This window comes from Phascolarctos cinereus, unplaced genomic scaffold (genome assembly GCF_003287225.1).
Source record: "Phascolarctos cinereus isolate Bilbo 61053 unplaced genomic scaffold, phaCin_HiC Scaffold_726;HRSCAF=1367, whole genome shotgun sequence".
NCBI classification, from domain to species: Eukaryota; Metazoa; Chordata; class Mammalia; order Diprotodontia; family Phascolarctidae; genus Phascolarctos; species Phascolarctos cinereus.
The window spans coordinates 278,096,989-278,159,051 of NW_027556098.1; the positions used below are offsets into that span (position 1 = coordinate 278,096,989).

General features: G+C 35.7%; 1 protein-coding gene and 4 pseudogenes across 1 annotated transcript; 2 read left to right on the top strand and 3 right to left on the bottom strand.

Moving 5' to 3' along the window:
* The first annotated feature begins 21,711 nt into the window (after nucleotides 1-21,711).
* On the top strand, nucleotides 21,712-22,659 carry LOC110218073 (olfactory receptor 8D2-like). Its single transcript, XM_021000620.2, has one exon. It carries the CDS (start codon nucleotides 21,736-21,738, stop codon nucleotides 22,657-22,659), a length of 924 nt encoding a protein of 307 aa, XP_020856279.1. The 5' UTR covers nucleotides 21,712-21,735.
* A 4,272-nt stretch (nucleotides 22,660-26,931) lies between these two features.
* On the top strand, nucleotides 26,932-27,806 carry LOC110218072 (olfactory receptor 8G50-like; annotated as a pseudogene).
* Nucleotides 27,807-31,424: 3,618 nt separating this feature from the next.
* Nucleotides 31,425-32,378, bottom strand: LOC110218071 (olfactory receptor 8G50-like; annotated as a pseudogene).
* Nucleotides 32,379-40,944: 8,566 nt separating this feature from the next.
* On the bottom strand, nucleotides 40,945-41,857 carry LOC110218070 (olfactory receptor 8G1-like; annotated as a pseudogene).
* Nucleotides 41,858-52,910: 11,053 nt separating this feature from the next.
* LOC110218141 (olfactory receptor 8G1-like) lies at nucleotides 52,911-53,843 on the bottom strand (annotated as a pseudogene).
* Between the last annotated feature and the right edge of the window lie 8,220 nt (nucleotides 53,844-62,063).

The window sequence follows — 62,063 nt, forward strand, 5'->3', positions numbered from 1 at the left end:
AATGGCAGTTAGCATGGGAAATTTGATGCTAGGAGATGAGTGTTAAGGTTTAGCAGGCTCTAGGGTAGCTACCTGAGCCCTTGTCTCAGTCACTGTCTCAAGGGCCAGAATGAGAGGGTGTTGTCTGGTTTTCCACTTGGGAGAATAGATGAAAAACTCTGAAATATGTTCCCCCTTTCTCTCTTGCCTGAGGATGGCAGATGATGCCAAAGCTTGATCCATTTTGGAGCTGCTTTATTAATTTCTCCATAAATAATTCAATTTTTTTGGTTATCTAGATAAATCCCATTAAACTACCTGCTTTTAAGTTACGTGTTGTCTAATTTTCCAACATGAAGAATAATTGAATAAATTGTGATACATCTTGGATAATATGAAAAGATTAATATGGGGAAATTAGGGAAATATGATAAAGAAACATGAAGCTTATGTCTCAAATTTATAGTTTTAGTTGAAATTGAATAGAATATACATTTTTGAAACTAGGTCATAAACGAGAGTGAACTTTATTTGTTGTGCATGTGCTTGCAGAAATGTAGAGAGAACAAATAATGTAAAAGTTCTTGGAATGGATTGCAACCTACTACTTATTATCTTTACTATTTATTGCTTGATGAAATGATCTTAACTTCTGTGAAGATTATTTCTGTAGGTTTTAACTGTTTATCATGTGCCTTAAGAATGTCTATCTTCTTACTCTTTTTTTTGGCATGGAAATCTTAGTCTTTCTATAACTGCCATAGAATGGTGATCCTTGTTTTTCCATTAAAATGTCATGATGATACTTTCAAAACTGTTATTGTCTATTTTAAAATTCAGAATGTGTATATACATATATATGTATATATGTATATATATCAAGTCTCATATTTCTTAGACATTAGTTGCTTTAATCATATTCTTCCCATTCAGTTTTAATTTTTGGATGCTAGTAATCTAAAATATTTAGTCATAGCTTTCTCCTTGATATCTTTGTGGTTGGGCACCAAGGAATTTGTAATTATTGCCTTCATAGATTATATTTATGTGACCTCTGAATTCAAACTTAACCTTTTCAAATCAATTTACATTGAGTTGAGTACAAATTATATTATTTGGCCATGGAAAAAACATGCCACAAAGTGAAGCAGCTCTGTTTTTTCATTCTAGCTATATAATGTGATGACTTCCATGTGCATTGAGTGATTGTATATATATGTATACACACACACACTCACATATATTGTACATTGAGTAAATAAGATATTTTGCTTTTATTTCTTCTTTCATACTTAGAAACTATTCTTAGTTCTACTTAGGGAAATGATAATGAGTTAAAGGCTAGGTTGGACCCTCATGGACTTAAAGTACTTCTCTGAAAAAACTGCCATTTAAAAATTATATAATTTGGATATTATTATGTTGATGGTATATTTTAAATGGAGAACAATTTTCCACAAAGACACCAAATATTTTTCTATCTGCAGTATAATTATTTATTTTTATATTTTTGTAGTAGAGAAGTCATGAATGTAAAACTGAGTCACAGGTTTTGCCTAATCAAACTTTACCTGTTTTAGTAGTCAGCATTATCAACAACCAACCATTTCTGTTATATTGGTGGTGTTATTTCTGATTTGTTCACATTTATCTTCTCTTATTTGATACCAGAATATGAAGGAGATCTACTCATTCTGCTATTTTACGTGTCAAAATCATCATCATCATCATCATCATCATCATCATCATCATCATCATCATCATCATTTCTTCTTGTTATTCTAGCTCTTGTTCTTCCCTTTGCCAACATTGTCATTGTCATTATCGTTATTTAAATTACCTTGATGGAAGGAAGATGAGAGGTAAGAGGGAATTTCCTTGGAAACAAGCTTTAAAGATGCCATACTGATGATTAACTAATCCCAACCCTAACCCTAGATTCCCAAAGGTGTAGTTCCCTTAGCTGGAACTTTGAAAACTCTTCTTCAAACTATATAGTACTATCTAAATGTGAGTTATTATTAATAAGTCATATTTAGGTCACTTTAAGGTTTCCAAAATACTGTATGTACTTCATCTCATTTGATCCTCACAGCAATACTGCATGGTAAATACTTCAGATATTGTCCCTACTTTACAAAGAAGGAACTCAGATGGCATGTCCATGATCACATGGCTAGTAAGTGTTGAAAGTGGAATTTTACCTATATCTCTTCTGACTCCAAGTCCAGCACTCTTTAGGTCTCTGCCTCTGTTTATTAGGTTCATGTCAAGAAATGTTTACTTCCTGCCCTTGTTTCAAGAAAGCACATTTGCCCGCATAATCTCTTATCTAGGGACATGTCAAATGATTTGTGAATCCTAGACCTTCTATGATCATCTCTCCTATTTGCTGTCCAAGTTCTACATAGCCTTTATTCTTTACAGGATTTGATCATATCACCTAAATACAAGTTTTATCCAAAGATGCACCGATTTCATGTACCTTAAGTCTTTGCAATGGTTAGATAAGTTTTATGGAAAAAAGACATTTCATTTTCATGGCAATCATTTTCTGTTGAGGTAAATTAAGAGATTCTCTTATATTTTGATGTCTTGGATTAAAACTACATAAAATATAATTTTAGATATTTTTCAAAAATAATAATTTTGAAATATCCAGGACTAGAAATATTGGCCAAATTTGCAAGAACTTTTTTCATACTCAGCAGATGATCCTCTCTACAGAACCACATTTACTGACTCAAACAATTTATGGGAAGCCATAGAAAATCTGCAATCCCTCTTCGTTTATTGCTCTTTGGAAAAAAATGCAGACTTAAAAGTGTTCCTCCAATAAGGTGTTTCTTTTGGCAAGTAAATAGTTTAATTATTGAAAGGATGAGTGAAAAAAATCATTTGCATAAGGAAAGCTGATAAGGAAGGAATACCATTTGTGAAGGGACATCATTTTTGAGATAAAATATTGAGGAGAGTCAAAGATAGTTCAGAGGATCAGACAGATAACTGCCCAACAGATGAATATACTGAGAGTATTGGTTTGAAGTCAGAGCAATGAGTGTTGACAATGGTTGCAAGGCATTATGTTCCATCTAGCCATTTGTTAGTGACTATTTTTTTTAAAGATTATAACCGACAAAGTTATAAATTAAATTTGGGACCTATAGGAAGATTCTATAATTACTTTTGGATTCATACCTTGTAGAAAGGTAGAGTTTTTGCGTCTTACCTCATAAAGTAGCATGTCAATGACTTCCAGGAAGGCCTAATTAGAGATGTTAGAAAATGTTAAGCAGCCAGAAAGAAGTTTGAGAAGAAACTATGGAAAGAGATAGAAAAAGATAAAAAAGTAAGCTGAATACAAAAGCCACAAAATGTTGAGAAGACAAGGCATAGAAGGTTTCTAGATGAGACTGTTGACTAGCTGATTCTCATTCTTTGGATGGACTCTTGCTGATTGATTTGCTTTGCTGATTGATGAAAAAAAAGCTGCAAACTCAAGGGAGGATATTGGAACTCTGTTATTGCTATTTCAGCTTATACTCCCTGGCACTTAGCTAGTAAGTGTCTGAGTGAGGATTTGAACTCAGGACTTCTTGACTCTAAGTACCACATTCTAGCTGACTCAAAGGCTTCTTCCCAGGGCTATAAATCCACTCCAGGATTACTATCAGTGCCAGACCACTTATTTCTGAAGCATCAGCTGCAGTATACAAGAGGAGCTAAGGCTAGGTAAACAGGAAGCTATCTTTGTAATAATTCACCTCATTGATCCTGTAAAAAGAGTTGACTAAGAATTTCCAGAAGATCATTTACAACTGCAAGTTTTAAGAAAGAATTTATATGTAAAACTTCAAGATACTGAGAACAGTCTTGAAAAGCTCTTGGTCTGTGACAAGTTAAGTAAAGATCTATGTACTTGGATGCCTCAAGTGAAAGTGTAGTAATATTGAATAGCAAATTATTTTGAAGATGTGAATATAGAAAACCTTAGAGGACACTAAACCACCTCATTCAAAGAGCCTGAGATATCTAACATAGATGCTGCCACAGGATCCATTCCAGTAATAATAGAGCCCAGAAATCAGGAATACTTCCAGGAGATGACTAGTTTTTGACAGAGAAATGCTATACTGACAAGAATAATCAAGTCACAGAGCATCCGTAAAGTGGCCCGCATGAGTATACCTAGAGGACTTGATCCTTCACCTCTCACCCTGGCCACTAGCTCTGAGGAAGGACACCTTCATCATGCAGCCCTTCAATTATAATGTGGAGTATAGAGAGTGCCAGAATGGTCATGTCCCTCCCAGGGAAAATGTTGCTTATCCAAAAACTACTAGAGAGGAAACATTGCAAAGTCCTAGTTAATAGTGAAAGGTCATTAAAAACCAGTTAAGCTACCTTACTGAATTCATAAGCCTTGATAATTTAATGATGTGAGAGTATAATAGGCATAACTTGGAGGAAGAGTATAGGATCATGAAAGGCTTAATAAAAAGTGACATAAAAGCTGAAATATTAGTGGTGCTGTTTTATGTCTGTGGGTGGACACATTAACAAAAGTTGAGAAAGCATGCAAAATAGAAATATGCCTACATTCTCCAACCAGTGAAGGAGCTTTGCTGGTCCTGCAGAGGTGTGGCAGAAGTGGCACCAACTGCAGGCCTTAGAGGAAGTGGCAGTGGCACCAGGAGTGCCTAGCACCCACGAATGGCAAAGGAAATAAACACCTGGTTAGGAAAAGATTCCAAGGAACCCTTGTACTAGCACTGGTCACATGATGAGTCACTCTTTGGTAGCTCTGTCACACATTGCCTAGTTGTGGGTTGTAATTCCAGGGCAGACAAGAGCAATTGTGTTTAAGAGGGAATAGGGGTTCTGCTTGTGTAAGGATCACAGCACAGACTGAGACTAAATCTCTCCATGGATCACATTACTTTGGCGGCGTCACATATTTATAAATGCCCATTGAGCTTTAAAAGGAGCAGAAGCTCATTAAAGATAGAAACTCAGACTAGACATCACCCTCACACCCACAAATGAGTGGAACCTAACTAACCTAACATGAAGTCCAATGTAAGAAATAGACTGAAAAAATGAGTAAATGACAAAAATAACTTGACTACCAAAAGCTACCATTGTGAAAGGAAAACTATCCACAAGTAAAGCCTTAAAGAAAAATGCAGATGGAACACAAATCCAACAAGAATTCCTTGAAGAGGTAATGAAAAAGATGAAAAAAAAGTTAAAAATGATTTTTAAAATTAAATAAAATCATAGAGAAAAATTGGGAAAAGGAATGAAAGGAATGCAAGAAAATGAAAAAGAAAAACAGAATTAGCAGCTTGGTAAAAGAGGCACAAATATACTGAGGAAAACAGCTGTTTCAGAATTCGAATTGGCCAAATGATAAGATAGGTACAAATCATTATTGAAGAAAATAACTTCTTAAAAATTAAGATTGGTCAAATGGAAGCTAATGATTCCATGAGACATCAAGAAATAAAACAATGTAAAAAGAATTAAAAAATAGAAGAAAATGTAAAATATAGGGGAAAAAAACTGACGTGGAAAATCAATTGAGGAGAGATAATTTGCAAATTACTGGAGTATCTGAAAACCATAATAAAAAAGGACCTAGATGTCATTTTTTTATAAATTATAAAGGATAGCTGCCCAGATAATTTAGAACCAGCTGGCAAAGTAGAAATAGTAAGAATCTACTAATCACATCCTGAAAGAATCAAAAAATGAAAACTCCTAGGAAATTTATAGCCAAATTCCAGCAGTCTCTGTTCAAGGGAAAATATTGCAAACAGCCTGAAAGAATTAACTCCAATACTGTGGAGCCACAGTATTGGATCACACAAAATGTAGCTGCTACTAATATTAAGGAGTAGAGGGCCTTTTATATGATATTCTGAAAGGCAAGGAAGCTAGAATTACAACCAAGAATAATCTACCCAGCAAAACTGACTATACTCCTACAAGGGAAAAATAAACATTTAAAGATGTAGAGGACTTTCAAGCATTCTTGATGAGAAGACCAGCGCTACATAGATAATTTGACACTCAAACACAAAACTCAAGAGAAACATTAAAAGTAAACATGAAGAAGAAATTATAAGCAAAAGAAAAATGGAAGGATGAGAAAGACAAATGTACTTGGAGAAAGCAGAAGGGAGTAGAAGAATAGGGAAAATTATCTCACATAAAAAAGAATACAAGGAATAATTTTTAAAATACAGGGGCATGTGAAGGGGGTGGACAATCTTTGAAGCTCACTCTCTTGGAACTGGCTCAAAGATGGAAGAACACACACATATATTATATATGTATACATAATTTGTATATATACATACATACACATATCTATATCTATATCTATATATATTCACACCCACACCCACACACTTGAGTATAAAAATTCATCTTACCCAATAGTGGAATAGGAGTGGAAAAATCTAAGAGGAAGGAGGGGAGTGATAAGAGGGAGGGTAAATTAAGGGAACCAGAAGTCAGAAGCAAAACAGACTTTTGTGGAGGGGATAGGGTAAAAAAAGAGAAGGATAAAAGAAGAGAAGAAGATAGGAGGAAATCCACAGTTAGTAAACATAACTGTGAATGTGAATGGGATGAACTTATCCATAAAATGCAAGTGGATAGCACAATGGATGAGAAAGCAAAATCCAAAATGTGTTGTTTACAAGAAACTCACTTGAAATAGAAAGACACAGAATTAAAATAAGATCCTGGAGTAGAATCTATTATCCTTCAGCTGAAGTAAAAAAGGTAGGGCTAAAATTCCAGAGTTCCCAGGTCAAGGAGAAAATATTACAAGCTGCCAGAAAGAAACAATTCGAGTAGTGTGGAAACACAAGCAGGATAACACAAGATTTAGCAGCTTCTATGTTAAAGGACCACAGAGCATGGAATATAATATTCAGGAGGGCAAAGGAGATAGGATTACAACCAAGAATCACCTACCCAGCACAACTGAGTATAATCCTTCAGGGGAAAAAATGGTCATTTGGTGAAATATAGGACTTTTAAGCATTCTTGATGAAAAGACCAGAGCTGAATAGAAAATTTGACTTCCAAATACAAGACTCAAGTGGAATATGAAGAGGTAAACAGGAAAGAGAAATCATAAGAGACTTATTAAGGTTGAACTGTTTACATTCCTGCATGGAAAGATGATATTTATAACTCATGAAACCTTTTTCAGTATTAGGGTAGTTGGAAGAAAAACATTATATGTATGTATGTATGTATAGATAGATAGGTAGATAGATAGATAGATAGATAGATAGATAGATAGATAGATAGATAGATAGACAGACAGACAGATAGAGGGCACAGGGTGAGTTGAAGATTAAGGGGTAATATCTAGAGAATAAAATTAAGGGATGAGAGAGGATTATACGAGGAGAAGGAGAAAGGGAGGTAGAATGGGGTAAATTATCTCACAAAAAAAAAAAACAGAAAAGAAAAGGCTCTTACAGTGGAGGGGAAATAGGGGAAGGTGAAAGGGAATGAGTGAATCTTATTCTCATGGAATTTGGCTTACAGGAAGGAACAACATACACATTCAATTGGGTATGGAAATCTGTCTTACCCTACAGGAAAATAGGGGAAGAAGGAGACAAGAGAGCAGGGGGATGATGGAGAGGAGGGCAGATTGGGAAAGGAGGTAATCAGAAGCAAATACTTCTGAGGAGGGACAGGGTCAAAAGAAAGAATAGAATAAATGGGGGGGTGGAATAGGATAAGAGAAATAGACTCAGTTTTTCACAACATGTCTACTGTGGAAGTGTTTTGCATAACTGCACATGTATAACCTATACTGAGTTGCTTGCCTTTTCAGTGAGGGTGAGTGGGGAGGGAGAAGGGAGAAAATTTGGAACCCAAAGTTTTAAAAACATATGTGTAAAAAAATGGTTTTCACATGCAACTGGGAAATAAGAAATACAGGAAATGGGGTACAAAAGTCTATCCTGCCCTACATGAAAATAGAAGGAGAAGGAGATAAAAGAAGAGGGGGAAGAGATAGAAGAGAGGGCAGACTGGGAGAAGGGATATTCAGAATGCATGCCATTTGGCGTGGGGGAGGGGTGAGATGGGGTGAAAATTTGGAACTCAAAATCTTGTGGGAGTAAATGTTGAAAACTAAAAATAAATAAATTTATATTTTAAAAAAGGTAAGGCTAACAATCATGATCTCAGGTAAAGCAAAAATGATATAGTTTAAAGAGATAGAGAAACCACATTTTGCTAAAGGTACCAGGGACGATGAATCAATATCAAACATATCTTCATCAAATTCTTGATGGAAAAGCTAAATAAGTTACAGGAGAAAAATGACAGTAAAACTATATTAGTGGAGAACTCTACCCCTGTTAGATTTAGATAAATCTGACAAAAAAAACCCCACAACAAAAAGGAAGTTATGGAAATGAATAGAATTTTAGAAAAGTTAGAGATGCTAGACGTTTGGAAAGTATTGAATGGAAACAAAAAGGAGTAAACCTCTTTCTCAGGCATACATGACAGCTTCAAAAAAAAAATTGACCATATATTAAGGCATAAAAACCTCACAAAGAAATGCAAAAAAGAAGAAATATCAAATGTACCCTTTTCAGATCATAAGGCAGTAAAAAGTGTTTAGTAATTTAAGCATAGATTAAAATGAATTAGATATAAAATTATCTTTAAGATTACTAAAGAATGAATTAGTCAAAGAACAAATCATAGAAAGAATCAATAATTTTATTAAAGATAACAACAACAATGTGACAATAAAACAAAATTTGTGGATGATGCCAAAGTGGTACTTAGGGGAAAATTTAGATCTCTAAATACTTACATCAGTAAAAGAGAGAAAGAGCAGATCAATGAAGTGGATATACAACTAAAAGAATAGAAAAGGAACAAATTAAAAATCTCTAAGTAGAAATGCAAATTCCAAAAAAAGATATTGAAAAATCAAAGGAGAGATTAAAAAATTGAAGGTTTTAAAAATCCATTGAATTAATAAATAAAACCAGGACCTAGTTTTAACAAAAAATAAAAAAAAAATAAAAACCAAAACCAAAACAAACTCCGTAAAACAAACCATTGCCTAATTTGATGTTAAAAAAAGAAGAAGAAAAATGAGCTTTCATTGATGAATTTTGCTTCTGATACAACTTATGTAGTAACATTTCTTTTTCTCCTTCTTCTTAAAAACTATCCAATATAAGAAATGGAACATTTTTAGCAAAAAAAAGAAAAGTTTAAAAAAATCAGCATAACTGATCAATACATCAAAAAAGTCAAAATATGTGCAATGTACTTTCTGTTTCTATAAAGGAATAGGATGGAGATATATTTTCATATCTCTTCTTTCATGTCATCGCTTGTTCTTTATAATTATGCAACATTTATTTTGATTTTTATTGTTCTTTCCATTTACATCTTTAAGTCATTTTTACATCTTTTCTTGCCTTATCTTACTTCACTCTGCATTGATTCATGGAGATCCTTCTATGTTTCTCTGTACTTATCACATTTGTCATTCTAATAACAATGACATTCAATTCTGTTCATGTGCCATAACTTGTCTTCAAACAATAACATATTTCCTAGACAGCAGTTACTAGTCTGCTTGCTTCTGGATAAAAAAACTTCATGCACCAAGATGCCCTCTATGGTCAAGATCCTTATATCTAAGTCTAACGAATGGATATCTGACTTAAGCTTTTAAGCTCACTCTCTTGGAACTGGTTCAAAGATGGAAGAATTCACACATATTACGTGTGTATATTTATACACACATACCCACACGTATACGCATGTATATATATTTACACACCTACCCATACACTTGGGCATAAAAATTCCTCTTACCCAATAGTGAAGGGAAAAATCTAAGAGAAAGGAGCAGAGTGAAGGTAAAGTTTACAAAGTAAAGGTAAAGCCCTTTGTTTTTCATTCTAAAAGTTCTAAAGGAATGGCCGTTTTAGTTGATTTATCAGCATAATCCCAAATTACTTTAACAGAATCAGGAGAACTTATGCCATAACATTAATGCTATTTAAAAATAGTTCTGAAAGACTTGTGAACACTGACTAAGGCCATATTGACCATGAAGATAAAGAATGCTACCCACTTCACAATAGAGAGGAGATACACTAAAATGTAAAATGAGACAGATGTTTTTGGACCTGGCCAGTAGAGAAGTTTGTTTCACTATGCTTATTTCTTCTCAGGGTTTTTCTTTTTTTTCCCAATAAGGTGGTAGAAGTGCAGAAAGAAAAAAATTACAGGTTTGATTACTGAAAAAAAAAATAATTTCATTAAAAAATAAATGCAGAAAGCTTTAAAAGTACTTATTTTTGAAACTTGAATAAACAATTGTTAGTATGACAGAAACAAACTGCAAAAAGCATTTTTTCTTTATCTAACTTTAAAAAAATATTTATTTTACCCATTGCATGTAAAAAACAATGTTTAACATTCTCTCCCTTACTCTCTCCCTAATCTTCCTCTTTGAGAAGGCAAGCAGTTGAATATGAGTAATACATATGTAGTCATGCAAAATTTGTCCATAATAGTCATGTTGTAAAAGAAAACATAGACAAAAAAAAAGACCTCAAGAAAAATAAAGTAAAAACAAAAAAAGTACGCTTCAATCTGTATTCAGAAGCCATCAATTCTTTCTCTGGGGATGGATAACATTTTTCATCATAAGTTCCTCAGAGTTGTCTTGAATCATTGAATTTCTGAGAATAGCTAAGTCACTAGCATCTGATCATCTCACAATATTGCTGTTACTTCGAACACAGTACATTTCATTTTTTATCAGCCCACCTGAGTGGAAATCAAAGGGTAAGCATGGTTTTATAGCCCTTTGGGCATAGTTCCAAATTGCTCTACAGAATGGTTGAATCAGTTCACAACTCCACCAAGAGTGCATTAATGTCTTATTTTTCTCACACCCCCTCCAATATTTGTCATTTATATTTTCTGTCCTATTAGCCAATCTAATAAAGATTAGGTAATACCTCAGAATTGTTTTAATTTGCATTTCTCCAATCAATAGTGAGTTAGAGTGTTTTTTCCATATGGATATAGATATATCACCTAAAAACTAATCATATCTTTTGATCACTTATCAGTTGGGGAATAGCCCTTATTTTTATAAATTTTACTCTGTTCTCTATATGTTTGAGAAATTAGGCCTTTATCAGAGAAACTTGCTCCAAAATTGTTTTCACAGTTACTATTACTAGCAGTATTTTTCTCCATCCTATCCTCTCCTCCTTTATTCTATTTTCTCTCTCCTTTCACCATGACCCTCCCTAATCTGCCCTCTCTTCTGTCACACCTCACCCAACTTCTTTTATCCCCTTCACCTCCTATTTTCCTGTAGGGTAAAATAGATTTCTATATTCAACTGTGTGTATGTTACTCCCTCTTTGAGCCAAGACGCCCTCTATCGTTAAGATCCTTATATCTAAGTCTAATGATTAGTTATCTAACTCAAGACATCAAGCAAATTTTACAATGTTCAAACTCTTCGTTTTTCATTCAAGCCCCTTCATGATCTGATGAGATGCTGTTTTTTCCACCCCTATGTCCTAGTTTTTCACTATAGACATTGTCCATGAACATAATAAAATGTCATTGTGGTATAAAAAAGAATAATGAAATGGATACCTTTACAAGAAACCAGAAGGAACTTAATGAACTGAAGCAGAAGGAAGTGAGCCAAATTAGGAGATCAATTTACTCAATGGTAACAGTACCACAGAGAAAAATAACTTTCAAAGACTTCAGAACTCTGATGAATGTGATAATAAACCATGGGTCCAAAATAACGAAGATGGAACATTCTACTCACATTTTAATAGAGACAGAGGATTTATTTAAAATATAGAGAGAAATTTTCATTTTTGGACATGACCAAAATGGGAATTTGTTCTGTAGTGCTATGTACATATGTATTAAAGGAATTATTTTTTGAGTTTTTTAAAGCAATTTTAAAAAGAATGGATAAGAATTTAGTACAAAAAAGTACTAGAATGCAACTAGTATTTATTAAGTACTTAGTATGTACCAAGCACTGTGCTAAGCATTGGAGTTACAAATACCAAAAAAAAGAAGAAACAGTTCCTGCCCCCAAGGAGCTTACACTATAATGGGAAAAGGTAAAATACAAAAGGAGAGCTGAAAAGGCACAGGGAAGGGGAACAGAAGGTGGGAGTAGGGGGGAGGCATGATGTTGAAGTCTGGAAAATCTGATGCAGAGATAGGAGACGCATGAAGGTTGGTTGGCCTGGGCTCTTCCTCAGTATGGAGGCCCCAAGAAGAACTCACAAATGGGAGAAGAGGACATGCATGGTTGAAGGATGTTTCAGAGTGAGAAGACTGAAGAAGACAGTGGATACTGCAGGATAAGAAGTTGAGGTGCTGAGGCAGCTGAGGCATGCCTGTAAAGTTTGTCAAGTTAGTGTCAGAGGTAGGATGGGAATAAAGAGACAGAAAGGGCATTTAAATAATAAGACAGTATGAACAGATATAGAGGTGGGAAAGTGCAGGATCTGGTGATTCACTTTTGCTGTCATATAGATAGCCTGGAAGGAAGTAATATGAGATAAGGCTTGAAAAGTTAGGCTGTATCAGATTGTGAATTATTTTGAATGCTAGGTAGCATTTGAACTTTACCACTAAGGAACCATTGAATGATTTTGAGCAGAGGAGTGACAAGACTAGATTGATCCATAAGCAAAGTGCCTTGCAGTGATTTGAGGGACAATTGAAGAGAAAGAGGAAAGAAATGAAGGAAGGAAGGAAAAATGAAGATAGAAGAAAGGAAGGGAGGAAAAAGGAAGGAAGGAAAACCAGTTAGGAAGCTATCACAATAGTTCAGCTTAATGATAATGAAGAATAAAGTAGGGTGGTGACAGTAGGACTAGAGGGACTGTCTTCATTTTGGTGATGGAACTCAGGAACTGAGGAACTCAGATATAACTTTCAACTTCCAACTTTCAACTCTGGTTCCAAATACAGAGTTGGGGAAGGCTATAGTTCCTAAGCTATAGTATGATTTCCCCATAAGGAATTACTTAGAAAGGTCATCATGAATATTTGTACTCAGCAACCAATGATACTTATTTCTAACCTGACACTTATTTATTCCTAACGATCATGATCCCTTGGGATCTTACCTAAAGGCTTTAATTGCTTTTTCATTGATTGTGTCTTCCACCAAGAGTCTAGTCTCCAGAGATGTTTCATCCCAAGGGAGTCAGGGATATAAATATTTCTAACCCCCCATCTCAATATGATAAAATAACTAGTTTCTCAACCTCCCCTATAATGTCCTGGGAGGAAAATGTCTTCAGAAAAATCAACCTGAGCTTCTTGAAAGGTCAGAAAAAAAATCCTAATTTATCTTGGGGGAGCAGTGCAGGTGGGAGACTGGCTTTACTTAAATGATCATGAATTGTGGGATTTACATAATACTCCAAAATCTTCTTCTAGAAAAAGAGAAGGTACTGCTCTTGTACTCACTTTTATGTATAAAGTCAGTACTACCAACAGAAAATTCTGAAAGGAAAGCCCCCTGACTGTTCTAAAATTGCCTCTCTGGTAAATGGTAAGTATGAATCCTCCTTTTTCTTTACTCTTCCTCTCTCATTTTTAAACATCTGATTCCCAGTTCCCTGGATATATCCAGTATGGGTTTGGGTTTCTCAGAAGTCCTGACAGGTTGTAGATACAGATGCAGGGAGGTCATCTGCTTACTTATAACCTTACGATGTCTCAAAGCTGCCACATCTACCAGTGACATTTGTGAACATAGAAGACAGATAGCCAATATACTATTAGTCTAGAAATTAAATCCCAGAGCCTATACCACTAGAAAATTCTCATCCTCTAAAGCTCCAGGATTGATTTGACCAACTCCAGTTGTTGCTAGTGTGGTGGGAGAAGTCTGAAATAACTGACAAAACAAAGATTTGAGCTTTCTAGAAATTGATTTGTTAAGCAATGCATACCAATTGCATAACAAATCTGGACCAAACTTCTTCAGCTTTGGCACTAGCTCCTGAATGCAGGTGGAAACAGATTTTTATGGCTCAAAAGAAAACAATTAACAAGATATAAACCATGATGCAAGATTAGGTAATCTGATTCTAATTGGTGGAAAGATTAGGGGCTTTGTGAATTGGGAGGTAGAGAACAAGCAGGTGTAACTCCCTGAAATCAGAAGAAGAGTTTTCCCAATCCCCTCCAAGTGTCTGTATTTAATCAAAGGAATAAAGAAACAGTAACTGAACAGTACAGGGTCAATTTTCAGATAAGATATTTGAGTTGCTTGAAGTGTGTAATTGTAAGAAAACTTCTTGCATCAGTCTTTGGATATGATTGGGTTTCCGGTCAGCATATATTTGGTCCTTAGTTAAGGGTCTCTAAGCAATAGGAAGAGGTGGTCTATCTTCCCAGCCATGCAGGGCTAGGTTCAAATAATGCAATAAAGTTTTCTCACAATTCCCATAATTGAGTAAAGTTTTCTCACAAGACAGAAATTAGACTAGACCCATATTTGAATAAAAAGGGAACTGAGCTAGAGCTAGAATTCAATTACAAGATGGAGTTTACGTGGTTCATTCAATTCCCACAATTCCCTCACTAAGCTATTAGAAATCAGTGAAAAGTTATGGGTTTTGCTGAGGTTTTTGTGGGTGGGAATATTTTGGCCTGTATTTTTATGATGATAATAAATAGTGACACTTGCATTCCTCCTGCCCAGAGCTCTTCAAGAGGAGGCCAGATGACCAATTGTTGGGCATCTTGTATAGAAGATTTCTGCTTCAGTGATTCTCTGAGCTGTACTAACCTTGTTTAGCCACTATTCTTAGAGCTCTGAGCTACCTTCTGAGAAAGTTCTTTTTGGACAAAGAACACATCAGGGTGTTTATATTTTTTTAGGCCTCAATTCCCAAGACCTCAGTATGCACTTTCTCTTACAGCAGTTTCTCAACATACCCTTGTCCTGAAGCTCCTGAGCCACTAAAGAGAAAAAGAATGGAGCCAAGGGGGGAGCACCCTTGTCTAATTCCTGCAAATTGATAAAATTCTACCTCTAATATTCCCTTCCACCTTTCAGGAAGTAACTAAGACCTATCTCACCCTAGTCCCTGTTTAAATTTTTTCTCTGCTTTCATTCTCTGAATAAAATAAAATTTGATCTTCTGCTTCTGTTAAAAATGACTGGCTCTAGTGAGAAGGAAGCTATGATGAAGGCTCCCCAGGTCACATTCCCAGTTGATAATGAATCCAAGAGAAGTAAATAAGGTAGAGTTGATACTGAGTCATAAAGAGCTACTGTCAATGTTTCATGCCAGGCAAGGAAATGGTCCTTTCAACAATAAATAACTGATATTTACATAAGTGTTTTAAGGTTAACAAAATGCTTTCAAACCTAATCTCATTTGTTCCTCATAAGAGTTCTATTAAAAAAAAGAGAGAGATAATTTTCTCCATTTTGACTTTTGTTTAAGGCTACCTTATTTAGCAAAGTGACTTCAGTGCCTAAGGTTGGTTATTGTCCTCTACTTCCTCTTGACTTCTTCCCTCCACATAATTTTGGCAAGACACATAATTTCATTGTTTTTTTTTCTCAATAAATAAAGATAGAAAATCTACAACTTATTGGGAACTGTCTTGTGTCAGAGACAAATAGAAAAGATTTTATTAGGAACTAAACTGTGCAAATAAATGTGATTATAATTAGAGGGGAGAACATTTGAAAAGGATGAAATTCAAAATATTGTTTTGTATTTTTTTATGAAAGGATCTGATGTCATTTGCAGTACCTTTGCCAATAAAAAAGGGAGTATTCTTTCTCCTAATATAACCCATAAGTCCCATCCTCCCATGTCGGCCCCAATAAAGCAACCCTTAGTTTGAACCAATTCTTTGGTTTAGTATCCATTCACACCCATAGCTAATGAGCTCTCACTATTGCTTCTTTTTTTTTTTACTGGACCAACTAAAAGACACATTGCTTCAAATCAGAATATATTTAATGAAACAGTGTTGCAAAATAAGTGAAATCATAGATCTCCCATGCACAGAAGATCGCAGTCTCCTAAAAATAACCACATCACCAAAGGAAGAGGGCAACTCTGATGGGAATACCTGTGAGAAGGGAACACTTCCAGTGGGGCAGATGCCTAGGGAAACTGTGTGGTCAAGGCACATGGGTTGCTAGATTGATTCACATCTCTACCAGTTTCAGAGTAGTCCAGGATGTCATTACACTTCTTTCAGATTCTTTCAATAATCTTTTTTCATAATTATAATTTATATTTTCTTTTTTCAGATTTTATTCATTTATTTTTAGTTTTCGACACTCACTTGCACAAGATTTTGAGTTCCAAATTTTCTCCCTCTATCATCCTTCCCTCCATCCCAAGATGGTGTGCATTCTGAATACCTCATCCTCTAATCTGCCCTCCCTTCTATGCCCCTCTTCTTTTATCCCTTCCTCTTCAATATTCCTGTAGGGCAGGACAGATTTCTATACCCCATTGCCTGTACATCTTATTTCCCAGTTGCACGTGAAAACAATTTTTAACCTTTTGTTTTTAAAACTTTGGGTTCCAAATTTTCTCTCTTCTTCCTTCCCCACCCACCCTCATTGAGAAGGCAAGTAACTCATTACTGGTTATATATTTATAGTCAAGCAAAACACTCCCATAGTGGTCATGTTGTGAAAAACATGTCTCATGAGTTACAAATATCTTTCCATGCAGGAATATAAACAGTTCAACCCTAATAAGTAAAAAAAATAAGTATATTTTCCTTAATCCTACCCCATCTTCCATTTATTCTATGCTCTCTTTTGACCCTGTCCCTCCTTAAAAGTGTTTGCTTCTGATTACCCTCTCCCCAAGTCTGCCCTCCTCTCCATCAACCCCCTGCTCTCTTGTCCCCTTGCCCCCTGTTTTTCTGTAGGGTAAGATGGATTTCCATACCCAATTGAATGTGTTATTCTCTCCTTAAGCCAAATCCAATGAAAATAAGATTCACTCATTCCCTCTCACCTTCCCTCACTTCCCCTCCAATGTAAAAGCCTTTTCTTGTCTGTTTTATGTGAGATAATTTACCCCATTCTATCTCTTCCTCTCTCCTTCTCCCTTCTCCTTCTCTTCTTTCACCCCTTAATTTTATTCTCTAGATATCACACCTTCATCTTCAACTCACCCTGTGCCCTCTACCTATCTATCTATCTATCTATCTATCTATCTATCTATCTATCTATCTACATACATACATATAATTTTCCCCTCCAACTACCCTACTACTGAAAAATGTCTCATGAGTTACAAATATCTTTCCATGCAGGAATATAAACAGTTCAACCCTAATAAGTCTCTTATATTTCTCTTTCCTGTTTACCTCTTCATATTTCTCTTGAGTCATGTGTTTGAAAGCCAAATTTTCTATTCAACTCTGGTCTTTTCAGCAAGAATCCTCTTTTTCACTAAATGTGTATTTTTTCCCCTGAAGGATTTTACTCAGTTTTGCTGGGTAAGTGATTCTTGGTTGTAATACTATGTCCTTTGAATTTCAGAATATTCTATTCCAGGCCCTCTCGTCCCTTAACGTAGAAGCTGCTAAATCTTGTGTTATCCTAATTGTGTTTCCACAACACTTGAATTGTTTTTTTCTGGCTGCTTGCAATATCTTCTCCTTCACCTGGGAACTTTGGAATTTGGCTACAATATTCTTAGTTTTCTTCTGAGGATTTCTTTCAGGAGGTGATTGGTGGATTCTTTCAATTTCTATTTTACTTCTGGTTCTACAACATCAGGGCAGTTTTCCTTGATAATTTCTTGAAAGATGATATCTATGCTCTTTTTTTTTTTTGATATGGCTTTCAGATAGTCCATTAATTTTTAAACTATCTCTCCTGGATCTCTTTTCCAGGTCAGTTATTTTTACAATGAGGTATTTCACATTGTTTTCTACTTTTTCATTCTTTGTATTTATTTTATGTCTTGGTTTTTCATAAAGTCACTAGCTTCCAATTGCTTTATTCTGATTTTAAGGAAGTATTTTCTTCAGTGAACTTTTGTACTTCCTTTTCCATTTGGCCAGTTCTGCTTTTTAAGGCATTCTTCTCCTCATTGCTTTTTTGGACCTCTTTGCTATTTGAGTTAGGCTATTTTCAAGGTATTATTTTGTTCAGTATTTTTTGTGGTCTCCTTTAGCAAGCTGTTGATCTGTTTTTCATTATTTTCTTGCATCACTCTCATTTCTCTTCACAGTTTTTTGTCCACTTCTCTTACTTGTTTCTCAAAATCCTTTTTGAGCTCTTCCATGGCCTGGGACTGATTCACATTTTTCTCAGACGCTTTGGAAGTAGGAGCTTAGTTGTATGTTTTGATATTTTTTGTCACCAAAGAAAGATTCTGTGGTGTGACTTTTTTTTTGCTAGGTTTGCTCATGATCCCAGTCAATTACTTGAGTTATAAACTCTTTGTTAAGGTAGGGGTCTTCTTCCAGTGTGCAGCTGTTTTGAGAGATATTTCTAGGGACCTATAAATTTTCAGTTCTTCTAAGGTGGTATGATAAAGGACAAGGTGTTTGCTCCCTTCTTGACCTATGCTCTAGTCTATGAATGACCACAAGCACTTTTTTCTGCTTTGGAACTTTGAGGAGGATTCACTCTCACCACCACTACAAGCTCCACCATGCTAGCATTCCTCCTTGCTACAGGGCTGCCACCTAATACTGTGACCCAGATGCAAGCACAGGCAAAGCAAGAGAATCTTGCCTTAGCATGAGCAAAGAGATCCCTGCAATCCCCCTCTGATCATCCACTCAATTCCCCCTCAGTCTCGTGGCAAGAAGCTCTGGAAGCAGCTGCTGCCCTGGGGCTGCACGCAGTGACTGGGGCTGGAACTGAGCTTCTATCTTACCACAGTCACAGACTTTTCCTACTGACCTTCTAAGTTCTCTTTGGGTTGAAAAGTCTGAAAACCTGCACAACTGCCCATGAGTCTATCTTCTGAGGTCTCCTCCATCTTTGCTGAGGCCTGTTTTGCCTGTGTGCCCAAGATTAACTGCATTCCTCTCCCTCCCTGGTGTGATAGACCTTTCCAATCAATCAGCCAGGTGGTCTTGGGCTAGAAATTTGCTTCACTCTGTCTTTTTGTGGGTTCTGCTGCTTTAGAATTTATTTAGAGCCATTTTTACAGGTATTTATAGGGATTTGGGGGAGAGCTCAAGCAAGCCACTGCTTTTACTCTTCCATTTTGGCTTCACTCCCAGTAAAGGGACTTCTAAGTCCTCTTGTTCAAAATCTCCATTTTACAGATGAGAAAACCAAAGCCCAGAGAAGATATGACCCTGAAAAAGATACACCCCTAAAAAGACACTAACTTTATAATCAGACTCTCAAGAAATGGCAGGGATAACAGATGTCATCTATTTTAGTCATTGTGAAGGAATCCCCTTTGTAATACCTCTGATCAGTGGTCAACCAATCTTCATTTAAAAACTTAGAGCTGGCTGTCAAATCTGAAAACAAATGACCAAAGAGTCAAGGTGGTTTTGCATATTTATTAACTCTAAAAATACTAAAGATTTACATAGGTTATCACAACCACAGCTAACTTTGAAAATTAAAAAAAATGATAAAACCAAAGAGATAACAGGGGTCATAAGCAAAAAGCTTTTTTTATTCTGTTGGAGGAAGGAAACTAGACACGTGTGCTGGGGCCTCCTCCAGGAGTGGGTGGGGTACACATGGGAAGATAGGACTTAGGAGTTATATTAGGAGAAAGAATACTCCCTTTTTTATTGGCAAAACCACTGCAAATAACATCAGATCCTTTCATAAGGCCTTAGTGTGGGTAAATCTCAATACATACACTAGTAGCTACACAATGAGATATAGCCCTGACAATGAGGGATAACAGAAACAATTAGACAAATTTGATTCCTAGCAGGACTTCATGACCAGAACATGGAGGCATCCCATTTCTCTTTTAGTATGTTCCAAATTTTAGAATTATTTCTTTAAAGTTAAACTAATTTTTTCTCTCTGATGTTTTTTTCTCTGATGCCTCCATGTTCTGGTCATGAAGTCCTGCTAGGAATCAAATTTGTCTAATTGTTTCTGTTATCCCTCATTGTCAGGGCTATATCTCATGTGTAGCCTATTCCCAGCTAAAAGTATAATTATGGAGTAGAAGCAGCAATATTCTAGGACTTTTAAAATAGTTTGACAATGACTTCTATGGGCATGAGAAGCTATTATACTCTCTGCATGGTGACCCCAATGTTGTGGGTAGCTTAAAATCCCTTAAATATAATGGTCTAACTATTGCTCTCTCTGTGTAGATTTTTTCTCCCCTGAAGCCTGGTCTGGTCTAGTCAAAGTCCGTGAGACTCTCTTATGAATATCCGAATTAATAGTCCTTGTTACTGTGGCATGAATTGCAAGTCTTTCTGCTTCTCTGCAGCCTGGGTAGGTAAAGCTCAAAGAAGGGGACTTCAGTATGTAGGAATGATTGGTGACAATAAAGCAATGGGACCTTTGATGCTAACAACCAATTATACATTCAGATGAGTGTTTGCCTACTTCAGAGCTGTACCTGTAGAAATTATGCATAATTCCCTTCTTTTCCTTCCCATTGTTTGACTGCTTTAGTTTGTACACTATGGAACTTTGGGCATCACTCTGATTACTCTTTCATGGAGGAAAAGTCCAGAGCATTTCTTTCTGAGGATGTCTATTCTCATGGCTACAGTTACAGAGATATGGCCAGAGCTATGACTTTAGAATGTAAGGTCCCTGAAGGCAGAGTTGTTTTTTTATTTGTTGTTATATTCCTAGTGGCTAGCATACTGCTTTACATGAAGTAAGTACACAGTAAATATTTGATGGATTGGATTGAATTGGACACAAGAGCCAGGACTTTAGACTCCTTAATCTGTCTAATTTATTTCCATAGACTAGATTGAGGACTGAGAGGAAGTATCCTTTTTTCCTATAGGCTGTGGGCAACAGATACCCAAATTATGTCCAAGTACATGTATTATGCAATCATTAATTTGCAAAAATGGCTGGATTGTCCATTAAGCGCTATGGAGGAGATAGAAAGGAAAAAAGGAGGTATAGTTCCCTACTTTGTGAACCTCTGACCTCCAGGTTCCATTAGACTATGCCAAGAATGAGGCAGTAGATTTTGTTTCTGTGGATATTTCATTTGAAAAGTGAATTTTGGAGCTTCTAGGTAAGCTAGAAAGTGTGTGTGAGCTCCACAGATTTCTATGGGGCTCAAATACAGTGGTGTAGGATCTTTCTCATACAGCAGAAGTATAGTATCATCTTGTGGGACAAAGACTCTGGTCCCATCATGTGGCCTTCCCAGAGTCCTCAGGGAACACCAATGGGGGCAGGGTATCTGGGAGTAAACCAAGTGGATTGGAATCATAGAGCCTTAGAGTTGGATGTGAGCTTAGAGGTCATCTAGTCTAACCTCTGAACTCACAGAGGAATCCAACCTACATAATTTTTAGCAGGTTTTTATTTAGCTCATGTCCTAAGACTTCTACTAATGATGCACTCACAACCTCCAAAAGTAACCCCAGCATGGGCAGAAATGTGTAATTCTGTTCTAAGATGCAGAATTGCTTAGAATAAAATTCTTCTGTTTCATCTCCACAGTTTTTATTTATAGGAAAATGGTCACAGGAAACCATTCTACAGTGATGGAGTTTATCCTCACAGGCCTCACAGATCAGCCAGAGCTCCAGCTTCCTCTTTTTCTCTTTTTTCTGGGAATCTATGTGGTTACTGTGTTGGGGAATCTGGGCATGATCTTATTGATTGCTATCAGCTCTCCACTTCACTCCCCCATGTACTATTTCCTCAGTCATTTATCCTTCATTGATCTCTGCTACTCCTCTGTCATTACACCTAAAATGTTAGTGAACTTTGTGGCAGAGAAGAATGTCATCTCCTTTCTGGAGTGCATGACTCAACTTTATTTTTTCACAATTTTTATCATTGCTGAAGGTTACCTTCTGACAGCAATGGCTTATGATCGTTATGTTGCCATCTGCAGTCCTTTGCTTTATAATGTTCTCATGTCTCAAAGAATGTGCTCTGTGATGACGTTGGTGGTATATTCTTTGGGATTTTTTGGTGCCACAATACATACTAGCTGCATGGCAATGCTCTCCTTTTGTGGATCTCATGTTGTCAGACATTACTTCTGTGACATTCTTCCCCTGTTAAGCCTCTCCTGCTCAAGCACCCATGTTAATGAAGTTCTTCTTTTTATTATTGGAGGAGTAAACACCTTAGGCCCCACTGTGGCTATCCTTGTCTCTTACACTTTTATCTTGTCCAGCATCTTACGCATCCACTCTACTGAGGGCAGGTCCAAAGCCTTTGGTACCTGCAGCTCTCACCTCATAGCTGTAGGAATCTTCTTTGGGTCCATCACTTTCATGTACTTCAAGCCCCCTTCTAGCAACTCTATGGAGCAAGAGAAGGTATCCTCAGTATTTTACACCACAGTGATCCCCATGTTAAACCCCCTGATTTATAGTCTGAGGAATAAGGATGTGAAGAATGCCATTAGAAAGGTAGTGGGGAATTAAAGCTTCTCCTCAGTTTCAGAATTTCCCAGATGTAGAGAAAAAAATGGGAAGCTATTCCAAATTCGTTTCTTGGAATCACCCTTTTCCTGGGAAGTCAATCTATTTATTCTGGTAGAAGCTAGGGTTCTCAGCATAATTCATGCGAGCCTTTTCTTCACTAGTATCTTGAGGTCAGAAACCATGTAGGCCCTTTTAAAGCTTTCTTAGCATTTATTACAAGGATACGCTCTCAGTAAAGAGGAAATAAATGTTTGTTGAAGGAATCAGTGAATAAGCTAAATAAATGAAATTCTCCTCAAACTCTTTCCTGTTCAGTAGTTATTGATAGGTTTCTCTTCTTCCCAGGGTTTCAGATTAGTGTGCAACTCACTCCTGTTCTTTTCAAAACTACTTAATAATTCATGGTTTTGGGTTTCTAACATATGATTCCCATGGGAGACCAGGGAGAAAGTTTGAAGAAGGCTCAAAGAAGATCATTGACTGCCAAAGAAGAGAGGTCGACTAATGTCTAGGAGTGGTTCTCCTGACCTATTTCTCTTTCTCTCACTTATGTATTTGTATATGTACATGTGTATTTGTAAACATGTATTGTATTTTAATGTGTATATGCGTATATATGTATATATCATATATTATTTATATATGATATATGTGTTTGTGCATGGCTGAGCTTGAGCCAACTCAAAATGGCACTGAGCTGATGGTAAAATTGTCAGTATGAGTATTTACACCTTCCAAATTAGCAAATGTTACAAATCAGGACTTTGTTTATTGTATTATTGATTGTATAGACTTAAAAAAAATGATTGAAAAATGTTAATAATATGGACTAACTTTAAATATGTCATGAACACATTTTTTTTCCTCCGTAGGGATCTAGTTTTTCATATTTACCAGTACAACACTGCATGTACATGTACATATATGCCATCAAGTACATGATGTTAGAGCTACTTAGTTTCATGATATTAGAAATGTAATGGACTTTATATTTCATTTAGTCAAACCCCAATGTTTTATAGATAAATCTACTGAAGCCCAGAGAGGTGATTTGCTCATGGTCAGACAGGTAGTAAGTAGAAGAGATGAACTTTATTAACAACAACAACAAGGACTAACATTTATAGATGACTTTAATATTTGGAAAGAAGTACGTTATGTCATCTCATCTCATCTTTAAAACAACCCTTTGAAATAGGTGCTATTAATATTATTATCTCAATTTTGGGTATTTTAGGTAAAGAAATTGACACAAAGAGAGGTTAAGTGATTTAGCCAGGGTCATACAACTAGTAAGTGTCTAAGGCAGGTTTAGAACTCAGAGTTTCCTGAATCCAAGTCTAACATTCTATCCAATATACCACCAAGTTCCTCAAAACTCAGGTCCTGTGACTTCAAAGTCATTGTTATGGGGAGATTTGACAGTGGACCATGCAGTGTCATGTATGTATACATGTATGTATTCATATTTGATTTTACACTATATAACACTACCCTGTAGTTGTATATGCATGCATACATACACATATATGTATTTTCCTTCAAACCTGTTATTTCACTGGTTGGGATGTGTGTGTGTGTGCATGCACACACATGTGAGCAACTGGGGTCACTTCTTCTACCCCAAAGACTAATGTCAAATGGTCACCTGCGCCCAAAGAATTCATAGAAACACTTAAAAAAGGCTTTAGATTAAGGAAAAGTTAAAAAAAAAAAAAGAAAAACAATCCAAGAAAAACAAGAAGATTATGAAAATGAAGTCAACCAACTGGAAAAAGAGAACCAGAATCTTAAGAAAGAAAACAACTTGAAAATTAGAATTGGGAAAGGGGAAGCCAGAAAAGCTATCAGAGACCAAGAAATGATAAAACAAGATATAAAGAATGGAAAAAATGGAAGAAAATATGAAATATCTCACAACAAAAACAATGGATCTGGAGAACACATCAAGAAGAGAAAACATAAGAAAAATCAGACTACCTGAAAGCTACAATCAAAAAATGAATCTTGATGTAGTAATACAAGAAGAAAATAAAAAAATTGTCCTGAAATATTAGAACAAGAGGGGAAAATAGAAACAGAAAAAAAATCCATCGATCACCACCTGAAAGAGATCATGTGAGGAAAACCTACAGGAATATCATAGACAAATTCTGAAACTCCCAGCTCAAGGAGACAATATTATGCACAACAAGAAAAAAAAATTGAAATATGGCAGAGTCACAATAAGAGTTACACAAGACCTAGCAGTGGCTAGATTAAAAGACTGCAAGTCTTGGAATACTATGTATTGAAGAGCAAAAGAGCTGGGGTTATGGCCAAAAATATCATACCCAACAAAGTTAAACTAATCCTGAGTGAAAAAAAAATGGACATTCAATGAACTGAAAGACTTTCAGGATTTTGTTTCAAAAAAACTTGAACTTAATTAAAAAATTGACATACAATATCCAAGAGAAATACAAAGTACACATCAAAGACTAAGGACTCAATAAGGCTAGACTATTTACTTTTTATATGAGGAAATGTAAAAAATGTGTCTAAAATCATTACTAGTAGTTGGGTAGTTTGAAAGAAAGATTGGGGTAGACCTGATTATGATGTGATTCTAAAAACTAAAGGCATTTAGGAAAAAGATAAAAATGAGTCATTATCCTATATAAATGACATATGAGAGGAAGAACTGACACAGGAATTAGATCAGGCAGTAGCACTGGTAGTTCTGGAACCCTACTCCCACTGGGAATGAGTCAAAGAGGGAATAATAAGTACATACATACACACACACACGTTATATGTGTGTATATACATATATATGTATATATATATGTATATATATATATGCATATATGTATATATATATTTTTCTAAATTCAGAAAGAAATTAAAGACTAAGAGGATAGGAGAGATGGAAGAGGGTAAGGCTGGGTTTTTAGAGGGACCTCTACTCATCAGATCTGGGTTAAAGAGATAACAATATATACATTTAGAAGGGAATAAAAGTCTTCTAAATTTATAAAGGAATAAACAGTGAAGGAATAGGATAAAGGAGGATATAGAAGGGTGTCTAGCTTAATGGGAATCAGATAAAGAGGGAATAACATATATTTGGAAGGCTACAAAAGTCTTCTAAATTTAGATAGAATCAAGGGGGTAAATAGAAAGGGTGAGGGGAAAGGATAAGGGAGGGATCTTTGTAGGTGCAGTAGGTAAATAATAAGAGGGCAAAGTAGTGCAGAAAAGTAAAGTAGAGGAGTCAGGAGGGATAGGAAATAAGAGATAGACATAAAAATAAAATAAAAATCAGTATTAGAATTCATTATAAAAAATCAGTAGTAATTATGGTCTCAACAAAGTCAAAGCTAAAACAGATTCAATCAAAAGAAAAATAGGGAAATTACACTACTTGTCAGACATATTAATCAGTGTTGTTTCAGACTATTTAAAATAACTAAGTAGTGTAAGTTTAGAATTTCTGCTGTGTTGAAGGAAATGATGAGTTTGTGGACTTAGAAAAATATGGACAAACTTGGACTTATGAAAGAAGATGTTATCCACCCTAAGAGAAAGAGAAGACAAAGAAGCATAGCACAGTCTTACACAGATGCATATAAATGTATATACCCACAAATGAGTATGATTATAGATATCTAAATATCTATCTGAATTTAAGTGTAGGTATGTGTATATGTGTATATACATGTATGCATATATGTATATATGTATGTATATGTGTGTGCATATATGTGTGTATATGAACACACAGAGATATATCTGTGCTTAATTGTAGCCTTCTTGGGAGGAGGGGAAGAAGAGGGGAAAAAAAGAACAAAGTAAGAAGTGCACAGCAGGGAACAAAAGAAAAACTTACAAAGAAGCAAAGATGGATAGCTCTGAACACAATGTGTAGTGTTTATTATATAGGCATTATTTAGAATTCAGTATAACCACTACTATACTTGACATCAAGTGAGAATTGATTTTAAGTTCCATCTCTTAGGTTTACCAGCTGTGAGAACTAGACCCTCAATATTCTCTAAGATTTTTATACATGTAATACCTACTTCAATACTTGTTGCATACACAATAGGTTGCAACTAAAGATTTTTGAAACTATAACTGTTTATAAGAATAAAAATAATTATTATTGTACATTGGAGAGAAAGTCAGTCATGGATTTTTCCAATGGTCTGTAATACATGAATTATATAACTGTGAAAGCTGAGAGTCAGTAGCTGTTTATAGGAAAAGAGAATTAGACAAAAAGATTAGATGACTGTACACAAATTTATTCTTCTGTCTGAGCTGATTTTTGAAACTGGTAATAATGAGGACACCCTCTTTCTTGTTGTTTCTGCTTTTTCTTCATGTTTACAGTTTCTTGCCTCCTCCTACTCTACAATCAAAAAGAATGAGAAAGGAAATTATTCCCTAGTGACTGAGTTTACCCTCATAGGGTTAAAAGACCAGCCAGAGGTCCAGCTGCCCTTCTTCTTCCTCTTCCTAGGGATTTATGTGATCACAGTGGTGGGGAACCTGGGCATGACAATATTGATTAGACTCAGTTTTCATCTTTACAACCCCATGTGTTATTTCCTCTGCAGTTTGTTCTTCATTTATCTCTGTCAGTCAATTGTCATTACTCCCAAAATGCTGATGAACTTTTTATCAAAGAAAAAAACACCATCTCCTACCCTGACTGCATGACCCAGTTCTATTTTTTTGCCTTTTTTTGGAATTCTGAATGTCAAATGCTGGCTGTGATGGCATATGATCGCTATGTTGCTATATGTCATCCACTTCTTTACAATCTTATGATGTCTTATCAAGTGTGCTCCTGGTTGGTAGGTGGGGTTTATGCATTGGGCTTCACTGGAGCCACAGTTCATACAGGCTGCCTGCTTAGAGTGCTCTTCTGTAAGGAAAATGCCATTAATCATTACTTCTGTGATCTCTTCCCACTCTTGAAGCTCTCTTGTTCTAACACATATGTCAATGAAGTGGCGGCTCTGACCTTCAGAACACTTAATCTCCTTTTTCTAACCTTGAGCATTATTTGTTCTTATGTCTTGATCATTGCTAGCATTTTAAAAATTCACTCCACAGAAGGCAAATCAAAAGCCTGTACAATAAATACTACATGTTGAAAGCTATATTTTCTTTGCTTCCTTGTAAGTTTTCCTTTATTCTCTGCTGTGTACTTTCTACTTTGTACTTCTTTTGCCCTTCCTCCCCCTCTGCCACCCAGAGGGCTACAGTGGATATGTTTCTATGTAGATATAGATATGAGTACACATATATATTATACACATGCATACATACATATATGGACATATACTTTCCCTAAGAAATTCTACTCCCTGTCTTTGTTTTTATGTTTCTGCATGTCTCTTGTTTCCTATCCCTCTACATTACCCCCTCCCTAACCCCTTACCATTTTATTTTTCTAAATTTAGAAGATATTTGTATTCCTCTAGATATATATGTGTACATGTATATGTATATATGTGTGTGTGTATACACACACACACACACACACACACACACACACATATATATATATATATATATTTCCCTTTTAAACTCATTCCCAATGAAAATAGGTTACCAGAACCACCAGCCCTCCTCCCCCATATACTTCCTCTGTGTCAATTCTTCTTCTTCTGGCACCTTATTTGTATAAAATACTCTTTTCAGCTATTCCTAAATGGTTTTACTTTTTAAAGTTATACTCAGATCTACCCCAATGTTTCTTACAACTACCCCATTATTAATGACAATTTTTGACTTTTTTTTGCATTTACATATTTAATCGATTCTACTATCCACCACCCTATTTCTTAGCCCATAGTAGATTGTTTTGATGCTTATCACTTTATAATACAATTTGAGAGCTCATATGGCTAGGGCACCTTCCTTCACATTTTTCTCCATTAATTCCCTTGATATTATTGACTTTTGTTTCTTCCAAATGCGTTTTGTTCTTATTTTCTCTAGCTCTATAAAATATTGTTTTGGTAAATTGATTAGTATGACACCAAATAAATAAAATTAATTTAGGTAGAATTGTCATTTTATTATATTGGCTTGGCCTACTTTTGAACAATTGATATTTTTCAAATTGTTTAGACCTGATTTTATTTGTGTAAAAAGGATCATTTCACATGAAGAGGCATGAAAGACCTATTACAGTGGAAGGAGAGATGAAAGGGTGGACAGCTGGCATCACTTGAACGTTACTCTCATTGGAAGGCTCACAGAGGGAAGCATATACACAATCAGTTGAATATAGAAATCTACCTTACCCAAAGTGGAAGTAAGAGAGGTGTAAGAAAAGAGAAGAGGTGAATGACAGAAGTGAGGGAACATTGGGGAGCCAGTGGTCAGAAGCAAAATGCTGGTAAAAAAGGAAAGGTAGTCTGATTATTCTTGTTTTCTCTTCTTAATCTGTTCTCCAGATAAGTTGTTTTCCTATCAGATGTTTTAAATTGTCTTCTATTTTTCATTCTTTATATTTTGTTTTAATATTTCTTGATCTCTCATGACTTCACTGGCTTCCCCCTTACCCAATTCTGATTTTCAAGGAGTCATTTTCTTCCTTATGATTTTTGATCTTTTCTAATTGGTTTACTTTTCATAATCTTTTGTTTTTCTAGGATTGTTCTCATTTTGTTTTAGTTTTTCCTCAATCTCTTTCATTTGATTTTTAAAGTCTTTTTAAAGTTCTATGAATTTTTTTCAACAGATGATCATTTGACATTACTCTTTGGGGGTAGAAGGGAATTTGTTTCAGTATTCTCCTCTAAAGATGAACCCCAGTCTTCTCTATTGCCATTGTACCTTTCTATGGTTGAGTTCTTTCTTCTTTGCCTCCCCATTTTTTTTAAATTTGTAGCAGCTAATTTTTGGTAATCACCTCTAGCTATGTGGTATGGGAGATCGTGCGTCTGACCTCAGATCCTTCATTTCTCCCTCTGCCCTGGAAACAAAACCAAGACCTCTAGCCTTCAGTAAGTGCCCACAGTCAGCAGTGTCCCTGCCTCACTGCTTCTACACTCACTGAACATGTGCTGTTTCCTTTGCTCCCAAGACAATGTCTCTGCAACACAACTAGGGCTGGAGTCCTTGTCAGCAGAGTACCTGTTCTCCCTGGTGGAAAGTTAGTTATCACTACTCCTATACTGGCTAGTGAAAGGGAAGGAAACTGCAGGGCCTGAGGCAGCAACAGCAGGCCCACAGGCCACTTGCACCCAAAACCTAAGCAGCATGCCCAAAGACTTCTGGGGCATAAGTGTTCTGATTTCCAGTATGTCATCTTCTATCCCAAATGCCATTCAACATCATTAATTTCTCAATATATATGCCACCCCACCTTGCTGCTGCCATAGCCAAATACTCTCAGCTACAGCTTCACACACATCATTCTGTATACATACTTATTTTAAATAGATTTTTATTGATATATTTTGTTTTTATACAACTGAAACATCTCTAAATATTCCTTCCTCTTCCTTTCTCAAAGAACTCTCCTATGTTATGAATATTTTTTATTAAGGAAAAGAAATAAAAAGATGAGAAGAAAAAATTAAGAGAACCAATAGACACATTGAAAAAAATCTGAAAATATATGCAATTTTCCATAGCTGTTCTAGGGTCAGCTTTAAAACTGCCAGTGAGACAATAGTCTTTACCATATCTCATGCTTCTATAGTTGCTATTGACTCTGAGCCTGAGATAGCCTCAGTTCTTCCCAGCACAGGAAGAAAAACACTGTGTGGCTGTAACAACATCTCCCAGAAATGTTTCTCTCTGCCTGCATGAGGTCTTCTTAAAAGCTGGTTATATGAATAAGGAATTCTTTACACATTGTTATGGGTTAGAGGATGGTCCTTAATATTTCCAGTATACATCCTTTCACATTTAAGATTGTAATTTTGTTTTCCATTTTTTAATTCCTTTGTATTGATGACTACATGATGTTCTGGAGAAGACAAAAGACTGAGAGTGAAGAGACTAAGTGCAAGAACTGGTGTTGTTATTGACTTGCCCTGTGACTTTGGGCAAGTCACTTCTCCTCTTTGGGATACAGTTTCTTCAACTGAAAAACAAGTGGGAGGGAATTGCAGTTCTTTAAATACTTTTCTAGTCTCTGAATCATTCATGTTGTGAAGCCTTGGAAATTTAACTTCTACTTGCAGCAATCATTTTCTCACTGAACATTTCCATGCATCTTTTAAAATTAGAAGAGCAATCTTGGGGCAGCTAGGGGGAACAGTGGATAGAGCACCAGCCCTGAAGTAAGGAGGACCTGAGTTCAAATCCAGCCTCAGACCAGACACTTGACATTTATTAGCTGTGTGACGCTGGGCAAAGTCACTTATCCCCAATTTCCAAAAAAAACCCCAAAACCAAAGATCCATCTCTTTCAGTATAAGGAGCAGATCAATACATGAATGAATTTCACAGTTATTTTACTCATCTGATATGCAAGCCAGAGTTGTAAGAAGAGTGCAAATGTGGGAGGAGAAATTCAGCCTACTCTGGTTTAGGATATGTCCCTAAAGTATATCTGAGTTGGGATTCAAATTAATTATATGTGTAGGACAAGATACATGCTTTGTACAAATCTCTTCCTCTTTCCTTACCTTCCCCACCTGTCTCTCTCTTCTCTCTCTCTCTCTCTCTCTCTCTCTCTCTCTCTCTCTCTCTCTCTCTCTCTCTCTCTCCCTCCCTTGCCCTCAGAATCCCAACTTCCGCTAAACCGATTATTCAGATATTGTTCCTTTCAATGCAGTGTTCTTTTTTATAACTTTCTTCAAAGCAATTTTGACATCCTTATTTCTCAGACTATATATGAGGGGGTTTAGCATGGGCACTATGATAGTATAAAAGACAGAGGATACTTTCCCCTGATCCATGGAACTGACCGAAGATGGCTGCAGGTACATGAAAGTAAGGGACCCAAAGAAGATACCAACTGCTATAATATGGGAGCTGCAGGTGCTGAAGGCTTTTGATCTGTCTTCAGTGGATTGAATTTTTAAAATACTAGCAATGATCAAAACATAAGAGCAAATAATTGTCAAGGTTGGAAAAAGGATATTAAATATGCTGAAGGCCAGAGCCACTACTTCATTGACATATGTGTTAGAACAAGAGAGCTTCAAGAGTGGGAAGAGATCACAGAAGTAATGATTAATGGCATTTTCCTTACAGAAGAGCACTCTAAGCAGACAGCCTGTATGAACTGTGGCTCCAGTGAAGCCCAATGCATAAACCCCACCTACCAACCAGGAGCACACTTAATAAGTCATCATAAGACTATAAAGAAGGGGATGACATATAGCAACATAGCGATCATATGCCATCACAGCCAGCATTTGACATTCAGAATTTCCAAAAAAGGCAAAAAAATAGAACTGGGTCATGCAGTCAGGGTAGGAGATGGTGTTTTTCTTTGATAAAAAGTTCACCATCATTTTGGGAGTAATGGCAGTTGATTGACAGAGATCAATGAAGGACAAACTGCAGAGGAAATAATACATGGGGTTGTGAAGATGAGGACTGAGTCTAATCAATATTGTCATGCCCAGGTTCCCCACCACTGTGATCACGTAAATCCCTAGGAAGAGGAAGAAGAAGGGCAGCTGGACCTCTGGCTGGTCTGTTAGCCCTATGAGGATGAACTCAGTCACTAGGGAATAATTTCCTTTCTCCATTCTTTTTGATTGTAGAGTAGGAGGAGGCAAGAAACTGTAAACATGAAGAAAAAGCAGAAACAACAAGAAAGAGGGTGTCCTCATTATTACCAGTCTCAAAAGTCAGCTCAGACAGAAGAATAAATTTGTGTACAGTCATCTAACCTTTCATCTAATTCTGATTCTCCTATAAACAGCTACTATCAGTTTTCACAGTTATATAATTCATGTATTCCAGACCATTGGAAAAATCCATGCCTGACTTCCTCTCCAACATACAATAATAATTATTTTTATTCTCATAACCATTCATAGTTTCAAGGTTCTTTGCTCACAACCTATAATGTATGCAACAAGTATTGAAGTAGATATTACATGTATAAAAGTCTTGGAGAACATTGTGGCTCTAGTTCTCATAGCTAGTAACCTAAAACTAATTCTCACTTGATATCAACTACAGTAGTGGTTATACGGAATTTTAAATAATGCTTTTCTACAATTGTTAATATTGCTGCAGGAGTGAGAAAGGCAATGATGATATTATCCAAGGTCTAATACTGATGTCATTCAGGAAGAGGTACAATTCTTTCATCTTCAACAGAGCAATCTTCGACTGTGACCTTTTCATTCTAAATCCTAAATCTTGAAAACTCTATACATGGCCCATGAACTGTACAGAAAATAGTGTTTGAGTTTGCCAACTTGGGGACTGTGGACTCTGTCTTCTTTCTCATGACAGTGGAAAAAAAGGTCTCAGAGAAGCAATTATTGCTAAGGGTAAACAGTTGGAAAGCTATGAAGTGAGAAGGAAATCTGGTTATCCTCTGGGGAGATAGTTCTTAGTGTCTCCAGATAGTTTTTGCTAGAACAGCATGTTAATATGATGGCCAGCCAGGAAACTTCTGTAACATATCCATATGATTTATATTATATATAATAAATTTTATCAAAAAATGAAGGGATATGGATTGGACAGAATTGCAATTTGGTGGACTCACAAAGAGAAGTCATAATTTTTAAATGCTATCTTCAAAGGCAGTCTCCAGTACAGTGCATCAGGAATTCTTGCTTGGTTTTGTGTTGCTAAATACCTTGGATATAAGTATAGATGGCATGCTTATCAGATACAAACATTACACAATGCTTGGAGACATGAGTAACTTATAGTTATGGTAAACTTACAGTTTGGCCTAAACATGATCCAAAAATATCATGACAGTTTAAAAGATTGGTCTGAATCTAATATGATGAAATTTAGTGAAGACTTAAATGTAAAACTGTGACCAGCAGTTAAAATATATTTCAATAGTCCAAAAAATATAGAGATATGTTTAAAAGTCAGTTTCTTTGACAAAGATCTGAGTTTTTTAATTGACTGCAAACTCAATATAATTAAGAAATACGTGAGAGTCAAAAAAAATGAAAAGAAAAAGTAATGTTCTTCTGAGCTACATGAAGAGTCTTAACTTTCAAAAATGATATGGGTGAATAAAACTCCTGCTGATGTATCTTAAAGCTTTTATGGCTGTTTAGAAGATTCCTAGTACCTCATTAGTAATACACAGACAGAGGCTTCTGTGATAGTTCTGGTGATAGTTCTACCATATTCTACTTTGGTCAAACCACACTGGGAACATTTTATCTAGTTCTGTTTGCCATAGTTTAGGAGGGCCATTGACAAGTTGGAGAACATTGAGAAAATGGTAATGAGGGTCATGAGTAAGTACAGTACAAGGATAATTTGAACTACTTTAGAAATTTTGGCCAGAGAGGGGAAGAATCATAGGAACATAATAATTGTTTCCAAGCACTTTAGGGGCTCTCATTTTGAAAAAGATTTAGACTTGTTCAGTTTTCTCCAAAGAATAGAACAAAGAGCAGTGCATGAAAGTAATAAAAAGGCAAATTTAGGTTTGATGTGAGGATAAAAATCTCTAACAATTATACACAAACCCAAAGTGAGATAGACTGCCTTGGTAGTAGTAGATTCCCTCTCAGAGCAGATCTTCAAGTGGAGACAGAATGACTACACTGGGGAATGTAAGGGGGTGTGAAAATGGGAGGTCACTTCTAACTCTTATACACAATAGTTCTATCATTCTGAGCTGGAGTTCCACATGCCTTCAAAATCTCTAATTTTGAAACCACTTGTTCCCAGTCTTCAACCTCATGCCATTGTCAGTGATTCATAGAATAGAATGGGGAGAAGCCTTTTCTTTTGTAAAGTCCTGAGGTTCCATGAATCTGTATTTAGAAGGAAGAATCATTTCAAATTGATCAAATACTCACCCTCTAGCATTGGATCTTAGAGCCTTTTCATCCAGAGTCCTGGGAGTCAATGTCTTCTATGAAGGTTAATATGGTGCAAGTATAGAGGCTTCTTATCCTTTTTCGTGTTGATGGGAATTAGGGCACAGAACTGTCTGTGAAATGCTTTGGGAATTGATTTGAATTGTAATTGATTATTCCTAATTGCAACTTTAGCCAGAATATCCTCTTTAGCTATAGGGGAACAAATCACTGTCAACAGAGCTCCTGATAATGTATCTTAAGGTTTTAATGGCTATTTATAAGAATCCTGGGACCTCATTAGTAACAGACACATAAAGGCTTCCACAGAGACTTATCTCATAAGGGATTCTCCTTTTCTGGGAAGAAGTCATTAATATTTTCCTCTGCCCCTTATTTCTTTCACTTTTTTTTCATTATACTTGAATGTATTTTAAACTTAAATATAAAATAAGAAAAGAAAATAAAAAACATTGTTATGTACACAGCAGAACATGAGAGGATTCAACATAAAGCAATAAATTTCCATTTCAAGAAAAGTAATATAATGAATGCTACACACTTATTTTCAAAAGTGTCCTCCCTCTTTTCTTTGCTTCATTGTATGTTTTCTTTTGTCCTCTGCTGTGCATTTCCCCCTTTTTTCCCCACTTCCCTTCGCCACCCCAAGAAGATTACAATTAAATGTGGATATCTCTCTATCTATATATATTTGCACATACACACATATACATACATATAAGTACATATGTACATATACATATATACACAATCCATGTATCCAAATATCCATATATACTGACGTATACATAGATATCAATAAATATGCACATTTATACACATATACACTCAAATACATATATGTAAGAACACATTATACTTATTTTCACTTGCCATCTATTTCTCTGTAGGTGGATAGCATCTTCCTTCATAAATTCAAGTCTTTCCACATTTTTCTAAATCTACCAGCTCATCATTTCCTGTACCATAAGAATATTCTGCCCTAATTATATTCTATCTGGGAAATTGTGTATGAGAGATTTTTCTCCAATTTTTCCGCATTGTCTCTATTCTTGGCAACACAAGTTTTATTTATAGAGGGAAATTTTCATTTAAAATAGTCAAAATTATTCATTTGACACATCAACACTGTCCTCATCTTATAATATGGATTAAGTTCTGACACTACTGAATCTAGTTCCTTCACCTCTTTTCCCCCTAGTTTCCTTGAAGTTCCTGACCCTCTGCTCTTGCTAATTAACCCTGATTATTTTTTCTGACTCAGATATTTTTAGTAATTTAATTGGAATGGTATTACACAAATAGATTAATTAGGTAAAATTGCAATTTTAAAAATTATGTTAGCTTTACTAATCACGCACACTAATACTTAAATTATTTAGATCTAGCTTTGTATAAAAGGTGTTTTGTGTTAATATTCATTTAGTTCCTATTTCTGCTTTGTCAGGTATACTGTCATATATTTATGCTGTCCAGTTATGTTATATGGTCTAAAACTAGGTTAATATGGCTGATACATAGTATAGTTTCCCTATTTTTCTCTTTTGATTAAATCTGATTTTATCATTAACTTTTTCTGAGATTATGATTACTCTCCCTGCTTTTTTACATAACACATTCTACTCCTGACCTTTATTTTATGTTTATGTGTATCTCACTTTTATAGCATTTCCTGAAAGCAATGTATTGTTGAATTCAAAATTTTATTCTGCCATCAGTTTCCATTTTATGTGTAAATCTATCCCATCACATTCTAAACTATAGCTACTTGTATATTTTGCTCCTTCCTATTTTCCTCACTATCCTTCTCACCCAATTCCTATCCTTCCTCACTCCTCCACTTACTTCTACCTGCTACCTTGCTCTCCTCTTCCCTAACTTATGCCCTCCAAGAATCCCTCCCTTATCCTCTCCCTCCACCTTATTCCCTTACCCTCTTTCCCCCCCAAATTTAAAAGATTTTTGTACCCTTCTAAATATGTATGTTGTTCCCTCTTTATCTGATTCCCAGTGATATACACACCCTTCTATACCCCACCTTATCCTATTCCCTATTCCTCCCTTAACCTCTCCCTCTAACCTATTCCCTTACCTTCCTATTTCTTTCTGAATTTAGAAGGTTTTTATACCCTTCTAGCCATATATGTATTGTTCCCTCTTTAACCAATTCTGAATGAAAGTAGGGTTCCATAACTACCCACCTTCTCCCACATTTAATTCCTCTGTATAAGTTCTTCTTCTCACACTTCATTTGTATGATATAATTACTCTTTTTTTGCCTTTTCCTACATCATTTTGCTTTTTGGAATCACATCATATCCTGCTCTACCCTACTCTTTCTTTTGAGCTACCCAATTACTAATGAAAATCTTAGATACATGGTTTACATTTCCATGTATAAAAAGTAAACAATATGTCCCTTTTGAGTCTCTTATAAATAGTCTTACCTTATATTTCTCTTGGATCTGGTATGTCAAATTTTCTATTAAGTTCTGGTCCTTTTGCAATAAAATCCTGAAAGTTTTTCAATTAATTGATTGTGCTTTTTGTCATTAGTTTAATTTCATTTTTTCCCTTTTTAAATAACTAATTAATTTATTGTTAATTTTCTACATTTACTTCCATAAGATTTTGAGTTTAAATGTTCTCTCCTCTTTCACCCCCCCAATGGAGTGCAATCTGATATAGGTTCTACTTATACATTCAGATTAAGCATATTTTCCCATTAGTCATGATGTAAAGATCAATTAGAACTAATGGGAAGACTCATGAGAATGAAGAAATAAAACAAAACAATAAAGAAAAAGGAAAGCAAATAGTATGCTTCCATCTGCATTCAGACTCCATAGTTCTTTCTCTGGATGTGGATAGCAATTTCCATCATGAGTCTTATGGAGTTGTCTTAGAACCTTGCATTGCTGAGAAGAGCCCAGTCTTCCAAAGTCAGTCATTGTACAATGTGGCTGTTACTATGTACAATATTCTCCTGCTTCTGCTCATTTCACTCAGCGTCAGTTCATATAAGAATTTCCAGGTTTTTCTGAAGTCGGCCTGCTCATCATTTCTTATAGCACAATAGTATTTCATTACATTCATATACCACAACTTGTTCAGCCATTCTTCAATTGATGGACATACCCTCAATTTCAAGTTCTTGGCCACCACAAAAAGAGCTGCTATAAATATGTTTGATTATGTGGGTCTTTTTCCCATTTTTATGATAACAAAGAATTTTTTCTAAAGCCTTATTGTCTTCAAGCTTAAACTATGACATACTGCAATAGGGTGCTAACTGAACAAGTTGGAGCACTAGACATTGTCTCAAGTCTTCAATAACCCTCAAAAGCTCAAAAGAAAAGTACCCACTGACAAATGAAGAGGAATTATAGCTGTCTCTGTAGGCCTGAAAAAGAAGCCTGATAAGGGACCAGCCTTGTGAATGAACAGTTGAGAACATTACTTCCTGCCCTTATCATCTACCTCCATGCTCTGGCAGATGGCACAGCTGAACTCCTTGACTTGTGTTCTGGTATATGATGAATAATTTCTTTGCTACTATTGCCATCTCTGCCAACTCATCCTACTTTTCCCTCACCCCACCATTCCTTAGCAGCAAGCAAAAGATTTTGACTCTGTCCATCTACTTGCAAAAGGGGGATGGTGGTATGTGAATGTGGTAATATTTTGCCTGGGGCAACGATATTCTGCCAAAGAACTACAGAACAGAGGGGACAGTAAACCAACATGATTGTAGGAACTCACTAGGAAAAGGGATTGGCATCTATATTGAACCAGTCTTATTCCCCTCAGAGATCACTTGGGACAGGTATTCAGGCTGGTGGAAAAGAAATTTCACAATCTGCAAGGGTGCTGATATAGTTTGATGACCAGATTCCAAAGTTCAGTATCAAAAGGGGATTCAGAAAGTGAGTGATTAGGAAATATGGGGGGGGGAACAAGCCACTAAAGATCTCAGGAACAAGAAAAGATTAAAAAATTTTGAGCACAAGCATGTTAATTAAAAGCAATCCTATTAAAACAGAAAGTATTTCTCCTGGTATTCTCAAGGAATTTGTTATTTGTTATTGGAATTGTTAAACTTAATTGCTGTATTTTTTGGAGTTTGTAGGATAGATTTTTTTTTTCCTGGAAGTGACCTGTGAAATTTGCTTGGTGTTTTGTTTTCTATATACATAATTTTTTAGCAGAATTCTTGTATTATTTCTTACATTAGATTGTTCAGCTTTTTTTTTACTTGTCATTTCATCCTAGAAAGTTTGTGAGATTTCAATTGTCCCTATGCATCATGTCCTTTGGATCAATGGCCTTGGCTTTATAAAGATTATGTGTTCCTTTTTACTTTATTGTTTTTTACTTCTTATCTTAAAGATTTCTTTTACTTAATTATATGTTTATTCCCCTAGATTGTCCTTTATTTCACATATATTTGTAACCCAAACAATTCTCTCTCTTTTTTGGGGAAGACTCACTATTGTAGATTTAAATTTTTCTGTGCTACAAATTATTTCTGCTATGCAGGCCATAAATTTTATCATTTAGTCCCTTTCAACTTCTTTCAATGTTGTGATTTCTCTCATAAGTTAGTTGGGAATATTCTGCTATATAGTTCTATACTTCTTTGGAATTCACATAGTTCTTTGTTTTATTGGGTATTGGTTCAATTCCCTTTGTCTTACAATATTTATTTAAAATGCATACAGTTATCCAATATTTTGGCAGCTGTCTTCCCTTCACTTTGTACTCACTCAAATAGATTTGGTGCCTAGAGAGCTTCTACTATCTTGATTCCAATCAGTAAGCCTTTGGGTTTGTATTTCTAATAAGGTAGTTTATAATTTTCCAATCAGTGTGCTTTCTGTTGACATTCAACACTGCAGATGTAGTGCTTGTTATTATTATTATTATTAAATATAACATAGTAAGAGTATTGCTCTCTTCCAAGATAAACCTTGGGTAAACTGTCATATAAATGCAAAAGACTTAAGTTGAAGACCAAGTTTTTCTATTGACTTGCTTTGTGACTTTGGGTAAATCAGTTTTCCTTTTGGGGGTACAGTTTCTTGAACTTAAAAATGAATTATACAACTAGGTCTGTATCTTAAAGAGATCATAAAAACAGGAAAAGAACTCACAAATGAAAATATTTATAGCAACTCTTTTTGTGGTGTCAAGAATTGGAAATTAGAGGGAAATCCATCAATTAGGGAATGGCTGAACTAGTTGTGGTATATGAATGTAATGTAATACTGTTGTTCATAAGAAATGATGAGCAGATGGATCTCATAAAAATCTGAAAAAACTTACATGAACTGGAGCTGAGCAAAGTGAGCATAACCAAAAGAACATTGTACACAGCAACATTGTGCAATGATCAACTATGATAGATTTAGCTCTTTTCAGCAATACAAGGATCCAAGACAATTCCAAAAGTCTCATGGTGGAAAATGCCATCCACATCCAGAGAAAGAGCTATGGAGTCTGGGTGCAGATCAAAGATACTATTTTCACCTTTTTTGTTTATTTTTTGTTGTTTTTTTCTTTCTCGTGGTTTTCCCCTTTTGTTCTGATTCTTCTTTCAAACAAGACTAATGGGAAAATATGTTTAAAATTGCACATATATAATCTATATCAAATTGCTTGCTGTCTTGTGGATGGTGGAGAGAAGGGAGGGAGGGAGAAAAGTTTGGAGCTCAAATTTTACAAAAAATGAATGTTGAAAACTATCTTTACATATAATTGAAAAAAAAGACTATTAAGTAAAAATAAAAAAGGAAGTAAAATAAAAATGGCTTAGATTTCTAAAATTGTAAATTTTCTCACTCAAAATTCTCTATCATTTACCTTGTGAAATTTGGGAATTTAATTACTACTTGTAATAGTAATTGCCTCAAAGAAGGATATAAAAAAATTCATTTCCACATAGGTTTTGAACTAGAAAAGCCATTTCTTTAAATATCAAAATCAGTTTAATCAATAATTGAATTTCATAGGTACTCTACTAATCTTGAATGCAAAATAGAGTGGTATTACCTAATTTGACAAAAGTAGGAATAGATACTCAGCCTAGAGTGGTGTGAGAAATGTTTCCTAAGCATCTCTGAAGTGGGCTTCTCAGTAATCACACTTGCGGGGTAGAGTATTTGGTTGGTACAAAGCAAAGATCTCTACCCACCACCCCCATCCTCTTTCTCAACTTGTTCAGCATCCCAGAATCCACTAAACCCATTAACCCATTATTCTGACATTTCTGCTTTCACTAGAATGTTCTTTCTATCATTTGCTTCAAGGCAATTTTGACTTCCTAGTTTCTCAGACTGTGGATGAGTCAGTTTAGCATGGGCACAGCAATAGTGTAAAAGACAGAGGACACTTTCCCCTGATCCATAGAGCTCAATGAGATGGTTGCAGGTACATAAACGCACCAGAGCCAAAGGAGACACAAACTGCTGCAAGATGGAGCAACACGTCTTGAAGCCTTTTGAACTGCTTTCAGTGGGTTGAATTTTTAAAATGCTAGCAATGATCAAAACATAAGAGCATATAATGATCAGGATTGGGCAAAGGATATTAAATGTACTGGAGGCCAGCTTCACCACTTCATTGACATAGGTGCTAGGACAAGAGAGCTTCAAGAGTGGAAGGAGATCATAGAAGTAATGCTTAACATTTTCCTTACAGAAGACCACTCTAAGCAAGCAGCCTGTATAAGCTGTAGCCACTACCAAACCAAACATTCCACTCACCAACCCATGAGCACACCTGATAGGATATAATAAGATTATAAAGAAGGGGATGAATATAGTGACAACGATCATATGCCATCACAGCTAACATTTGACATTCAGAAATGCCAAAAAATGACAAAAAAAAACTGAGTCATACACTCAGGTAGGAAATAGTGTTCTTCTCTGAGACAAAGTTCTCTAGCATTTGGGAGTGATGACAGTTGATTAGCAGAGATCAATGAAGGAGAAACTGCAAAAGAAACAGTACATGGGAGTGTGAAGATGAGAACTGAGTGTAATCAATATTTTCATTCCCAGGTTTCCCACCACAATGACCATATAGATACCCACGAACAGGGAGAAGATGGGCAGGTGGAGCTCTGGCTGGTCTGTCAGTCCTATGAGAATAAATTGAGTTTCTAGCAAGTAATTTGCTTTAGCCATTCTTTGAGTGTAGAGTAAGAGGAGGCAAGAACCTGTAGATAGGAGGGGAAAAAAAGAAGTCCTCATCATTACAAGTCTCAAGTAGAGGGCTCAGACAGAACAAGTAAATCTATGATGATTTTAATTATCCTTTTCTTTCTCTATTTTCCTACAACCAGCTACAAGGAAAAATTATAGATATAATATACCTAAATTTTGTCAAAGTATTTGTTGATCAATATTTGAAATTAATATAAAAATTTGTGGCTCATCTTGATCAATATCTTACATAAAAACATAGATATTATCCATGTTAAATTTGAATATAAAGCTGGGAGAGATTACTGACCTGCAGTTTGACTAAAACATGATCCAAAAACATCACAACAGGTTAAGACAATGGGCTGAATCTAATAAAATGGAATTTAATAAAGATCATTGTAAAATTCTTCATAGGATTTAAAAGAAGTAGTTTCAAGACCACAAAAAAAAATTATGGAGGTATATTTAAAAGTCTGTTTGACAAAGGTCTGGGATTCTTAGCAGACTGCAAATTGACTATGATTCACAATTTGAGGCAATCAAAAAATTAAACGTAATCTTCAAAGTAGGCATACATTCTAGGAATAAGGAGTAGATAAGTGTAGCATACTATATCTTGTTAAAACCACATCTGCAGTATTTTTTCTGATTGTTTCTCATAACTGAGGAAGGACATTGACCAGGTAGAAAACATCCAGAAAAGGGCAATGAGGGTCATGAATGATCTTAAGTGCATGGCACATAAGGATAATTTGAATGGCCTGCAAAATTTGGAAGGATCAATGGGAAATGATAATTGTTTCTAATTGTGTGCAAGGACTGACTACCTGAGAAAAAGGAATTTGACTTGTCCCATTTATGCCCAAGAAAAATGAATGAAAATTGCAAAGATGTAAATTTAAACTTCATGTAAGAATGAAATGCACAGAATTGTGAGAATGAATCTTCTGTCTCACTGTCACATTGTCACACTGGGATCACTTTGTTCCTACAATTGATCCCTGGTAAAAAGCTGTGGTTGTCAAGGTACCCAGGTGTACCAGGGGAATGGGACATTCCTTTCAACAGTTAACGATAACTGACATCTATTTACTGTTTTAAGGTTTACAAAGCATATTCATATGTGTGTGTGTGTGTGTATATATATATATATATATGTATATGTATATATGTATGTATATATATGTATATATATACATATATGTATGTATATATGTATGTATATGTATATGTGTGTATGTGTATATATATATATATATATATATATATATATATATATATATATATATATATATATATATATATATGATTTATTCCTTACAACACTTCTGTAAGTAGCTGTTGTTATTATGCCCATTATACACATCAGGAAATTCTATCTTGGACATATTAAATTACTTGTCCACGTTTATACCTTTGATAAATGCTGAAGGTGGATTCAAACTTAGGTCTCTCTCTCTCTCTTTTTTAATTTATTAACTTATTTTTAGTTTTCAACATTCACTTCCATAAGCTTTTGAGTTCTAAATTTTCTCCCCTCCATCCCTGCCTGCCTCCCCAAGAGGGCATTCAATCTGATATAGGCTCTACATATACACTGTTATTGAACATATTTTCAAATTAGTCATGTTTTTAAGAATTAGAACCAATACGAGGAACCATAAGAAAGAAGAAACAAAACAAAACAGAAGATGAAAAAAAAAACTGGAAAGCAAATACTGTGCTTCAGTCTGTATTCAGAGTCCACAGTTCTTTCTCTGGATGTGGATAGCATTTTTCATCATGAGACTTGGAGATGTCTTCGATGCTTGCATGGCTGAGAAGAGCTAAGTTTTTCAAAGTTAGTCATCACACAAGGTGGCTGTTGCTGTGTATGACATTCTCTTTGTTCTGCTCGCTTCACTCAGCATCAGACCGTACAAGTATTTCCAGGTTTTTCTGAAGTCTGCTTGCTCATCATTTCTTAAAGCACAATAATATTCCATTACATTAATATCTTGCAACTTGTTCAACCCTTTCCCAATTGATGGGCATCCCCTCAATTTCCAATTCTTTGCCACCACAAAAAAGCTGCTATAAATATATTTGATTATGTGGTTTCTTTTCCCATTTTTATGGTCTCTTTGGGATACAGCTCTAGAAGTGCTATTTCTGGGTCCAAGGGTATGCCCATTTTTATATCCCTTTGAGCATAGTTGCAAATTGCTCTCCAAAATGGTTGATTCGGTTCACAACTCCACCAATAATGCATTAGTGTTCCAATTTTCACATATTTTCTCCAACATTTATCATTTTCCTGTTTTGTCATGTTAGCCAATCTGATAGGTGTGATGTGGTACCTCAGAGTCATTTTGATTTGCATTTCTCTAATCAATAGAGATTTAGAGTATTTTTTCATATGACTATAGATATCATTAATTTCTTCATTTGAAAACTGCCTGTTCATATCCTTTGACCATTTTTAATTGGGGAATGACTTGTATTCTTATAAATTTGACTTAGTCCTCTATATATTTTAGCAATGAGGCCTTATCAGAGACCCTAGTTGTAAAAATTCTTTCCCAGTTTTCTGTTTCCCTCCTAATCTTGGTTTCATTGGCTTTGTTTGTGGAAGAATAGGGCTCTCTTAATTCCAGGGCAAGCATGTTTTCTCTGACATTTTCTTTTTAGTCTTTTAATTCATTAGATTGTAAGCTCCTTGAAGGCAGAGAATATCTTCTTCTTTATTTTAAAATTCCCAGTTTTTAGCATAGTACTCAGTACATAGTAAGTGCTTAAGTTGTGGATGATTAATCTTTTCTAACTTTAACTTACAAGTCCTTGATAATTGTCTCTTTTTCCTATTCCTTGTGGTGATTGGATAGGTTCAAGCTTTTTTGGCAGGTTAAGGTGTGAGTTGCAATTTGATCTTCATGTTCTTGTTTCCAAGAATCTCAAATAAAATGGAAAAAAAATCTCTAATTCAGGGTTGCAAGTAGCTAAAGTTAACTATTTCACTTCTACTATAAATGTAGGACCCTCATGAAATAAGCATCATAAAACTATTGAATGTTGAAATGAGTTGCAATAGGACTGGAGTTGCTGTACAGTCATTCAGTTGTATCCAATTTTTCATGACCTCATGGACCATAGCACTCCTGGTCCTATCCTTCACTATTTCTTGAAGTCTGTCCAGGTTCATGTTTATTGTTTCCATGACACTACCTATCCATCTCATCCTCTCTTTTCCCTTTTTCATTTTTCCTTCAATCTTTCCCAACATCAGGGTCTTTTAACTGCTTTCATTATGTGGCCAAAGTATTTAAGCTTCAGCTTCAGTACTTGGCCTTCCCCTGAATAGGCTGAATTAATTTAAGGATTGACTTATTTGACCTCTTTGATGTCCAAGGGGACTCTCAAAAGTCTTCTCCAGCACCACAATTTCAAAGTGTTGATTCTGTGGTGCTCAGCCTTCCTTACAGTCCAACTAACTAGTTGGCTAACCAGGGTATAAAACCACGGCTTATTTAACACCATTTTGAGAAGTATGTATCAATGTGTAAGGGGAGAGGTTGGAGCTTTACCTGGGGGTACACACACAGTGTGAGCTTAGATAGTGCCTTGGGTGTACCTAAGCTTATCTTTACACTTAGAAGGTATAACCAATGGATGTGACTATGAAACATATGCTTCTTTATATTAAGAAAGGAGTTATTCTGAGGTACCACATCACACCTATCAGATTGGCTAACATGACAAAACAGGAAAATGATAAATGTTAGAGACGTGGGAAAATTGGAACACTAATGTATTGTTGGTGGAGTTGTGAACTGATTCAACTATTTTGGACAGCAATTTGGAACTATGCCCAAAGGCTATAAAATTGTACATACCCTTTGACCCAGTGATACCACTTTAGGTCTATATCCCAAAGAGATTATAAAAATGGGAAAAGGACCCACATAATCAAAAATATTTATAGCAGCTCTTTTTGTGGTGGCCAAGAATTGGAAATTGAGGGGATGCCCATCAATTGGGGAATGGAAGAACAAGTTGTGGTATATGCATATAATGGCATACTATTGCTCCATAAGAAATGATGAGCAGGTAGACTTCAGAAAAAAACCTGGACTTACATGAACAGATGCTGAGTGAAGTGAACAGAACCAGCAGAACATTGTACACAGTAACAACCACGTTATGTGATGACCAACTTCAATAGTCTTAAGTCTTCTCAACAATACAAGAATATAAGACAATTCCAAAAGACTTATGACAGAAAATGTGATCCATATCCAGAGAAAGAACCATGGAGTCTGCAGACCTGAACATATTATTTTCTCTTTTTTTGTTTCTTCTTTTTTTTTTGTGGTTTTTCCTTTGGTTCTAATTCTTCTTGAATACATGACTAATATGGAAATACGTTTAATATGATTGTATATGTATAGCCAATATCAGATTACATGCCACCTCAGGAAGGAAGTGTGGAGGGAGGAAAAAATTTAGACCCCAAAATCTTATAGAAGTGAATGTTGAAAAGTAAAAACAAATAAGTAAAAATTTAAAAAGTAAAAGTTATTTTGCTAAGGGAGAGGTACATGCCTCAAAGTTCTATTCACACATAATATAGGGGCTTTATGAATCTTTTTTGTGAGAGGTGGAGTAAGACACATAGGACAAGGCAGGATGATGGTTGCAAGTGGAATTTTGATGAAGAGCAAAAAGGGAAGTTAAAAATTTACACATCAATGAATCAATCACAGAAAGGGAAGATATATGTCAGGTCAAATCAAAAAGTGGTCAGCAAACACTGGAGGTAGAGCCAATAACTCAAGCTAGAATGTTGTAAACACATAGAGCAGTAACTAACCAGATAGGACTAGGGCTATAGGTAACATCTCAAGTAAGTAGGGTAATCAAGCTGAGCCAGAAATTCTTCTACGACTTAAGAGTTAATGACCTGAGTTACATTTGGTGTCTCAACTACATTCTTCATGTTCTAGCTAGTGATATAACTAGCTATCTTAAGGAAATGGCAGTTATAAAACAAATAAAGAAAAATCTCTTACTGCAGTATGAGAGAAAAAAATGCAAAAAAAAAAAAGTGTTTTCCAGAATAAGAAGCGTAAATCTACTTCTGAGACAAAATTGACCATAGCACAAATATCTGAAACTTTCTAAGTCAAAAGCTCCTTCTACTTAGAATGTTAGCCTAAGGGAACAATGCATTGAAGGACAGAAGCCTAGGTAAGGAATGGAAGTCAAGGAAGTGGCACCAAGATGCACCATCAGCAAAAGTACTTGAGGCAAAATACTACAGATTCTCAGGTTAGAGGCTGGTTCTGGCCCAGTTGACAAGCTCAATAAATTATGCTACAGCTGAAGTAAAAAAAAGCCAGGGTTAACAATCATGATGTCAGACATGATTAATTAAAAGAGATAATCAGGGAAACTATATTTTGCTCAAAGGTACCATAGACAATGAAATATCAAAAATTTTTATATCGTTTCTCTGATACAGGCTTCATTTCTCAAATATATAGGGAACTGAGTCAAATTTATAAAAATAAGCCATTCCTCAGTTGATAAATAGTCAAAGGATATGATTGGGCAATTTTCAGAAGACAAAATCAAAACTTTCTGTGGTCATATGAAAAAGTGCTCTAAATTATTATTGATTGAAGAAAGACAAATTAAAACAACTCTGAGGTACTACTTCACACCCATAAGAGATGACAAATGCTGGAGAGGATGAGGGAAAATAAGTATATCAAAAAACTGTCGGTGCAACAATGAACTGGTCCAACCATTCTGAAGAAGAATCTGGGACTATGCTTAAAGGGCTATAAACAGAACATACCCTTTGATCCAATAATACAACTCCTAAATCTGAATCCCAAAGAGATCAAAGGAAAAATACCTCTATTTATTAAAAATATTTATCGCAGCTCTTTTTGTGGTGGCAAAGATTTGGAAACTGAGGGAATGTCCATCATTTGAGAATGGCGGAGCAAGTTGTGGTATATGATTGTGATGGAATACTATTGTGCTACAGGAAATGAAGAAGGGGGTGGTCTCAGAAAAAACAAGCAAACAAACATATGAACTGGTATGAAATGAAGTGAGAATTGGAAAATCATTGTGCATAGTAATAGCAATGTTCTAATGATGATTAACTGTAAAAGACTTGACTACTGTGATCAATACAATGATCCAAGACAATTCCAAAGGACTCATGATGGAAAATTTCTATCTGTGTCCAGAGAGAGCTGGTGAACTCAGTGCAAATTGAAGTATGATTTTCTCAATTTTTTTTTTACTTTTTTGGTAATACAATGAATGTGAAAACATATTTTGCATGATTTCATATGTATAACTGAAATCATATTGTTTGCCTTCTCAGGAGGTGGGTAAGAATTGGGAGGGAGAGGTAGAATCTGGAACTCAAAATCTAAAAAGCAAAGACTTAAAAATAAATAATTTTTTTAAAAAAGAAGAGAGGTTGATCCAAGTCTAGAAGTGGTTCTCCTGACTTAACTTTCAGTCATGCATATGGACATACACATATATATGTATATGTGAATGTGCATGATAATGTACAATATATATTTACCTGTACATGTGTATGCTAGAGTGTACTCAAGCCTGCTCAAAACAGCTCTGAGAGTAAATTGTTAAATTTTCAGTGTAACAATTAAACCTGCTTAATAAACTCCAGTGACTCCTTCTCTTTATAACCTAGCACCCTCAACCACCTTTCCAGTCTTCTTGTACCTTACTCTGTGCCTCATAATTTTTGATCCAGGGACCCTGGACTTCTTTCCTTTCCTCCAAGATGAAACTTTGTCTCTCAGTCTGGCCATTTTCTCAGGTTCTTCCTCGTGCCTGCATTACTCTCCTTCCTTATCTGTACTTACTGCCTTCCCTGATTTTCTTTAAGTACCAGCAAAAATTCCACCTTCTAGACTCCTCTTAATTCTGGTGTTAATTATCTCTGTTAATTATCTTATGTGTTATTAATGAGCACTGTGACTGTTCCCCTTAGATTGTCTTTTAGTCTTATCACTTTGTTTTGCTCAGGGATCTTCCAGTCTCTTGGGACTACAATTCTCTTTCCAATCCAAGTCTCCTAGTATTGTTCTACTGGAGGATACAGTTCATGCTGGGAGAAAATACCAATTTGGAGCTTATGGAATCTATGTACCATAGGAAGGACCTATGTGGTCTTAACCTTACTCATTAATGAAATAGATTTAATTGTGGCATTCACTGACTCAGTAGGAATGCCTCCTTTGAGTTTTCCATTAATTCTAACAGTTTCTTGGCTAATCCTTCAAAATCTGTGTTGACTAAAGTCATATTCATGCCAGATAAGGGTAGAATGGATGCATCACTCTTATCAAAAAAGGTTTCTGGCTTTTTCTTTGACAGCTTCAGGGTTGAGGAAAAAAAAACACTTGCCTTCTTCACCTGTGCTTGGGAAGGAATGAGTTGATTTCCTGAGCTTCTTGACTTGCTGCTCTTTATAGAAGGTTATCATACTGTTTCCCAGAGTGCTAATTCCCTTCTAAAGTCAGCATGCGTATACCAACTGTAGTTTTCTTCCAGTGGTTCCAATATGTTTTGATAAGTTAATCACCTCCTCTAGTGACTCTTGGCTCTTTAAGCAATTCTTCATTCTCAGAGGGTGGACTAGTATGAAATTCCCAGGAATAATTTCCTAATGTCATTTCCTCAGGCACATCTTTCAACTTCTGTCCCAACTCTCTGCTTCAGCTTCTCAGGTAAGACTAGAAAAACTTGCTGAATCATCTCACTTACCCTAATAGTCATAAGGCTGGACAATCTCCTCTTTTCAAATAGGGGGAATCAGGATAGAATTATATCTCTCAGCTCTCTTAAATAATGATATTCCTGAGGACAGGAATGAATACTTGAATGAGTGAATTTTTTTTTATTAAGTAAATAGTATGTGCCAATGACTGTGCTAAGTTCTGGGGCCACAAATGCATAAACCAAGGCAGTCTACATTATGGAGAAACTTCTATTCTAAAGGAGAAGACAACATGTAAAGGGGAGAGGTGGCCAGGGAGGGATCATTTGGTCTAGGAAATTATAGAGATTTGGGGTGAATTTATAGGGTAATTGATGGACAATTCTTTCTAGGAATGATGATAGTTCTCATTATTATTCTCAGAGGTAGAGGTAAAAGTGTGTACATATGTGGGTGGAATTGCTGCATGGCAGAAAGACAGTTAGATTGCATTGAAATGCATCTATGAAGGGTTATATGTGGTGAATTCTCATCACCCACAAGCCTAGGACCCCAGAGAGCAGGAAGTGGAGGGATAGGTCTGGGTCTGACTGAGAGGTAGAGAGCAGTCAAAACACCATGGCAGGAAAATCTAGACCTGTGAGTCTCAAACTTAATGATTTCTGGATTCCTTTATAAGGGCTAAAAATTAAATACTCCAAAAAACTTGTATTTATGTAGGCTATATTCATCTATAATTACTATATTAGGAATAAAAATATCTTAATACAATTATGGAAATAATTGTGACCTCATGGATCCCGTGAAAGTGTCTTAGAGAACCCCAGGTATCTCTCTGAGAGCCGCTGATCCCAAGCAAAGCACCAGAATTATTGAGGAGAGAAAATTTCTGTATTATATTTGAAGTAAGATCAGTTAGAATCAAAAGTTTATTTATGCATCTGTCTCTCTATTTATCTCTATTATCTATAATATATATATATATATTTTTAATATATTACTTTATAATATCTCCCTCTCCACACACAAATATATTTATATTTTAAATTTATCATGTGTATAGACATATATATATATATATATAAACATATTTCTATCTCTCTATCTACTGTTTTATATATCATGTAATTTCAAGGAGAGAGGTACAACATGGCTGTGACATGAATTAAGAGAGAGCTTAAGTGAATGGAAATAAGTTAAAATTTTTATATATTTTAAAAACAAAGCTAAACAATAATTTCTAGGTGAATATCTATCTAGATGTAAAATTGCAAGTTAGGACAACTTTTGTTTCTCAAAGAATTAGGAAGTAATACAAAGTATAAGAATGAGAGGACATAGTGTAGAGTTTCAATCACTCTAAGATGAGACCCAAACAGTTGCAAATCATTAAATAATCAGATATAATAACTTGCTATATTCTCAGAACCAACAGCTTTTAGAAAATCCTTATTGCTTTCTCTTTCTCTAAGTACATATGAAATAAAATTTAATCTATGGTTTCTGACTTAGTTTCTTAGGAGTAGTATTCTATTTAACTTCAGTGAAAACTATAAATTTGAGGCATGAACTTTATGCTTCACTATATTTCCCTAAATTCACATGTTAATATCTTAGAGTATTATATTACCTTATAGTTATGTATCATGATTTGTTCAAGTACTTTTCATATTGGCAAATTAGACAATATATAACACAACAGCAGGTAAAATGAAAGGCTCTATATAGTCAACAAAAATTTTCCAACTGTTGACACAGAAATAGAAAAGCAATTCTAAAATTTAATGAGGTTTTGAGTCATCTGCTCTCCTCAGCCAGAGATGATGGGGAAAGAAGGAGAGAAGAGAATTTAGAGTGTGTCATTTATACTTCATTCTTCTTAAAGGGAAGTTAGCCATCACATTCCATTCTGGCCCTTGATAGTAGAGACAAAGGCAAAGCCAAGGACTCAGGAAGTGGCTCAGAGGCTCCTGAGCCTTGGCAGTCAGCTGCCTGCCCTCAAATCTACCCCTTCAGTTGCCATTCCATCTCCCCTTCACACAAACTGCACACTGCTAATACATTCAAATGCTTCTGATGTTGCTCCAATCATTCCTGAATTTGTCTTATGCTCAGTCCCCCGGCTCATGCTCCTGAGGCAGTTCTTGACTTAGAACTCAAGACGCTTTAACTCCCTTCATGTAGTTGTTATTATTTAAGATAGCTTATAAAGAACAAAATATTAGTCTCCTCACAGTTAAACCTTGAATTAACTATTATACACAAATATACACAACATCCATGGAAAGAGAGGACACAGAGTAACATAGCAGTGAGGTATACTTATGAGGAAAACATGTACCAAAGGCAACTTTTAAACTCCAGGGCTCAGAACTCCTTTCTGTAACCAAACTCTCTTTTAACAGGGCTAGCTCTGTTATAACAAATCACATAATTTTTTTTTAAACAAGAAAGAAAGGAGAGAGGAAAAAATTGGCAAAACTAATCAATACATTGAAAAAATTCTGAAAATATCTGCAATGTTCCACACTGTTGCATGGTCAGCTTTAAAACAGCAAATGTTGTTCATGCCTGTATAGCTGTTATTGGTTCTAAGCTTGAGAAAGTACCCTTACCAGGGCAAGAAGACACTTAAAAGAAAATCTCCCAGAAACACTTCTCCCTACCTGTATGAGGCCATATTTAAAACTGGTTACAAAACTAAAGAACTTCTTTATATATTATGATTTTAGGTTGTTGGAGGATGGATGCTTAACATCTTCTTTACACATCCATTCATATTTATGGCTGTAATTGTGTTTTCCTCCATTAGATTCCTCTGTATAGATGACTATATAATGTTTTAAAGGAGAAATACAAAGATCGATAATCAAGAAACTTGCATTCAAAACTTAGTTTCACTCTTGATCAGTTCTGTGACTAAGAGTAAACCATTTATCCTCTTTAATGTAGTTTCTTTAGCTGAAGAACAAGGGGATTGGGCTTGTAAATTGTTAAATCTTCTTCTAGCCTTAGCATTTTCTGCAACATTCATCTTGTGAAACTTTGGAGATTTAACTGCTAGTTTCAAGAATCAGTGGCCCACAGGGCCTCTCTCTCTCTCTGTGTGTGTCTCTCTCTCTGTCTCTCTCTGTCTCTCTGTCTCTCTCTCTCTCTCTCTCTCTCTCTCTCTCTCTCTCTCTCTCTCTCTTCTCTTCTCTTTTCTCCTCCCTCCCCTTGTCTCTACAGCATAACAACATCCACTAAACCAATTAACCCATTATTCTAATATTTCTCCTTTCAATGGAATGTTCTTTCTATTGCTTTCTTCAAGGCAATTTTGACATCCTTATTTCTTAGACTGTAGATAAGGGGGTTTAGCATGGGTACAATGATAGCGTAAAAGATGGAGGACACTTTTCCCTGATCCATGGAGCTTACTGAAGATGGCTGCAGGTACATGAATGCAAGAGAGCCAAAGAAGATACCAATTGCTATAATATGGGAGCTGCAGGTGCTGAAGGCTTTTGATCTGCCTGCAGTGGATTGAATTTTTAAAATGCTAGCAATGATCAAAACATAAGAGCAAATAATGGTCAAGGTTGGGAAAAGGATATTAAATGTGCTGAAGGCCAGAGACACCACTTCATTGACATATATGTTAGAACAAGAAAGCTTCAAGAGTGGAAGGAGATCACAGAAGTAATGATTAATGTTATTTTCCTTACAGAAGAGCGCTCTAAGCAAACAAACTGTGTGAGCTGTGACCCCAGTAAGGCCCAATGTGTATACCCCACCCACCAACCACGACCGCACCTGATAGGACATGATAAGACTATAACGAAGGGGATAGCACATAACCACATAGCGATCATATGCCATCACAGCTAACAATTGACATTCAGAAATGGCAAAAAAGGTAAAAAAATAGAACTGAGTTGTACACTCAGGGTAGGAAATGGTGTTCTTTTATGATAAAAAGTTCATTATCATTTTAGGCGTTATGACAGTTGATTGACAGAGATCAATGAGGGACAAATTGAAGAGAAAATAATATATTGGGTTGTGAAGATGAGAACTCAGCCAAATAAGTATAATCATGCCCAGATTCCCCATTATAGTGACAACATAAATCCCCAGGAACAGGAAGAAGAGTGGCAGCTGGCGCTCAGGTTGGTCTGTCAGCCCTATGAGGATGAACTCAGTTGCTAGTGAATAATTGCTTTTCTCCATTCTTTTTGAGTGTAGAGTAAAAATCTGTATGCAAGAGAATAAAAATAGCCTTCATTATTACAAGTCGAAAATGATGTGTCAAACAGAATAGTAAACTTGTAACATAAATTCTTTTGATTCTTTTTTCTCATCTTTTTTTCCTACCACAAACTGAAGACTTCATTCACAGGAATGAAGCATATAAACCATTCTATTGGAAAGAGCTATGCTTGAACTTCTCTCCTACATATAATGATCATAGTATTTTTGATTCATATGACTATTTTCAAAGATGTTTGTTCATAACCTAAAATATATGTAAAAATATTTATGTATTCAATATATACACATCTTAAAGAACATTGATACTTAAGTTCCTGTAGCTAGTAAGCATAAGAGATCTTTCCCCAAAGTAACTGTCTCCTGAGAATAATTCACTCCATCTGTTGAGTTTTTGTGATACACCATTCACAGCCCAGTGGCCTTTGAGCTGCCCACTGACTACTTTTGGAGCCTGCCAACTTGGGAACTATGGCCTCTGACTCCTTTCCCAAGAGAAGGAAAAGGTGTCTCAGAGAGTTCAGTCATTGCCAAGGGCACATAATTTGAAAGCTATGTGCTGGCAAGGAAATCTGGCTGTCTTCCATGGGGGTAGTTCTTAGTACCTTAAGACATATTTTACTAAAGTGGTAGATTACTATTTTAGCTAATCAGACAAATGCTATACACTCATTGAACATAAATTTTGGCAACATATTTGTGAAAGCCATAATATGGAAAACATTAAGTAATGTAGACTAGACAAAAGGGCAATTTCATGGATTTGCCATTAGTGGAATGATTTGGGAAGAGTAGGCATTAAGAATTCAATGTCAACTTGAAAGGATATCTGAAGTGGAGTGCTTTAGGTATTTGTGCTCAATCTTTTGCTGTTAAACACCTTAAATAAAAACATGTCTCTGCTGCCAATTCAGTTTACCCTGGGAGTTAGGTGCTATTATTCCCCATATTTTATAGGTGGTGTGCAGGGTCCTAAGTCATGGTCCTCTGGTAGAGAAGAGTACTTGTCATAGCTCACAAACCATAGCATAGAGCAGGAGGGCAGTGATTACACCTTTCCTTGGATGATGCCACTTTGGAAGAACTAAGGGCTTGCAGACTCCCAGAACTAGCTCTGAAAAAGCACTGGCAGTAATGGAAATCTGTTTTGGAGAATTGTGGTGGAATATGAGAAGCAAAGATGTTTGTTCTGTCTCCCTTGCAGCCTCACACAACTACATCGCCTCATCACATGTGGTCTCTTTTTCCACTTGGGGTTCCATATTCTTATATATGAGTGCCCTCTTTAAAGGAATATGATGTTTGGTTGTTTAAATTTTGTAAGATATTTTGAAGCTTGGGGGTTAGACTTTTTTTTTCTAAAAGCTGGGACAGTTTACTTTTGCCCTGTGCTCCTGTACAGTATATTTTCTCTGGACCAGCCTATTGTGTTTCAAATGGAGCTACTTAATTACACCTTTAAAATCCAAATCACTCTGGCTCTCATTGAATGTCCAATAATAACCTAGTCCAGGCCTCTATGGCTCATTGTTTAAGTTTTGATGGCTTGGAATGAGTGTAAATAGCTACTATTTTCTATTCTGTTTGAGGGTCTTTCACTTCCCAGATTGATGTTTCTGTGATGATAAATTAAACTATCTTTCATCTCAATTCTTACCTAGCCCTTGGTCATTGAATGGGCCCCTCATACAAACTGGGGCATGGGAAATGACCTTGATTTATTTAAAAGCCAAGGTCATCCACTGTAGGACTTTTATCTAAACCATTGCACTTTGATGGGTCTGGAGGAAAGAATGAGGCTTTGGACTTTGCATAGCTCTAGCTCACTTAAATTCGATTCACACACATATCAGGACATCACTCTTTTGATGTCTTTGGTCCTCTTTGAAAACAAAAAGATGAACAAAAATATAACAACAAGTGATATGCTTCTGAACATGACACCAAGCTTGGAGACACAACTAACTCACAGTTTAACAAACACACAATCTAAAAGCATCATGATAAGTTAGGACAATGGGCATAATCTGATATGATAAAATTTTAACACCTTGAATGACAGTTAAAAGAATCAGTTTTAAAATTTCAAAAATGTGGAGGAAAATTTAGAAGTCTCTTTGTCAGACATCAAGAATTTTAGCAGACTACAAATTCAATATAACATCAATGTGAGGTGGTAGTCAAAAAGAAAAATTACATAACCTTGTGTTCCATGAAGAGAAGTTTGGCTTCCAGGAATAAGAAAATGATAGTTTTACCACACTTTACCTTGTTAAAACCACATGTAGGGTATTTTGTCTGGTTCTCTTTCTCATAGTGGAGGAAGGATATTGACAAGATGAAGAATATCCAGAAAAGAGAAATGAAGACCATAAAGCTCTTGAGTACATGTCATATAAAGATAATTTGAATGACTTGTGAAAGTCTAGCATGGAGAAGAGAAGAATCAGAGGGAAATGGTAATTATTTCCTGGTATTTTAAGAACTATTATATGTAAAAGAAATTATATGTAAAAGTTTGTCACAAAAAAGGAAGATTCAAGAGTAATGTGTAAAGTTGAAAAGAAACAAATTTAGGCTTGATGTCAAGATAAAATCTATAACAATTATACATAGCCCAAAGTGAAATGTATTGCCATGGTAGTTGTGGATTCCTCTTAAATTGAGGTCTTCAAGCTGGATTACTACCACTGCTATAGGTGTATTGAAGGGAGATTATGGGGTAGGGTTTGAACTAGATGGAATGTCCCTTCCAATTCCAAAAATGCTGTAGTTCCATAATTCTGAGATTGAGTTCTTCATACCTCCAAAAATCTCTTTCTATTTTTTTTTATATTAGGCAGTTGGGGTTAAGTGAGCTTCCCAGAGTCACAAGCTAGTGAGTGTTATATGTCTGAGGCCACATTTAAACTCAGGTCCTCCTGACTCCAGGGCTGGTGCTCTATCCACTGCACCACCTAGCTGCCCCTATCTCTTTCTATTTTTAAAACCACCAGTATCTAGTCTCCAGCCTTATGCCATTATCAGTTATGGGTATAATCAATGTGGAAATTCTTTTCTTTTGCAAAGTCTTAAGGTTTCATTAATCCTTAATTAGAAGGGAAAATAACATCAAATTAATCAACTACTTACCATCTAGTATTGGATCTTAAAGCTTCTTGACCCAAAGTATATGGCTACTATAAAACTTATTATAGTCATGGTTGGAGCCTTCTAATCTTTGCTAATGTTGATGGGAATTAGGACACAGAACTCAGTGTCTGAAATGCTCCAGAAATTTATTTGATTTGAAGATTATTATTTCTAATTGTTACTTTAGCCAGAATGTTCTCTTCAGTTCTAGGTAAAGAAACAGTGTTAATTTATGCCAACAGAGCTCCTGATGATGTAACTTAAGGCTTTTATGGGCATTTATAAGGTAATTGGGACCTCATTAGTAATACACAGACAAAGGCTTCCACAGGGACTTATCTCATAAGCAATTCCCCTTTTCTGAGAAGAAGTAATTAGTATTTTCCTCTACTTCTCAATTCTTTCACTTTTATTTACTCCCTATATACACAATGAACTATGCAGAACATGATCCCAATACCAGACATAGGAATTCAGGAACCTAGAACCAATTTATTTGAGTTAATGTTTGGGAGACTTGGGGTAGCATCTAAAGTGTAAACAATCCATATGGTTTAAGTTGTCTGAAATCAGAGGTCATGGTAGCTGAGGAAGTTGGGCAACTGAGAGGCCTGAATTCAAGGAAGAGAGGAGAAGGGGTAGAAAAGAAATGTGAAAATCAGATTCTGAACCTATTGATCCTATTGAAGAACTGGAGGTCTATAGTTGATAGAGAGAAGCATCTCAATAGCATAGCTGCTAAGTAAGAATGATGATTAAAATGCCTACAGGTGGCAAGGCCAAGTAAAGTCTCTATCAGTTTCTCTTCTTGATTCTGTGCATAAGAGAGCAGGTGAGAAATCACATGCAGCCTTGAAAAGTTTGCTCAGAGATGTTATGGCTTCAGAAGAAGGCTAGGTTTCAGTGATCACCATAAAATGGAAGAAACATGAAGAGAAAGTTTTAGGATAAGAGGAGTTTATTAATAATAGAAGAGTTTTAGGGTACACAGTGAAAACAAATGAATTGTGATAACTTGGGGCTAGCTTAACAGTGTCCAGAAGTACTCCCTTAGCTGTTGATCTCTTTTATCTCTCCTACTGGGGTGTGTGTGTGTGTGTGTGTGTGTGTGTGTGTGTGTGCATGCATTTATCCTTGGTGCCTTGTGCATCGTCTTTGGTCTAAGAAGTACATTGGGAGGACTTTGTTTTTGCAGATGAGCCACAGTAGAGTGCTGTGGTTGTCAAGGTACCATAGCGTACCCTGGAGTGTACATGAGCTTTTTTTTTTTTCTAAGCAAAGAGCAAGTAGGATGAGTGGTAAATCTTGCTACCAAAAAAAAAAGTGTTCCTCCGGTGTCCTTTAGCTAATATACATCTGGGTGTTCTTGTCTATCCCTGACTAGGTAGAAGATTGTTAGATATAAAACTCAAAGGATTGGGGAAAGTTCCTCATAAGAACCTAAGCAGAGATAAGGAAAAAATAGAAATTATGAAAGCATTGTTTTAACCATAACACCAAAATAACAATAGCTTGAATTTTTATGATGAAAATCAACAGTGCCATCATTCACTGTTGTATTCCTCATGCCTGGAGCTGTTGAAGAGGAGGCCTGATGACCAATTGTTGAGATATTATAGAGTGAATTTTTGTTTCAGTGATTTGGTCAGTTGTCCTAAGATTTTCCATCTGTTCTTCTCAGAGCTTGGTTGATAACAAACAAAAATCAGAGAAGTAATACAGAATTTAGAATATATAAGACAATACACAGAAAAAAAAAATTATGTCTCCCAATTGGAGGGAGTTATCTGATCTCAACAAAGAGAGAGTCCCAAATACCACTGAAGGGGAAATTTCCTGATCTCTCTAGAATGGTATGCTGAGACTGGGGATGTGACTGAGGACAGCTCTTCTTTACTTACGCTTCTTTCCAGAGTCCTTGTCTACCTTTAGGGACCCCACCCTGAACAGAATCTGAAACCATGTTTTTGTTTTTGTTTTTTTCTTGAAGCTGGAAGACCAAGATTTCTCATCTCCCAAACTCTTCCCAGCTCTGCCACATAGACCCTCCACCACCTCCTCTGGAAATGGAATACTGAGTAGTCAGTGTCCACAAAGGAGGAGTCGAGTCCCTGGTGATTAAATCTCACCATAACACTTTTCAAAAATTCACATGTCAATTAATTTGAGCAAATATCATGTATACTGTGAAAATTACTGTGCTTAGCACAGAAATGAATGACTGAATGAGTGAAAAATTACTTTTTAAATTAATTCTATGTGTCAGTGACCATGCTAAATTCTGGGGCTACAAAAATATAAAGCTAGGGAGACTTCCTTATGAATAAATTTGTATTCTAAAGAGGGAAGACAATATAAAATTTAGGATTGCCTAGTGAGGACCCAGTTGATCCAGGAAATTATAAGGATTATGGGTAGAATTATAAGGCAACTGACTGAAAATTCTTTCTAGGAATAATAACCATTTTGATTATGATTTTCAGAGGTAGAGGTGAAAAGTGTGTGTGTGTGTGTGTGTGTGTGTGTGTGTGTTTGCAGAATGGCTGCATGGCAGGAAGATAGTTAGATTACATTGAGATGGATCCTTGAAGAGCTACATATAGTGAGCTCTCATCTTCCAGGAGCTCAGGACCCCAGAGCAGGAAGTGGAGGGATGGGTCTGATGAGAGCTAGAGAGGGATTCAAATACTATGGCAGGAAAATGGATGACTAGAGATAAAAAAATGAAATAATTCTTTCCCTCTAGGAACTTACATTCACAACAATACAGTATTACAATATAGTTATAAGAATACAGAATTTTCATCAGTGAAAGGTCATTTCATTGCAAGGGATTGCATCAGAATTTTTATGGGCCACCTACTGCAGTGTGACAGTCTTTTTTTTTTTTAAGCCTGTACCAGGAAATAGATATCTAGGGCTGTGAATCTCAAACTTTTTGGTCTTAGGACTCTTTTATACTGTTAAATATTGAGTATTCCAAACAACTTCCATTTATGTGAGTTAGATCTATCTATGTTTATCACATTAGAAATGAAAACATCTTAATATTATTATGAAAATAATTTTGACCTCATAAAACCATGGTGAGTAGGTGGCTGTTTTTCATTTGTCTTTTTATTTCCAGTAATTAATACAGCATGTTACATTTAGTAAGTACTCATTAAATGTTTGATGGACCGGACTGAATTGATCACAGGAACCAGGACTTTTGACTACGACAAAAATGTATTGAATGAATAAAAAATTATTTGTTATAATAATCAATATTATTTATTACAATTTCCAGCTATGGGAAGTCATTTCTTTGCAAGTGACCCATTCAGATATTGAGAAGACTAGCTACTGTAATGTGGCAATCTCATGTTCTTTTTGAAGCTTGTATTGAGAAATAGAGATCTACAGCAGTGGTTCTCAAATATCTGTTCTCAAGACTCCTTTACACTGATAAACAATGAGCACCCCAAGAAACTTTTATCTGGTGGGTTACATCTGTATTTAATATATTAGGAATAATAATATTTTTGTATTATTATGAAAAGTTTTGACCTTATGGACCCCATGAAAGGATCTTGGAGACTTCCCAGGGATTCCTATACCATGCTTTGAGAGCCAACATGGCTTTGCCAAAGCAAAGCACCAGAACTATTGAGGGGGAAAAATTTCTGTGTTATGTTTAGAGTAAGATCTATTAGAATCAAAAGTTTATTTTATCTATCTACTCATCTATGTCTATTATCCAAATATGTACATTATATATAACATCAGTATTGCTGCTATAATATTTCCCTTTCCACATTCAAATACTTGTATATTTTTAAATGTGCGTGTGTGTGTGTGTGTATGTGCGTGTGTGCATATAGCATTATATGTATCAGGTAATTTCAAGGAGAAAAATACAACAGGGTTACAAAATGAATTAAGAGACAGTTTAAGGGAGCAGAAGCAAACTGAAATTTTTATATATTTTAAAAACCAACTTAAGCCATCATTTCTAAATGAATATTTACCTACATGCAAAACTGAAAATCAAGGATAATTTTTGCTTCTCAAAGAAATTAGGAAGCAATTGAAAGATGTATCTTCAGTGTAAAGCATGACAAGACATAATATAGAGGTTTGAGGACTCTAGAATAAAACCCAAAACAGTTGCAAATCACTAAAACAAACAGATGAAATAACTCGCTACATTCTCAGAACCATCAGTTTTTAGAACATCCTTATTACTTTTTCTACCTTTCTATAAGCACATACACAATAAACTTTAATCTATGGTTTATGGCCTAGTTTCTTAGGTATAATATTCATTTCATTTCAACTAAAATTATAAATTTGAGTCATAAGTTTTATATTTCTTTATCATATTTCCCATATTAATCTTTTCATAGGGTATTATTACTGACAACCATATATCACAATTTGTTCAATTACTTATCATATTGAAAAATTAGACAACACAAAACTCAAGAGCAAGTATTGTGATGGATTTATCTAGAGAATTAAAAAATTGAAATTATTTATGGAGAAATTAGGAAAGCAGTTCCAAAATGGATCAACCTTTGGAATCATTTTCTGCTATCATCAGGCAAGAGAGGATGAGGAAAGAAAGGGAAACCATATTTTAGCATTTGTCATCTGTTTTCCCAAGTGAAAAGTCAGCCACCATTCTCTCATTTTGGCCCTTGAGAGTAGAGAAAGTGGCAGAGGCAAGAGCTTAGGAAGCTGCCCAAGAGGCTGCTGACAATACTCAGCTCCCTGGTATCTAATCTCCCATACTAGCTGCCATTCTATCTCCAACTTGTACAAAACACACAACATTACCACATTTCTGATCTTGCTCCACCATGCCTGCATTTGTCACATCATCTGTCCCCTGAACTCACACTCCTGAGGCAGTGCTTGTCTTAGAAGTCATGCCAGTCTTAATCCCTTCCACTGATGTAGACATAGTTGTGGTTATTATTTAAGATACCATAGTAAGAGCCAAATCTTGGTCTTCTCACAGTTAAACCTTGAGTGAAAAATTACACACAAATATAGACAACATAC

What these genes read in the sequence shown, in the direction of transcription:
- LOC110218073 (XM_021000620.2), top strand. Translation starts at nt 21,736, where the DNA reads ATGGTCACAGGAAACCATTCTACAGTGATGGAGTTTATCCTCACAGGC.